Source organism: Salvelinus namaycush, chromosome 6 (assembly GCF_016432855.1).
Source record: "Salvelinus namaycush isolate Seneca chromosome 6, SaNama_1.0, whole genome shotgun sequence".
NCBI lineage: Eukaryota > Metazoa > Chordata > Actinopteri > Salmoniformes > Salmonidae > Salvelinus > Salvelinus namaycush.
Genome location: NC_052312.1, coordinates 12,995,297 through 13,053,331, shown reverse-complemented (window position 1 = coordinate 13,053,331; position 58,035 = coordinate 12,995,297). Strand labels below are relative to the sequence as shown.

The 58,035-nt window shown below is 43.9% G+C and overlaps 2 protein-coding genes across 2 annotated transcripts; both read right to left on the bottom strand.

Annotated features, from left to right (window-relative positions):
• Window positions 1–287: 287 nt before the first annotated feature.
• On the bottom strand, window positions 288–9,822 carry LOC120049235 (myozenin-2-like). The gene is made up of 5 exons (XM_038995473.1): window positions 9,741–9,822; window positions 8,625–8,815; window positions 6,034–6,139; window positions 3,598–3,784; window positions 288–622 (listed from the first exon to the last, which is right to left on the bottom strand). The coding sequence occupies exons 1-5, from the start codon at window positions 9,820–9,822 to the stop codon at window positions 382–384; spliced, it is 807 nt and encodes a 268-aa protein (XP_038851401.1). The 3' UTR covers window positions 288–381.
• Window positions 9,823–22,872: 13,050 nt separating this feature from the next.
• Window positions 22,873–35,195, bottom strand: LOC120049492 (synaptopodin-2-like). Its single transcript, XM_038995755.1, has 3 exons — window positions 34,460–35,195; window positions 31,684–34,393; window positions 22,873–25,665 (listed from the first exon to the last, which is right to left on the bottom strand). Exons 1-3 carry the CDS (start codon window positions 35,074–35,076, stop codon window positions 25,018–25,020), a joined length of 3,975 nt encoding a protein of 1,324 aa, XP_038851683.1. The 5' UTR covers window positions 35,077–35,195; the 3' UTR covers window positions 22,873–25,017.
• Window positions 35,196–58,035: the final 22,840 nt, after the last annotated feature.

Below are 58,035 nucleotides of genomic sequence, written 5' to 3'. Positions count from 1 at the left end.
TTTTATTTATTCATTTTAAAAACAAAAACAACTAATACAGTAATCAAATGTCATCAGGCAGATAAATGATATCTTATACACATCAATGTGCAGTATGTAAATATCCTATACTCTATTTAGTAACTCTAGCTAGTGTAAACTAGCTGGTTTACTTATTTCAAGTGCAGTTTGGAGATGGGCAGAACACCTTGGGCATGGGCAGATCAGTTAATCAGAGAAACTTGTATTTTCGCCACAAAAAAAGTAGCTAACTTGCCTTAAGCAGGCAATCAAAAATGCCTCCTTCCCTCATTCTGACCCTATTCTGACCCTAACCTAGCGGAAGGACTTTTGGGTAGCAAACCAGGCAGCATCTCAGAAGACTGAGCAACCGCCAGAAGTTCAAAGGTCATCGGACTCTGGGATAAACATGGGATCCAGGTGCATTTTGGGGAGGATGAGGGGAGCGTTGGCCCCCGCCCAGCCGCAGGGCACCCTGTTGAATGTGGGCCTCTGCACCGCAGGCTCCCCCTGGAGCTCTGGGTACAGCTCCGACATGGGGTTGTGTTCCACATCGGGGGCCTTGAACAACGGGGCCGGTATGGTAGACTTGCCGCCGAAGCCGCCAAACGGGGTAGCCACTCTGGAGATGGATAGAGGATTGACAATGTTAATATTAGCCTTGCACAACTAACGAGGCAGAGGGGAAGTGACATCAAAGAGTCTAAGCCTCTGGCTGGAGGACATGCTCTGTTGACATGGTAAGAGATGTATGGTGTATCTGTTGACAATGTTGTGACTCAGATAAAGGAATGTACAGTATGTCACTGGACACTTCATCCGCTACCAAAGTGTAAAAGCAAGTTTACATTTGTATACATTTCTGCCTAGTAGAGATATAGAATGTTGTGTAGAAAACCAACTGTTCTTAACACTACTTGTTTCTTGCAAGGGTAAAGCATAATCTTTTTTTTAAGGAGATCGGAGTATCAAACCTCCTTTTAATGTATATTTTTTTGGAGGGTCAGGACAGAGTTAGAAACAAGATTTGGGGGATAGACCTAGGAGGAGGAACAGTAAGGAAGGGCACAGCCAGTCAGGGAAAGGGGGATACCTAGTCAGTTGCAAAACTGAATGCATTCAACGGAAATGTGTCTTCCGCATTGAACCCAACCCCTCTGAATCAAAGAGGTGCGGGGGCCAGCCATAATCGACATCCATGTCATCCGCGCCCGGGGAGCAGTTGTTGGGGGTTAACTGCCTTGCTCAATGGCAGAACAGCATTTTTCCCCCCACCATGTTGGCTCTGGGATTCGAACCAGCGATCTTCTGGCTCTTAAACTTTGGGAACCCCTGGCCTAGCGGTTTTCACTCAAGCCCACACCTTGCAGCATTGGGGAACATTCCGCACCCCATGTCTATTTCTATGGGCACAAGCACTGTTCATGACACAAACTGTCCACCCCCCTCTTGTTGATGGAGAGAACATTTTGCAGGTTTAAAGCTTATTTCCTGCAATTCTACACATTTTGTCATGGGGTGCAGAGAAAATGTTGCAGTTTTAAAGTACATTTTCTTGCAATTCTATACATTTTACCATGCCATGTGATATTTCAGTGACTCGAACATTGCTACAAAATCTATGGGCCAAAAAACCTAGCTAAAAAACGTGGGATAGTTGATCTGGACATTTCTGAGAAGTTATAAATAGCTCTCTGAGGTATGCAATGACTGACATGACAAGAGGAAACTGATGATGCGCACTACCCAATTTCAAAATTACACCTTGTGCATTCTACTATTACAACTTTCTCAAGTAAGTTGAAAGCCGAACTGAGTTCCTTAAAAAATAAAGTAAAATATATTCAGTACCAGTCAAAAGTTTGGACACACCTACTCATTCAAAGGTTTTTCTTTATTTTTACTATTTTCTACATTGTAGAATAATAGTGAAGACATCCAAACTATGAAATAACACATATGGAATCCTGTTTAGTAACCAAAAAAGTGTTAAACAAATCAAAATATATTTTAGATTCACCCTTTGCCTTGATGACCGCTTTGCACACTCTTGGCATTCTCTCAACCAGATTCATGAGGAATGCTTTTCCAACAGTCTTGAAGGAGTTCCCATATACGCTGAGCACTTGTTGGCTGCTTTTCCTTCACTCTGCGGTCCAACTCATCCCAAACCATCTCAATTGGGTTGAGGTCGGGTGATTGTGGAGGCCAGGTCATCTGATGCAGTACGCCATCACTCTCCTTGGTCAAATAGCCCTTACACAGCCTGGATGTGTGTTTTGGGTCATTTTCCTGTTGAAAAACAAATGATAGTCCCACTAAGTGCATACCAGATGGGATCGTGTATCTCTGCAGAATGCTGTGGTAGTGTGCCTTGAATTCTAAATAAATCACAGACAGTGTCACCAGCAAAGCACCATCACACCTCCTCCATGCTTCATGATGGGAACCACACATGCGGAGATCATCCATTCACCTACTCTGCTTCTCACAAAGACACGGCGGTTGGAACCAAAAATCTCAAATTTGGACTCATCAGACCAAAGGACAGATTTCCATCGGTAAAATATCCATTGCTCGTGTTTCTTAGCCCAAGCAAGTCTCTTCTTCTTATTGGTGTCCTTTAGTAGTGGTTTCTTTGCAGCAATTCGACCATTAAGGCCTGATTTCACGCAGTCTCCTCTGAACAGTTGATGTTGAGATGTGTCTGTTACTTGAAATCTGAAGCATTTATTTTGGCTGCAATCTGAGGTGCATTTAACTCTAACTTATCCTCTGCAGCAGAGGTAACTCTGGGTCTTCTTCTCCTGTGGTGGTCCTCATGAGAGCCAGTTTCATCATAGAGCTTGATTGCTTTTGCGACTGCACAAATTTTTTCTGATTGACTGACCTTCATGTCTTAAAGTAATGATGGACTGTCGTTTCTTTTTGCTTCTTCGAGCTGTTCTTGCCATAATATGGACTTGGTCTTTTACCAAAGTGGGCTATCTTCTGTATACCACCCCTACCTTGTCACAACACATCTGATTGACTCAACCACATTAAGACGGAAAGAAATTCCACAAATTACCTTTTAACAAGGCACACCTGTTAATTGAAATACATTCCAGGTGACTACCTCCATGAAGCTGGTTGAGAGAATGCCAAGATTGTGCAAAGCTGTCATCAAGGCAAAGGGTGGCTACTTTGAAGAATCTCAAATATAAAATATATTATGATTTGTTTACCACTTTTTTGGGGTTAATAAATGATTCCATATGTGTTATTTCATAGTTTTGATGTCTTCACTATTATTCTATAATGTAGAAAATGGTAAAAAATAAAGAAGAATCCTTGAATGAGTAGGTGTGTCCAAACTTTTGACTTGTACTGTATGTATTTATTAACTTTTTGGGGGGGGACCCCACAGTTTGGGAACCACTGTGCTAGGCTACCTGCTGCCCTCAGTCAGCTGAGCGAAGGCTTGAACCTTCGTTGCCGTAGGGGTATAATTTGTCTAGAGTCTGGAGCATTACTACTGCATCAGCCTCCGGCATGGCAAGTACTGTACTATTTCAGCCAAGGTGTGGTCCAGGACAGGTCCATCATCAGCCATACCTGTTGAAGCTCTTGTACCCTGGTCCTTCAGGCTTGGCCTCTGGCTCTGGCAGGTGGTTGACAAGGCTATCGGCCAGGGAGGGGTCGCTGTGGTAGATGGCCTGGTCCCAGGGGGAGTGGTAGGACTTGGGGAGGCATGTGCTGTTGAACTTCTCTGGTTCCATTTGTTTTAGAGGTCCACCATAACCTGGGCAAAAGAGGGGGAGAGTGAATCTGGTGTAAGGGCCCTGTGACTCCACATAACCCTGATTCGGTACAGTTTGTCAAAGCGGTAGAAGAAGTTGAGAGCGGGAGAGGAAGAATCAAAGGGAGAGGTGGTGGAGGGAGAGCTAGACATAGAAATAGGGAAGAGAAGGAGGCAGTGAGAAACTGCATAACAGAGAGATGGTGTAATGATTTACAATGACATTTGAGGAATCTATCAGGTCATATACAGTACTCCCAAGCTGATTTTTGTCTTGCACAAACCTCAATATAAACCATGTGCAGCACTATATGGGTTCTCCCTGTATGGTCAAAAATATGGTTAGGTTTCACAGTGAACCAACATGAAGGACATTTTACTGTGTGGTGTAAGGGTGACAGGGAAGGCCTATCCAAATAAGTATCCTTCAAAACGAGTGTTCTTCGCCAGTGGCGACTTGCAAGCACATGTGTTACGTAACGTAGGGTGTTGCTGTGTCACGTCCAACCCCCCCAAAATATTCAGAGTTTGTTTTATCGAGGAGGAAATGAGAAAGACCAAACATTGTCCCCTCAGGGGAGTTCTGCTGTTTTTTTTTAGAAACTTCCTTCACAAACGCAAACCACAAGATCTACTTGGGGCCACGGAAAAGTGTTCACGAGCATGGCTGCACATTTGGCTGTATTTGGCTGCTCCAATGTGTTGTGGGAAATGTACTGTGACTGCCGCACTGCAGGAAACACTGGGGGTTGGGAAGATAAAAGGGAGATCACTGTATTAGTGACATGGGGTTAAGGCATGGTAGATATAGACAACAAGACTAGAGACAAAGTTTTGACTCCATGTTTTGAAGCATTGTTCCAAATGTGAAATAACCGCATCTTCTCACGTTCGCGTCACGATCTCGAGCCAGTCCGTCAGACAGACCCACACTACCAGAGGGATAAGATATTTGGGTAGCACTTGACATTACAGCAATGAATAAAGTGGTACCATGGTGATAACATGGTAGTATTACATATCTATTACCACTGTATTACCATAATATTAGCCCTTTTGCCACTCTGTAATGTAAAGTGCTATCGATATGGGTATATCAGTGGAGTAACATTGCAACACAATAGTCTGATTGCGGTGCAGTGATTTATTCGGTAGCCAGCATTTCCTTGCTTCCCTTCCCTATTCACACTCTTCAACAAGCCATTAGACACCCAAAAGTGAAACATCTGGGTCCATCTCTTGGCTAATTTAAGAGTCATTACACGTGTGACATCCGATACCCTTTGACCCCATTTCTCGGCTACTGTTATCGCTGTGTCCACTGACTTCTCCGCCGACTCCCTCTCAAGGTGGTGGCGTAGTCGTATGTTCCCAAAATAGCATCACAAACTGTCTCCATGTGCTCATCGGCTAAACTGGTGTCCATATTATGTTGACGGTGCTGGATCAGGAGGTTGAGCATGATCCGAGCGCCATTCTCTTCCTGATGGTTCTCAGAGGACAGCGAGTGGTGGACACAGGAAATACTCTGTGCATTTCCTGTGGAGGAAACTTGACTGTTATCAAACTATCCCCAAGGTCGCCCATAAAAAGTGAGGGAAGGGGGAGAATGGATAGATACAGAGAGTGAGGGAGAGATCCACAGAGAAAGATAGAGGGGGAGAAGGAGAAGGAATGCTCCTGCCCTGGAGCCGGAAGATTCCACTCAAGAATAATGTTTTCCCCCACAAAGACTCCTAAGTAGAAAAAAATGCAATGGAATTAATAAAATGCCAAAACAATGAAGACTATCCCCACGTCATAGCAAAACATTTCATAGTTTGTTAAATCCAGCTGGACCAAGACTTATTTTATCCATTCACTTACCTCATGTGAATAAAGGAGTAAACGTTACTAGTACCTAAAGTTCTACCAGAGCGCAAGGTGTAGCTATGACCATATTACTTAACACAAGTAAAATCTTGTCTAGGGGGTAAGGCGCTAGGGTTAGTTTCTTGAAAGGACATAAGGCCAGGGATATTCTCACCGGGCTGCGTAATTTTTAATTTGGCCCAAGGTTTTGAGCTCTGTGCCCGATGCACGTGCTCCAACAAACGTTTTCAACTGGCCACGACTTGATGACTTCAATGTCACCGGCTCACCCGCGCTAGTATAAATCATGCTAATGACTCCACTGACATCCAGGTTACTGAGTCGTAGGGGTCATGGGGTCATGAGTTTAGAGCAGAGTTTGTCGCAGTAGCAGCACCCACCTGGTGCAATGTTGTCTGGGTTGGGGGTGTTGCTCGGATCAGGCGTGTTCGGGGGTGTTCTAGACTGTTCCACTCCCAAGCTGTTGCTTTCTGTGGTTTCTTGACTCTGCGTTTGAAGAGTTACACCATTCTAAGGGGAAGGTGAGAGGGAGGGAGGGAAAAGGCAAGGAGAGCGACAGTTTAGAGCAAAGGTCAGAGAGATAGAGGGGTTAAGAAAGAGAAAGTGAGATGGGGAGAACGATGGCGAGTTCAGTGACTGTCTTATGTAGAGCCAGTAACATAAGGAGCATTGTTTTCCCATGTTTGAATATCCTGTGCTGTGGTCCACAGTGGGTAACTTTCATCCTCCCAGTGATATTTGTACTAATTTATGCCAGGACTTCCTCAGGAAATGTTGACAACTTGAAATAAATTCCCCTTTGCCCCAAAAGGTAAACAAACGGGGACTGCAAGATCAAACTATTTTCATTTAGAGTTTTAATAATTTCATCAGATTCAGTGTCAATATATTCCAAACAACCTTAAAATGTACAGGTAACTGCCAAAACAGCTTCAATGCGCCTTGTTATAGAGTTCCAGACGCTTGCAGAATCTATTGGATTCTTCCATGAGAAATTACATCATTTGGTGATGGTGGTGGAAAACACTGTCTCTGGCACTGCTCCAGAATCTCCCATAAGTGTTCAAATGGGTGGAGATCTAGTGACTAAGACTTACACACACACACACACACACTACCCACCCTTTAAACCCTCTATGCTCCTTTAAGACCCCTCTTTCAAAGTCACTGAGATATCTTCTTCTAGCCATGACTGGGAATGTTATTCATGACTCTTAACATGATGGGATGTTAATTGCTAAATTAACTCAGAAACGACATCTATGTAGAAGCACCTGATTTCAATATACTTTGTATCCCTCATTTACTCAAGTGTTTCCTTTATTTTGGCAGTTGCCTGTATGTATGTGTGTGTGTGTGTATACAGGCTCAAACAACTAGGTATCAGAGGAAGTGTCCTGGATGTGACTTCTAAATGGAAAGAAACAGATTGGACTCTCTGTTTTCAATTAGTTTGGTAAAGTATATGGGGAAATGTCCCTATGTGGTCTGAGTAGCATAGTAGACGCTAGGGCCTAAAGTAGGCGCTAGGGCCTAAAGTAGACGCTAGGGCCTAAAGTAGACGCTAGGGCCTAAAGTAGGCGCTAGGGCCTAAAGTAGACGCTAGGGCCTAAAGTAGGCGCTAGGGCCTAAAGTGGCCTAAATTGCCGGGACGAGAAGATGAAGACTTGGCACACTGCCCATCCAAACACAAAGCTTGTAAACAGGACTTTTAACTTATGCCCGTTGTAAGAATCTCATAGCTATTATGCAAGTACAAGGCCTTATCCAGAAACAACCCCTATCCGCTACCCCCTATCCGTTACCCCCTATCCGTTACCCCCTATCCGCTACCCCCTATCCGCTACCCCCTATCCGTTACCCCCTATCCGTTAACCCCTATCCCCTACCCCCTATCCGCTACCCCCTATCCGTTAACCCCTATCCGTTACCCCCTATCCGCTAACCCCTATCCGTTACCCCCTATCCGTTACCCCCTGTCCGCTACCCCCTGTCCGTTACCCCCTACCCCTATCCGTTAACCCCCTATCCATTACCCCCTGTCCGTTACCCCCTGTCCGTTACCCCCTGTCCGTTACCCCCTGTCCGTTACCCCCTGTCCGTTAACCCCTATCCGTTAACCCCTATCCGCTACCCCCTGTCCGTTACCCCCTGTCCGTTACCCCCTGTCCGTTACCCCCTATCCGTTACCCCCTGTCCGTTACCCCCTACCCCTATCCGTTAACCCCCTATCCGTTACCCCCTGTCCGTTACCCCCTGTCCGTTACCCCCTGTCCGTTACCCCCTGTCCGTTAACCCCTATCCGCTACCCCCTGTCCGTTACCCCCTGTCCGTTACCCCCTGTCCGTTACCCCCTATCCGTTACCCCCTGTCCGTTACCCCCTACCCCTATCCGTTAACCCCCTATCCGCTACCCCCTATCCGTTAACCCCCTATCCGCTACCCCCTGTCCGTTACCCCCTGTCCGTTACCCCCTGTCCGTTACCCCCTGTCCGTTACCCCCTGTCCGTTTACCCTAGCGGTTAGGTTGTTTCTGCAATGTGTCTTGAGCAGCAGTAAGGCTGCAGTCTGATAATCAGTTCAAGAGCTTATGTGTTTCATCAGGAAATTAGGTATAGTGTTCGTCAAGTGTCTGTTGCCGTTCTCCTCCTCGTAAGCGTTTAGGCAACTATAGGATTGGGGAGAATGAGTCACTAGATGTGCTAGCTGTGGAGAACAGTCTCCTACAGTACAAGAGCTGATAAGCTCTTCGAATGCTATTGATAATGGTTTGAATGAACCAAATGGAAACTCTGTGATGAGCCTTCTTTAAATCTCTCATCACAATCGCGTAGAGCTCCAAAACAAATGCTAATGGTATCGGTCATATCGCTCATTTTCCCATAAACCTTCATGTTGAAACAGCAACTTTGTTCCATGTGTTTTGATTGTCGTTGTAGTATCCAGAGTTTTTAATCTAGCTAGCGTTCACATTCAAGGGGTTTGTGTTGCTTACATTGATCTGTGTGTTGGCTACATTCTGGATGCTCTCGAAGGTGTATTTTTCAGAGCGCCTCTTGCGCTTTTCGAAGAGGAGGGAGCCCCTGTTGGAGGCCAGAGACAGCTCCTCCAGCATCACATCCTTAGGGACACTCATCTTCTTCCCCAGGTCCATCTCTGCATCTGGAAGAGACACAACAGCTCTGAGAAAGTAGGAGTGGTGTGTATGGGGAAAGGTGGGTGGGGATGAGTGTGTGTGTGTTGTGTCATTCTGTACCTCAGCTGTGCATGCCCTTGTTATGGTTTTATCTGTGTTTGGCTGAGCTAGTGTCCCACACGTCCTTACTTTTTATCGACCCTATTATGCATACAGTCTGTAGTCTGTCAGAGTAAATTATACTCGTTATACTGACAATATTCACATTTGTCTATTTACATTCTATTGATTTACCTTTCACTGTAAAACATATTTCCACTACCCATCTCGCTGACTTAATACATTGTATGCTGTCAATAATACATTACATTTTTAATAATCTTTCTGTGTCAGCCAGCCTCTCATGTTGGCCCCCTTGTTTGTGATTAGCAGTGAACCCCCCCCCCCCCACCCCCGTGCATGCTGATCATGGAGACGTCATAGTCTAATCAAATGAGCCAAAAGCAAACCAGCCTGACAGAATATCCCTCAGCTGTCAGTGGCCCTCAGGCTCTCTCTCTCTCCCCAATGAGCCATGTAGTTGTCCCCTCCCCGAAATAGCTTGTTCAAAGGACAACGACAAAGGGATTAATTACATTGAGTAATAAAACTTCACATTTGCTTATTTATATCCAAGGCCGTAGACCGGTTCAATGGTGCTACTTGGAAACCAGTAGCAAACTAGATGATACCCTGTTACAGAGTGAGAGTGTTAATACAGATTGAGTGAGAGAGAGAGTGTGTGTTTTTCTTTGTTTACAGGCACACACACATGCATTTGTCTGTACTGTATGACTGCAGTTAAATTGTTCACGTTTGTCTATGTGTTTTTTTAACATTAGAAATTAATGAAGGGAGGCAGCGGGGAGAGCGAGAGAGAGTGTGAGAGAGAGGCCACGTGTCGTACCATACCTTCAGGACCCTGTATCTCCCTACAGATGGCTGCAGCTTGTATCTTCCTCTCGTTGGTCGTCATGGTAGAGAACTGTGACATCGCTGCCCCTGGGGAAACAATATCACAAGGGACAGCATGTGACGGCACGCCTTGTGCCGTAGCAACTAGCTTAACAAGCCAAAGGAAGCAATGCCGCGCAGCACTGTAAGGCATGCTATCCTCACCAACATTACACTCACCCTGCCACGAACAAACACCCACCGCAGCAGGTACAATTTATTGGTAGTGCTGAAAGGGCAAAGTTAACACATCCCTTTAAATAACCTTGGGACGTTAAACGCCAAGCACATGCTCAGCAGACATGGCAATCACTCGGTGGTGAAGCGAGAATCAATATGCTTGGAATGACCCATGTGGGTTGAGAAAGGACATAGGTACGGGACGGGCAATGTCACAGCAAGCATGTGTGACGGTTGACAAGATGTGGAAAAAGCAACAGTCCACATCATACCATTGTGTTGCTTGGTCTAGCTGTACTATGCACCATCTTGTTTTCATTTGAAATCCACATAAAAATCTGTTTTCTGTGAATAGCTGCTCATTCAGTAAGTCATTCGGTAAACATCATTTAGGTAAAGACAACAGCAGAGTAACTTACAGAGAAATCAAAGGACTTGTCTTGTCCATTCACTTGGCCTGAGGGCCATTCCTAGCCATATGACAATCTGACCATTTTAATGAAAGCATTCTTAGCTCTAGTGTCACTAGTGTCACCTCCAGAGAGGTCAATAAACATCCAAAGAAGTTCTCAGTGTTAGTTCATACGCTCTTGAAAAAGTGTAACGTTTGAGGGAATAGCACCACAAACACTATGTATGGAGAACTTGGAAATATTGTGAAAAAGATTTGCTTGACATCAACATGTATAATGACATTCATCACCATACAGTAAGCCATTCACATATCAGGCTGCATGAAGTCTTAGGAGGGATCATATAGTAGATATACGTGTACCTTACATCAAGTGTCCTACATTAACAAGACATGGGGATGCAAAAAAAAAACTGTTCGATTTGACAATAATACAGCTCTGTCAATCATAACGCCTGGACTATTGAAAGTCCCAAACAAGCTTGAAACATCAATGTCACCCTGTGGTATCACCCAGCAAAACATATAGGCACAGCACCTAGGAAGTGACCCTATGCCTATGACACCTTACCTGTGTGTAGGTCCCTTTAGGGGCGTCTCAACATGTGCCTGTATCCTTACGGAAGCTAGGAAGACGTGGGGCGAGGAGGTCAGACTGGGTGGGGCGACCTGCGCGGGTCCTTGCACTCCCCTGTACTGAAGCCTTCACGGGGGTGAGTGGGAAGAAGGGGGAGGTGAAGGGGGCTCGGTGGCTGGCTGGATGAGTGACTGGCTGTGTGTGTCCTAGTTATTGGGCATGTTTGAGTGGTAAGGCTAAAGCAACCCGACTAGGTGAAGGAACGAGGAGTGAAGTCGGGGTAGGTGAAACTACGACAGCCGAAAGTCGGACACTAAGGCTCAGATCGACATGGCAGAATCAAGATAAACATCTCCAACCCCCATATCATACACTCACAAACTGAAATCATATGTGTGTACATTGTACAACCAACTAGTGAGAGGGAGCCTCAAATATGAATCCATTTATACTGTATACAGTATTTCCAATGTAGCCTGCTATATATGAATTGCGGCAAAGTTGGTTCCGGTTTCACTCACCACTTTGGTCATGTTCCCGTGGGTCAAACAAAACACCTGAATGATTGGTTGACAGTAGAGCCTTCCACAATGCAGGTGACGGCTGCAGGATGAAGTTGGTGAAGGGCAACTGCAGAAACTTGCAGTCAACTTCGTGACCTTTTAATCACGTGGATTTCATGTTGTCGACATGTAAGCGCATGTCGGCCAATTTTTATCTCTATAATGCAACACACTTTGAAAGGCGGTGACCAACAATGGTCACTGACTTGACAAAGTGATCCGCTCGAACGCGCCCAATGGTATGTGGTTGGGCGGTGGGGGGCTAAATATAGCGGCTACCACTCCCCTTCTCTCGCTCGTGGCTCAGTGTCTGTACAGAAGCTTAGGCTGGGTGCAGGGGTTGCTGCCGAACTAGCTCCTGCCTAGCCACGACTTCCCCCCCACCCCTTTCTGACACCATACCATCTCCCATAGTTCCCTTGGTCTGATGGGCAAGGACCTGTTGGAAAGTGTGTGAGGCTGAGGTTGTAAATACCCCTCTCCCCCCAGTAGAGCCAAGGACAAAACCCTTATATTACCAATCCTTAACACATATCTGTAGCGTAGACCTCAACGGCCTGCTCAGGGAGCTGAAATGATTGGATATGTATCTGCTATAAACTCTTCCTAAGCTGCTGAAAGGAACCGTTTTGGTATTGGGCCCTAGGTGGCAGTAGAGGTAATTGAGTGGTGGGGTTTTATATTTCTGGTGCACCAAATGCATCAATGACTATGGGACTACCAATAGTTTAGTTACCAGGACCTAACTGCACCCCGGCCTTGTCTTTTTGGAACTTTGTAGGCTTTTTGAATGGTCTTCAATGAGCTATAACTTCGTAAAAGGCAGAAGTAAATTCATCCACAAGCACGAATAGGATTATATAAACCTTAAAGGGGCAATCTGCAGTTGCTACATCGATTTTTGGACCTATAAATGAATTATATATCAAGTTACCCATTGATTGTTCAAGAATTATAAATGCATTATGAGCTTAGTTCCACCGTCGTACCCCATCATAAACCAAAATATAAGCTTGGTTTACTCCAATATTTATAAACAAACACTGTATAGCTTCAAAACATGCTTAAAACTATCATTTTAATGTATTGGATGGTCAGTCCTTGCGTCCATGGCTCTGTCTATGAATTTGATAGTGGTTTCATTTCTCCAGGCCATCCTTCATCTTTACACCAAAACAGAAACCGGGGATGTTGAGTTTGTTGAACAAAATTCACAGTTCTTCACTACTTCTATCCTATTCTAGTCTATCCAACTCAATTGCTGACTGTTGTGTTATGCTACTTTGTGGCATCAAACTTGGAGATTGAAGCATCATCACATGCTGACAGTGGGACAGGACTGCTCTTTTGTTCTAATGCTGCACCACTCTCCATAGCCCAGCTGCTGTATACCCCCTGCCATTATGTAACTGTCTCCTAGGCAACAAGTCCCCCTAACAACCCCTACCCAATGGCTATGGAGCGTGTGACTCGGAGGGAATAAACATCAAGCATAGTGCTGCACACATGGCTAGTAAAATTGCGATTTTTTTGCGTTAGTTATTACTTTGTTTGCTCAGAATGTTTGTGCAGTAATTTGACGCTAAAATAGCAACCCCACTATATGCCGAGGGAATTCACGTGTGTTATGATAATAATAAATTACATTTGTAGAACGCTTTTCCTTTACAGATGTAAATCACAAAGCTCTTTACATTGTGACCAACCATTAAAATAAAGCTTTAACAAAAAGGCTAAAGACATTAAAAGATAGCTAGCGGTCAAGTACTATACAGAATACACAAAATAATAAAGGTGACGAGGACAGAACAATAGAACTTGAAACAAACGTATAAGACCAACAACTGACACCACAACGTAGAAAGTATTACGTGAAAGCCAGTTTGAAGAAGTGATTCCTTAGCTCAGACTTAGAGGACGTGGTGGTCTGGGGCATGCGGAGGTGGGGGGACTGCAAGGAGTCTTTGATCATTTGACTAGAGTGACCCTGAAGGCTGTTCACTGAGGTATTGGAGACCATAGGCATTGAGGGGTTTTGAAGACTAACAGGAGGCTTGAAGTTAATTCTAAATGATGGGTAGCCTGTGGAGAGAGGCTAGAATGGGGGTGATGTAGGCAGATCTCTGTGTTCCTGTGAGGACACTGGCAGCGGTGTTCTGCACAAGCTGCAGCCTGTGGATGCTTTTTTCGGGGAGGGCATTGCAGTAATTGAGTCGGGAGGTGACGAGGGAGTTGACCATCTTTTCCAGATCAGGTTTGGAGAGAACAGGATGAAGCTGGGTGATGTTTCTCCGATGAAAGAAAGATTTTTTGCAGACAGATTTTGTCGTCAGAGAAAATGAGGGAGGAATCCAGTAACACCCCAAGGTTGCAGACCTAGGAGGACAGTGGGATGGAGTGGCTGCCAAAGGTAAGAGTGGTGATGGGACTGGTTTTCGTGTGATGGGGAGTGCCGATGAGGATTGCTTCTGTTTTAGTATTGTTGTGTTGCAGGAGGTTGTTTGACATCCAGGCCTTTTTGTCATCTAGACAGCTTGTGAGGGTGTTAATGGAAGAGAGGGAATCCGGGGTTGGTTTTCTGTAGATCTGTGTGTCGTCAACATATTGTGTGCGGTTTGAAAGGTATGAGGTGAACCAGTTATGAGCGGTACTGTCGAGACCTATGTATTCCTTCAGTCGACCCAAGAGGATGCTGTGGTCAAACTGTGTTGAAGGCAGCACAGCTGTGTACATATCGCCACAAGCAAACACCAAGGCGACACTCAGCGAACTGTACAAGATTATAAGCCAGCAAGAATCCTCTCACCCGGAAGCAGTCAGTGTCCCAGAAGCAAGCCCGTTTAAAATAAAATGTCTCAAAATATCACCAACATGTATCCTGGCCCACAAGACGATCCAGCATGCTCTACCATGTATACACAAACATCCGTGACGAGAACAAAGCCATCCCCCGCCCCCACTTCAGCCAACAGATCACGTCTCTCTGTTCCTACAAGCAGCAACTCAAGAAGGAGCCACCAACACAGAGAATAGTGTGGCTCTGGACAGAGGAAGGAGTTTCAATGCTGCAGGATTGTTTTGAGAATAATGATTGGAATATGTTCAGAGTCATCCACCCAGGACTCATCATCAACATTGAGGAATATACATTGTCAGTCAGGCTTCATTAGGAAATGTGTTGATGATGTTGTACCCACAATAACAATTCGGACATACCCCAGCCAAAAATCCTGGATATACTGAGATATTCGTACAATGCTGAGAGCCTGTACTGCAGAATTGAATGTAAGCAGAACGAACACCGATGACTTGGTGTCACACGACATACAAGCTAAGCCGGAACGAGCTCCGCAAAACCATTAGGGACGCAAAAAGATAATACAGACTCAAACTTGAGTTGATGTTGGCTAGGATTACAGACTATCACAGACTACCAAAGCCTACCTCCTAGATGAGTTTAACACATTCTATGCTCGCTTCGAGGCAGACAATACCGAGCCATCCAGAAAGACTCGCTGTTCTGGACTACCAGGTGCTTTTTCTGTCCGAGGCTGACGTGAGAACTCTAGTGAATACTCACAAAGCCACCAGCCCAGATGGCATCCCTGGCCGCGTCCTCAGAGTGTGTGCTGACTAGCTGGCAGGCGTCTCTTTTCAGACACTTTCAACTTCTCCCTGTCCCAGGTGGTAGTCCCCACCTGCTTTAAGGAGACCACCATCATCCCAGTCCCCAAGAAAAACAAGGTGACTTGCCAGGCACACTGGACCCACTCCAATTTGCCTACCGCTTCAACAGATTCACGGAAGATGCCATTTCCTTTGCTATTCACATGGCCGCAACACATCTGGGCAAGGGGAACACCTATGTGAGAATGCTGTTAATTAACTACAGTTTAGCATTCAACACTATTGTTCCCTCCAAGCTCAACACCAAGCTCAGAGCCGTGGGTCTTGACACCATCCTCCGCAACTGGATCCTGACTCTTGACACAGGGGCCCCACAGGGGTATGTCCTTAGTCCTCTCCTGTACTCCCTGTTCATCCACAACTGCATGGCTTTGCACGACACCAACTTTGCACGACACCATCAAGTTTTTCTCACAAAACCACGGTTGTAGACCTGATAAGCAACATGGACAAGTCAGCCTATAGGGAGGAGGTAAGTGAACTGGCATTGTGGTGACATGACAGCAACCTCTCCCTCAATGTCAGCAAAACAAAGGAGTTGATTGTTGACTTCAGGAAGCAGACGAGGGAACATGCCCAGGTCCACATCAACGGGACTGCAGTAGAGAGTCAACAGTTTTAAGTTCCTCGGCATCCACATCACCGAAGACTTGTGTATTGCGGCCTGGTAAGGGAATTTCTCAGTCCACGTCCCAAAGCCCTAAAGCGGGTGGTGAAGATGGCCCAGTACATCACTGGGACTGTGCTCCCACCCATCCAGGACATCTACTCGAAGCGATTCCTGAGGAAAGCACACGGCATCATCAAGGACCCCACACACCCCAGCCACGAGCTGTTCTCTCCCTTACCTTACCTTACGTAGCAGTCAGACGTCTTTGTCTTTGTCTTGTCTCGTCCCATGTATATATCTTTTTCTTCACATTCTTTTTAATATGTTTCCTAAACCTCAACTTCAAAAAACTCTGTTGCAACCCGCCTCACCCAATGTGGTGTGGATCTGTTTTTTCCCAAAAGTATTTCTATTGACCTCTGAACTGGAATACCTCAACTGAAGCTAGCTAGCTAACTAGCTACCAGCTATCAGTCAGCTAACGTTTAGCTCGGGAAAGCTCTCGCCAGTTCATACAATGTGTTTCAAACCAGAGCATACCGGACCTATGTTTCTCTCCATATCCCCGGATTCCTACCGCAAACTCTGAACCCTTTCATCTGGATCATGGTAGTTAGCTAACCGCAACCCATTGGTTGACTACTCCTGGCTAACGTTTCCGTCCCATAGCAAGCACCAACTAGCCTGGGGCTAGCCCATGCTAGAACCACCTCCCGGCTAGGGCTCCTGGGCTACTCCTGAAGCCCACTCCTCGGCTACAATATCCGGACCCCTTCTACTGCCAGTAAGGGGCACGGATCCTTCATGACTGGAATACCGACATAATCTACCTGAGGATCCCAACAGGCCCCTCAGGCGCGACGTCCCCTGAAGGCCCATTCTGCTAACCGCGGCCTGCTAGCTATCTATAGCACATTGGACTGTTAGCTGATCCACCGGACAGTTTCTTGGACCACTATACCCATTTTGCAAATTGGACTTGGAGCCCTCTGCTACTTGGAACCCTACTAATTCCACCACTGGTCTATCGACGTCACCGCACGAGGAGGCAAAAACAGACTTTTCCCCCATCGCGACGTCCCTCTAAGGCCCTTATGCTAGCTTACTAGCCCCGGCCTGCTAACTGCTAGCTTGCTAGCACCGGCCTGCTAACTGTCAATCGCCGTGTCCCCAGCCAGCCCAACCACTCACTGGACCCATACGATCACTTGGCTACGCATGCCTCTCCCTAATATCAATATGCCTTGTCCATTACTGTCCTGGTTAGTGATTACTGGCTTATTTCACTGTAGAGCCTATAGCCCTGCTCAATATGCCTTAACCAACCATGTTGTTCCACCTCCCACATATGCGATGACATCACCTGGTTTAAACGTCTCTAGAGACTATATCTCTCTCTTCATCACTCAATGCCTAGGTTTACCTCCAATGTACTCTGTTCCTACCACACCTTTGTCTGTACAGTATGCCTTGACTCTATGCTATCGTGCCCAGAAACCTGCTCCCTTTACTCTCTGTCCTGAACGTGCTAGACAGCCAGTTCTTATAGCCTTTAGCCGTACCCTTATCCTACTTCTCCTCTGTTCCTCTGGTGATGTATAGGTTAATCCAGGACCTGCAGTGCCTAGCTCCACTCCTACTCCCCAGGTGCTCTCATTTGTTGACTTATGTAACCGTAAAAGCCTTGGTTTTATGCATGTTAACATTAGAAGCCTCCTCCCTAAGTTTGTTTTATTCACTGCTTTAGCACATTCTGCTAAAACCACCAAAAACCCTGAAATTTCCATCCCTAACTATAACATTTTCCGCCAAGATAGAACTGCCAAAGGGGGCGGTGTTGCAATCTACTGCAGAGTTCTGTCTTACTATCAGGTCTGTACCCAAACAATTCGAGCTTCTACTTCTAAAAATTCACCTTTCCAGAAACAAGTCTCTCACCGTTGCCGCCAGCTGTGCCTTGGACACCATATGTGAATTGATTGCCCCCACCATCTATCTTCTGAGCTCGTGCTGCTAGGTGACCTAAACTGGGACATGCTTAACACCCCGGCCATCCTACAATCTAAGCTTGATGCCCTCAATGTCACACAAATTATCAATGAACCTACAAGGTACAACCCCAAATCCGGCACCCTCATAGATATCATCCTAACTAACTCGCCCTCCAAATACACCTCTGCTGTTTTCAACCAAGATCTCAGCGATCACTTCCTCATTGCCTGCATCCGTAATGGATCTGCGGTCAAACCACCACCCATCATCACTGTCAAACGCTAAAACACTTCTGCGAACAGGCCTTTCTAATTGACCTGGCCGGGGTAACCTGGAATAACATTGACCTCATCCCGTCAGTAGAGGATGCCTGGTTAATCTTTAAAAGTGCCTTCCTCACCATCTTAAATAAGCATGCTCCATTCAAAAAATGTTGAACTCAGAATAGATATAGCCCTTGGTTCACTCCAGACATGTCTGCCCTTGACCAGCACAAAAACATCCTGTGGCATTCTGCATTAGCATCGAATAGCCCCCGTAATATGCAACTTTTCAGGGAAGTTAGGAACGAATATACACAGGCAGTTAGGAAAGCTAAGGCTAGATTTTTTTAAACAGAAATTTGCATCCTGTAGTACAAACCCAAAAAAATTCTGGGACACTGTAGTCCATGGAGAGTAAGAGCACCTCCTCCCAGCTGCCCACTGCACTGAGGCTAGGAAACACTTTCACTACCGATATATATCCACAATAACTGAGAATTTCAATAAGCATTTTTCTACGGCTGGCCATGCTTTCCACCTGGCTACCCATACCCCGGTCAACAGCCCTGCGCTCCCCACAGCAACTCGCCCAAACCTCCCCCACTTCTCCTTCACCCAAATCCAGATAGCTGATGTTCTGAAAGAGCTGCAAAATCTGGACCCCTACAAATCAGCCGGGCTAGACAATCTGGACCCTCTCTTTCTAAAATTATCTGCCGAAATTATTGCAACCCCTATTACTAGCCTGTTCAACCTCTCTTTCGTATCGTCTGAGATTTCCATAGATTGGAAAGCTGCCGTGGTCATCCTCCTCTTCAAAGGGGGAGACACTCTAGACCCAAACTGCTACAGACCTATATCTATTCTACACTGCCTTTCTAAGGTCTTTGAAAGCTAAGTTAACCTCTAATTCCTCCCAAACCCGGATCCGGGAGCACCCCCATCAGTAAAAAAGCTGACTAGCATAGCCTAGCATAGCGTCACAAGTAAATACTAGCATCTAAATATCATTAAATCACAAGTCCAAGACACCAGATGAAAGATACACATCTTGTGAATCCAGCCATCATTTCTGATTTTTAAAATGTTTTACAGGGAAGACACTATGTAAATCTATTAGCTAACCACGTTAGCAAAAGACACCACTTTTTTTACTCCATCAGTAGCTATCACAAATTCGACCAAATAAAGATATAAATAGCCACTAACCAAGAAACAACTTCATCAGATGACAGTCTGATAACATATTTATTGTATAGCATATGTTTTGTTAGAAAAATGTGCATATTTCAGGTATAAATCATAGTTTACCATTGCAGCCACCATCACAACTCTCACCAAAGCAACTAGAATAACTACAGAGACCATCGTGTATTACCTAATTACTCATCATAAAACATTTCTTAAAAATACACAGCGTACAGCAAATGAAAGACACAGATCTTGTGAATCCAGACAATATTTCAGATTTTCTAAGTGTTTTACAGCGAAAACACAATATAGCGTTATATTAGCTTACCACAATAGCAAACATCACAACAGCATTGATTCAAGCCAAAAATAGCGATAACGTATAAACCACCATTTTTTCACTAACCTTCTCAGAATTCTTCAGATGACAGTCCTATAACATCATATTACACAATGCATATAGAGTTTGTTCGAAAATGTGCATATTTAGCGGCACAAATCGTGGTTATACAATGAGAAAAGTTGCCAAGCTGCCCAGAAAATGTCGGGAGAAATCTTTGGAGAGGCACCTATTCTAATCAATAAATAATCATAAACTTGACTAAAAAATACAGGTTGGACAGCAAATGAAAGACAAATTAGTTCTTAATGCAATCGCTGTGTTAGATTTTTAAAATTAACGTTACTGCGCAATACAGCGTGCGCTAAAGCGAGACCGCACCAAAATTCATGGCGGAATTATTATTTGACATTTGTCAACATAAGTACGAATTAACAGCATAAAGACTGCTTACTATTTGCTGAGCTTCCATCAGAATCTTGGGCAAGGTGTCCTTTCTCCAGAACAATCGTCTTTTGGTTGAAAGATGTCCTCTTGTCCTGTCGAAATAGCCGCTAACGTTAGCTATGTGCCGGTAAGGTGTCCAACTGGTGATAGCGCGTCACAAAGAAATCCCAGAAAATCGCAATAAACTGATATAAACTGCTATAAGTCGGTTTAAATTAACTACCTTATGATGTCTTTAACAACTATAACGAATAAAAACATGACCGGAGATATAGAACTGCTAAAACGAAAGCTTTGCAGGACGCCATTGTGATGTCCCTGCTGCGCCAGGCGCCCCGTTGAAAAGAACGGTACTTCCGTTCCACGGTCTTATATAGGGCCCCAGATGGTGCAATCCACTCCATTCAAGGAAGGCGTATGCAGTGCATGTAGCCCCATAGCTTGCATGGGGACTTATAAACTGACCCCAGAACAGGGACCTCGATTTCAGAAATCTCACTTCCTGACAGGAAATGTGCTGCAGAATGAGTTCTGTTTCACTCAGAGAAATAATTCAAACGGTTTTAGAAACTAGAGAGTGTTTTCTATCCAATAGTAATAATAATATGCATATTGTACGAGCAAGAATTGAGTACGAGGCAGTTTAATTTGGGAACGAATTTTTACAAAGTCGAAATGGCGCCCCCCTAGTGTCAAGAGGTTTTAACAAACAGATCACCGACCATTTCGAATCTCACCGTACATTCTCCACTATGCAATCTGGTTTCAGAGCTGGTCATGGGTGCACCTCAGCCATGCTCAAGGTCCTAAATGATATCATAACCGCCATTGATAAGAGACATTACTGTGCAGCCGTATTCATCGACCTGGCTAAGGGTTTCGACTCTGTCACAACATTCTTATTGGCAGACTCAACAGCCTTGGTTTCTCAAATGATTGCCTCACTTGGTTCACCAACTACTTCTCCGATAGAGTTCAGCATGTCAAATCGGAAGGCCTGTTGTCTGGACCTCTGGCAGTCTCTATGGGGGTGCCACAGGGTTCAATTCTCGGGCCGACTCTTCTCTGTATACATCAATAATGTCGCTCTCGCTGCTGGTGATTCTTTGATCCACCTCTACTCAGACGACATCATTCTGTATACCTCTGGCCCTTCGTTGGACACTGTGTTACCTAACCTCCAGATGAGTTCAATGCCATACAACTCTCCTTCCGTGGCCTCCAACTGCTCTTAAATGCAAGTAAAACTAAATGCATGCTCTTCAACCGATTGCTGCCCGTCCAGCATCACTACTCTGGACGGTTCTGACTTAGAATATGTGGACAACTATAAATACCTAGGTGTCTGGTTAGACTGTAAACTCTCCTTGCAGACTCACATTAAACATCTCCAATCCAAAATTAAATCTAGATTTGGCTTCCTATTTCGCAACAAAGCATCCTTCACTCATGCTGCCAAACATACCCTCGTAAAACTGACCATCCTACCGATCCTCGACTTCGGCAATGTCATTTACAAAATAGCCTCCAACACTCTACTCAACAAATTGGATGCAGTCTATCACAGTGCAATCCGTTTTGTCACCAAAGCCCCATATACTACCCACCACTGCGACCTGTATGCTCTCGTTGGCTGGCCCTCGTTACATATTCGTCGCCAAGCACACTGGCTCCAGGTCATCTACAAGACTCTGCTAGGTAAAGCCCCGCCTTATCTCAGCTCACTGGTCACCATAGCAGCACCCACCCGTAGCACGCGCTCCAGCAGGTATATCTCACTGGTCACCCCCAAAGCCAATTCTTCCTTTGGCTGCCTGTCCTTCCAGTTCTCTGCTGCCAATGACTGTAACGAACTGCAAAAATCTCTGAAGCTGGAAACTCTTACCTCCCTCACTAGCTTTAAGCACCAGCTGTCAGAGCAACTCACAGATCACTGCACCTGTACATAGCTCATCTGTAAATAGCCCATCCAATCTACCTCATCCCCATACTGTATTTATTTATTTATCTTGCTCCTTTGCACCCCAGTATCTCAACTTGCACATTCATCTTCTGCACATCCTACCATTACAGTGTTTAATTGCTATATTGTAATTACTTTGCCACCATGGCCGATTTTATTGTCTTACCTCTTATCCTACCTCATTTGCACATGCTGTATATGTGTCTACTGTATTATTGATTGTATGTTTGTTTATTCCATGTGTAACTCTGTGTTGTTGTATGTGTCGAACTGCTTTGCTTTATCTTGGCCAGGTCGCAGTTGCAAATGAGAACTTGTTCTCAACTAGCCTACCTGGTTAAATAAAGGTTAAATAAAATTAAAAATTAAAAACACACACACAGTACATTCATGCTACACACACATCACAACTGCTGCTACCAGATTCTTATTTCCCTTACCCAATACACGTGTAAATATTGTGCCAATACTATAAATTGTGCCTTCCTGTAATACACTTATGCTAAAATGTTTATTCTATTCCACTGAGCTATTAACTTTGTTTGTATTCTTATCTTTTATTATTTCTTATTGTTTTTTGCATTGTCGAGAAGGAACCACCAAGTAAGCATTTCGTTGGACGATGTATACCATGCGTATCCCGTACAACTAATAAGACATTAAAAAAACACAACATTTTAGCGACACATGGACTTCCAGCAGCACAAAAAACAATGATATAATGATTCCATATCGATTTGATGATGCCTATATTAGAACTGGGATGAATTAAGAAGGAGTAGCTTAGAAACATGTCAGTCCCACAACAACAAAACGAGAAAAATACTTGGTCAGTAGTTCAATGCTTTTTTTATTTTCCAAAACACCAAAATGTCACTCTTATCACTCCAATATATCGTTGCTGATGACACACATACAGAACTTTGTGGAATCACATGACAGATACTAACTAGTGTTAAACAATTTCAAATCTTGCAATAATAAGAGATGATACATGAAAATTCAGAATTTGATCCATCGCAGTCGCACATAGAATCTTTACTCTGGACTGATGAAAAGCCATGAGAAGTAAGCAACACAAGCAAACGCAAGTGATGTATCTCACAATTTCAACTTGATTCACACCATACATGTCCATGACCACATAATAAAAGTACAGATATTGATTTCCTATTCTACATTCTATTTGCTTTGAAGCCTATTTATCACCAGGAACGGACATCAGCAAATAACACATTCTGTGCTCTACTTAACAAAGTCCAAGAACACAATTTCCATCCCTCACTCTCTTCTCTCTAATGTACCTAGTGTCAACTCTCTTACATAACTGGATATAATTTTTCCAGGTGCCCACAGTGTAATCACTGGGAAAATACCTTACAATGTCCTGTTAGATGAGTTAGAAGCTTGATGCCCTCCCCTTCATATTCATCACGTGATGCACCTTTAATTGCACCCTATTCCCTATGGGCCCTAGTTAAAAAGTAGTGCACTGTATAGGGACACAACCCTTGTTCGGTGCCACCTGTTAATGTAGTAAATAAAAGGCAGCTGGCAAAAAAATTATGAATTAATCTCTGTATAGTAAGTAACCTGTCCGCACAATGTGTTGAGCTATAGATTTAGCCATTCCCCAAGTTGTAAGCCTCGTTTAGACCCACAATGCATCAGCAGTAGTTCTAAGGGTTGAAATCCTGACTTGAGATATATTTTGAGCAAATCTTTAAGTGACTTATCTTTAACACTTTACATGATATTATTTATAAGGGATTTATACATACTTTAAAAACGTATAATCAACGGTTTATAAATGACTTATAAACACTTTGCATTAAGGTATATTTAACATTATTTGTAAAGTCTTAATGTAAAGTATTAAGGTAATCTAAAGGACTTACCTAAATATATATGATTTATATGCAAGTTGGAGATGTGTGTGGCATCTCGCAGTAGTATTCAGCCCTGTGTTCTTAGCCCCTTGCTCTGGATGTTTAACGGTGTACTTTAACTGTTTCCCAAAGCATTAACCAACTTCACATTGACACATTTAGTTTGACAAGACACGCGAATCCACGAACACCACAAAAACCAGCATGCTAAGTAAATACATCCACAGTGGCACTTTAAGTCATCTGGATAATAAAATGGTAAAATCATAAAACGTGGCCCTTTCGTATCCAACTCCCCACAACGTATATGTGGCCACCAACCACTACTATAACACCTGTGTTATTTTGTGTGTTTCTCTTAGGGCACTAACACTATCAACTAATGCTATTGTACTAGATTCTAGCTTGTCATCACACATTATTGTACCACTCAGCAATTTCAAACTGACCTTTGTGGTCAATTGTGAGTGGGTCATCTGTATGATGCACAGCGAACCTAGCAGTATATTTCCCACTGTATTCCATACTGTACTGTATTTTTGACACAAATGTACATGTCCATTCATTACTCCCATCCTTTAATTTTTATACATGACAATCACACATTCTGCCTTACAACATACTTTATGCCCATTTCTTCCTCCGAAGAAATACTATTGATTTCACTTACTTTGAATGCTACCATCACATCACAGTGTTGGAGGAAATTAAAGCCTCTGACAGTGCAATTACAGCCTTCTTTTTGCTTCAATCACTCATTGATTTCTGTCCAATGAAAGCTTGATGAAGTGAAACTCAATACCATCCCATTTGACTAAAATAGAACCATCATTGACAGTGTCCCCAATACCAAAACATTTACGCTTATCATCTGTATATTCTTAGCAGTATTCTCAGTGAAACCTGAATAAGCAGATCCAACCTCCTTCAATCTCTCTCCTGTACACAGCACAAACCCAATAGCTATCCCCTCGCTCTCCTCAACCCTTGTGTTATCCCATTGTCCCAAGTTTTATATTATGCTGATTATATATATGGTCCTTACTACTATTCATCTGAATATCTTGGAGTTACTTTCTGGCCTTGTTATGAAGATAAGTAGCCATCATGTTTGTCTGCCTCTAGCGTCTCCAGCTCCAGTCGGTGTGGTACACAGATCTGTAGCTTGGCTGCTGCTGCCCCCTCAGGGGTCTTCCGTTCCCATGACTGGCCCCAGAGTGCTCGATATTGGCCTCCGTCAGGGACCTCTGGGGCTGCAACTGTCTGGGCAGGGACCTGTAGCCAGCTGGACCGGCGGGGGCCGAGGCCGTGCTCTTGGTTGGGGACAGGAACGGAGGCATAACTCTGCTGTAACTCTGGCTCTGACCCTGGCTCTGGGTCTGGCTCTGCCTCTGGTTCCATCTCTGGTTCGGGTTCCATCCCTCAGTCATCCTGGGAGGATCGTAGGACACCCTAGACTTCCACTCAGCAGGGGGCTCGGGGAGCAGCTTGCGCTGGGCAGCCAAGCACACGTTGAAGGCGATGGCCTGCTGGAGGTTCTGGAAGGTGAAGGCCTCGTCGACCAGGCCCATGGGGTGGCGGGCTGCGGCCTCCCAGGGGGAAGGAGGCTTGTGACTCTTGTCCAGCCAGGACATCTGCCTCCCCGGGGGTGCTGGAGCAGACGAGGCCCGGGGTTTATATGAGAGGGAAGGGGACCCAGACGATGACCGGAGGCCCAGCGATGGTGCTCTGGCGGCGGGTGGGGACAGAGAGTAGCTCCTGCCAAATGCCTGGAAAAGAGACATTCAGACATGTTTACTTCAGACAGGGACTGATTTTTAAGCACGCACTTGTCTGACTATCCTTCCAGCAAGAACAAATCACAGTGGAACTTGGAAAATGGCTTAGACATACAGTAGTTTGAGAGCTTCCTTTGAGCATTTAATACCCACATATAATCCAGTATTCTCTTCCCTCTCTCGCAGCAACAGTCATGTGTAACTGTACAGCTTCATATTAGGTTATGTTTCAAAGTAAGATTTTTGATATGGTAGTTCGATTGTTTATCAACAATAATATAAAGCAATGAGAATTCATTTTGTATCACCTTTCTCACAATAGTTATGCCATAAATCATTAGTTTGTGTTCTCTTGGTAAATGGCAAAAGAACGGCACCGTCCTACATCGTGTGAGGAGTATTTTGGTAACCTGAATCATGATATATTAGGAGTTGAAATTCACGCTGCTAGTATACTGCACAAAGGCCTGCTCTCAATTCTCAAAACCACTATTGATGTTCTGAAGGAAGACAACTCTACCAGAATCAGGATAAAACTTGATAGAGGATTCCTATTCAAGAAGCTAAAACCTTAGAAAAAAAGGAGAACCATTTGAAGAACCCTTTTTGGTTCCAGGAAAAACTATTTTGGTTTCCATGTAGAGCCCTTTCCACAGAGGGTCCTACATGAAACCAAAAAGGGTTCTGCCTGGAACCAAAAAGGGTTCTACCTGGAACCAGAAATGGTTTTGCTATAGGAACAGCTGAATAACCCGTTTGGAACTCTTTTTTTCTATGAATGTACTTTTCCATTTTTTGTTTTCACAATTCCAACACTTGCCCGACTTTTGATTTCTCAGAACAATTGGCTTATGAGTTTGTTTCCAAAATAAGCCACATTTATCTTGTTTAAATTGGTTCTGACTGGCTTTGTGGATTACCAGCATCACTTTCAAGGTGTCTCAATGAGTCAGCAAATCTTCTCAAGGGCCGTTATCTTGTCTCTCTCATTGTATCAAAGAACAGGTCCCTTTTTAATTCCCTATCAGGATCCCTGCACAGGCAGTGGAAATGTGTGTGTCGATTGGGCAGTGCTGGCAAAATCTCTTATGTTCATAACAGTCTTCCTGCAATTTAAACCACTCCGAAGGGAGTGTGCTGCCATCTGGTGAATAAGTGTAAGAACAGCCAATAAGATCGACTCATATAGATTGTTGTCAATGGCAGAAAAAGAAAATGGAATTGTACGATTCATTTTAGGGGGAAATTCGATGACTAACTTGTTTTAGTGGGTCAAGATATCCGGTAAGCTGTAAGAAGAGCCCAAGAATTGTCTTTGCGAGCCAGCTGTCACTATTTTGACTGGGACGCTTATGAATCGGCTTAAGTAGATTAGTAGACAATGTAGCTACATTAGGTCATGTTTTATTCAAGATTGATGTTAAAGAGGATTTGTACACGTGAAAGGATGCTGCCTTTGTTGCATTTGGTTTATTTGTCTATCGGGAGATTTTGATAATGATTATCTGTAGAAAAATCTATATCCCCTTGTTGTCGCATTTTCTATTTGACTTACTCTATCTTTTTTCCATTGCTAAATTGTAGCTCAAGCTTACTGTTTTTAATCAAATGAACAGATAGATGGTTGTTAAATGTGGGTGGAGTATGAATAAGTATGTTACCTAATGTTAATCCAAGTGTTTTGCCAAGTTTGACAGTAATCAAATCAACCAAACCTGCACTTTAAACCACCTTCGAAAGGTAAGGGTGGGACATGGTGATACACAATGGAATTGGCCTTCATATCCCAGGATATGATATCCCAGGATAGGACAGGCCATGTACAGTTGTAGGATCTTAATTTGATCAACCTTTTGCAAGATGACTTTTTTTTCTCAGGAAATGTAAAACTTGTGGTGTATTTGAGGTTTAAAAAGGCTTGATTTCCCCTTAATTAACATTTCCTGTTGCTGCAGGATTATTTTCCTGCTGTAGCAAACTGGCTCAGATTAAGCTCCTACATCTGTAGGTCTTTGGAGTGGCCGTTTGTCAGAGGTTTTTGTGTTTTCAGACAGATGTTCGACTCGCTCCACATACGGTGCATCAGTGTTATGGGTCAGATTATCAAGATTTATGTATTTCAATCCCCTACTGACGCTTAAAATAGCCTCTGACCAGGATAGAAGGAAAGGCATGAACTAATCGCTGATTTCCAGCCACTGCAGGGAATGCTTGGGTGTCTGCCTGGGATTGGAGGGGTGACATCAAATTTAGATGGGCACCATTGAGTCTGGCTTTACCACACCATTGGGGAGTCCACCTAGCATTAGCCTTTTAATGATGTCATGGCAGCTGGGTCCATTGGAAAGGGTGTCTGCTGGGCTGGCGTGACAGTGCTACTGTACACAGGGATTTTATATTTGTGCTTTTCACTCGACTCCTACGTCGCTGGTTTGTAAGAAAGCGCAATCTATTAAATCTGACTACATCCAATGGAAAATACTGAGATGAGGACATGTGTTGACAAACCGTTTCGGGGACTTCTATCATTTAGTTCACCAGGAAACACAACATGTTGTGCATCAATCAATGTTTTTACATTCATTCTGCAACTGTCCCATTCCTTAGCCATAAATCTGCCATGGTTTAGTCTTTATTGTGACTTAAAGCCTCTCCAAAAACACATAGATGTCTTTACAGTTATTAAAATGTACAACCAAGAAGAACCCCTAAATAAGTATTCCCTTAGAATGCATAAACAATACATAAATCTACAGTATGTGAGATTTAAGAAGCAGGCGTAGCCAAAAGGCCAGGACAGGACTCTTCTAGTCAGGTCATTTAAGTGAGGATGATCAAATTCCCTCCCGATATAGCCTGTGCCTGCGGTGGGCACAGAATTGATATTAAAACTCCCACTCAACAGACGACATCCCCTTGACAACCTCTCTAACATGGCTCCCAACACTACGTGATGATGCAAGACCGGACGGGTAAACATTTACACTGTAGGTCAGAGCTGGCTCATTCTCCAGTCTTATCCAATGAGGTTATCCAAGCTGGAAATACCCTTCTGTCACCATGCGTTCAGGGATGGCAGTGTGCTTTTTGAGCACTTTCCTCAATTCTAGAGAAGTCTAGAGTTCGAGTGAGGGACTCATCATATTTCTAAGCAGAGGCAGCTGGCTTGTAACAAGGCTTTTATAGACTGTGAGCAGTGAACTATTATTGGACAGTGGTTGGCTCTCCACCATTTTGAATTTACGATACTTAACCACAGATGGTGCTAACAGTGGTAGCTAGCTACCTCCACTCCTATCAGCACAAAGGCATGCTGGGTATGCCAATAAACATGTCAGTTGTTTAGAAGGTGACATGGAGTACCTGCAAATTTGTTTTTCCTCTATTCTAGTTCACACTATGTTCTCAAACTCCCTTCAGGCTGTGATTTATTGAACGTATTATTTGTATTTCGCTATGGCTGAAAATAGTTAAGACGTCCTACTGTTTAAAAAAATCCAAACCAAAAATCCATGGGTGTTCCCATTTGAGTTAGGGAGTAGCAAAATAATGAATGTGTGTGTTTGTGTTTGTAATTTTTCTACAGAAAATATGGTGCAGTGGTAAGGTGGGAAGAGAGTTGTGCCAAGTATAAAGGTGGTGTAGAGGAAAAGTAAAGAGTAGCAGAATGGGATGTGAAAATGCATGCAGAAGAGACCAACCGAGGAAACGCAAACGTAACGATAAAAGGCATTTTAATGGCACTGACATGAATCGTACAGAAAGTGCACTATGAAAAAGAAACACAAAAGAAAATGGAAAAGAATTGACAGAACAAGAGAAAGCAACTCCATAACAAATGTATACCATTCAAATGACAGGGTGGTTCATCCAAACTCCCCTTTTTTCTGTAACTGCTTATTTCAATATCCCTTTTTGTAATGTTTTTTGGGGGGGGCATTACGTTAAACCAAAGCAGGTGTACAGAAACATAGAACAAAAAATATGCAAAGCTGAAATTAGAAGAGTGAGAAAAGACAGAATAGCTGGAGGTCTAGTGAGCGACTGCCATTCATGTTGGTGAAACAATACAAACCCACTAGTCCTCCCAAACCAACAGCTTTCACTCACGCACACACATCATCTGTGACATGGAAAAGTTTACATTTAGAGACCTATCATGACGCAATAACCGCTCAAATGAATCCAAAACAATTCAAGCAGGGTCTTTTGGAAGACACTGAATGAAATTGTACGCGATCTACATCTTACATTTGTGCAAGTACCTTCCACCTCCCACCTTCAAGAGACGGGACCCTAACAAAAAAGTATTAGACTTGTATGTATACTTCAATTTATAAAATACAAAACATTCCCTTGTTGCAATGCAATTTATGAATGTTTGGTAAATGAAGTAGCCATGTTTCCTATTCACTATTGCATATGAACATTATATCCACCAAATCAAAGTAATGTCACTGTACTTACAAAACACATGTCAAATGAAGCCAGACGGCTCTCAAACCTGACCCTAAATATGTTTCCACTGACCACTCCTGGTCTCCCTAACCATGACGAGAGCTTGGGGACGATAAGGTTCTATCTACATTTTTGTCCAAATTTTGTTATTGACATAGTCTTGTTCTGCTCAATGTTCTCTACCTATAAAGTACTCTAAATACCCCAATTCATGTTGTTACACTTAAAAGAATAAGATAAAAATTGCTGACACCATTCAAACCAATGAGGGTTTGAAACTGTACAGCCAATTATCTCAGAATCGTCTTTTTGTAGATAGAGCCTTATAGTCCCAAGCTCTCGATGTCTTAAACCTCTTAGTCGCTACTAATAATTTTCTTCTCAGATCATTCAAGGTCAATTTTGACAAATTATTGCACATCTTAACAGCTAACAAATACACTGTTGATATTGCAGAAGATCTTATCAAACTTATCACTGGCTCACACACCGCCTTAGTACTACAACCTTTTCTTAAATTCCCTTTCAAGCTTCTCTCATTTCAAATTTTAACTTTCTCAGCAATATACATTCACCTGTTCCTCTGAATTCTTGCTGGCTATTATCCTCGCTCACATTCTGGCAATGCCTGTTTAGAGGCTCCACTGATTCACGTCATAAGTCTATTGAATGCATTTTGTGGATTTCCTGAAACTACATTTTACCATTTTTGGGCTTAGATAATTAAGATATACCAATATCATATATTTAATTTTCTATGTATTGTGCGTTGCAATATTGCAAAGAAATTAACATTGAAAAGCTTTGCTTGAAAAACCAAGATATTATATAGTTGTATACGAGTAAAGAGTGAATGCATAGCAGGTGGAAAAATACATCCAAACTTTATATATTAAAGGCCCAGTGCAGTCAAAAACGTGAATATCCTGTGTTTTATATATATATTTCCACAGTATGAGGTTGGAATAATACTGGGGAATTGTGAAAATTATGATAATGCCATTTTAGTGTAAGAGCCTGAAATTTTGGTGGGATGGCATTTTGGCCTGCCTGCCGACATCACCAGGCAGTGTAAGTTAATATACCAATAACAAAGAGTTTCAAACCTCTCTGCCAATAACATCTAGTTTTCAGGGTATGTAACTCTCCCATTAGGCTCGTTCAATTAGGCCCCTCACTTAGACCACTCCCAGACAGTCCTAGCAAAATTCGTGCTTGAGAAATTGCTCTTTGCTAAGACGCAATTTGTTTGTTTTTGACCATTTTAATAAAAAAATAAAACAGTAAGGTACTTAATTCTTACACAGAAATTATTTGATATTGAGATCAAAACCGCTGCATCGGGCCTTTTTTTAAATTCTAGCATTTATTTAAAAATGTTGGCTATAAAATGTTGAAAAGGCATCTTAAAAGCTTTCTATGAATATATTGCATATATATGAATGTACTGTGCATGTATATGTTGTAACTAGATCTAATGTTCTTTTAAGCAAAGATCACTTAATTATGCTATCAGAATCACTCTTTCCCCACAGCTGCTGGCTTCCACACCTGGGCTGAACTCTTTTTGGCCATGAACCTGGGCTTTGGAGCGGTGCTGCCCCCAGAGATGGACTCAGACTTTGCCGCTATGGGAAAGCTGGGCACCACGTAGGTACTGGGAGGTAGTGGCTGGTATGGGGCTTGGGGTGCTGCTTGGTAGGGGGGGCTATGGGCTGGCTGATAAGGACCTTGGGGGGTCTGTTGGTAAGAAGGGTTTTGAGCTTGCTGCTGGGGTTGATAAGGGGCTGGAGGGGCTTGTTTGTAAGGGGGATTATATGGATGTTGGTAAGGGCCAGCAGGAACCTGCTGGTAGGTATTGTTAGATGGCTGGTAAGCATTAGGTGAGGCTGGGTGGTATGGACTATCATGCATGGGTGGTTGAGGGGGAATCCCGTAGAGCTGCTGAGGCTGCTGTGGATAGGGAGCATTCATTTGTCCAGCCGGCTGGACAGGGGCAGCTTGCTCATATCTTATTGGTTGGTTTTGGTTTGGAGGGACTGGGGCAGGCTTTGGTGCGGCGGCCTTGGCAGCCTCGGCAGCCTCCACTGCTGGGCCATAAGTAAAGAGGGAGGCATTGAGCTGATAAGGCTGATGTTTCATGACATCTATAACGGCAAGGGGTTTGCAGGCAGGTTTGCCTTTCCCTTTCTTTGCTTTGACCGCAGGGCTAGATGGAGGGGGTTGCTTAATGGCCCCTGGTGGGTAGGAAGGGGACTGTATGGGGTTGTAATTCGATGTAGGGGGAGCTCTGCAATTGGGTGAATATTTCCACGGATGAGGTACGGAGGGAGATGGCGACGTGGGCCTTGCCTTGTTTGCCTGCGCAGTGGCTGCCTGGGCTTGCTGAGCTGCCTGTGCAGTGGCTGCCAGCACAGTGTCCGAATCCACGACATACTTCTCCATACGAGACTGCCTCTTGGCGAACAAATCGGCTCCTTTCCCCCTAACAGCTGGCATCGACAAAGCCGAGCCCATTCCTCCTACTGGTGCCAAAACACTGGCCATTGGATTGATGACGGGTGACGAGGACCTTTCGCCAAGTGTGTAAGAGTTAATTCGCTGTGGAGGAGTAGAACAGGGAGCACTTTGTGGAGCATTCCAAGGTTTCGGAGAAGGTTGACACACTCTGTCCATCCGGGTCTGAGTATTCACTGGGACTTGCTGTGGTTGTGGGGCCCAGGTACTTGTGTGTGTCTGAGGCTGTGCCTGAGCTGGGGCCCATGCATTCATATGTGGCTGTAAGGGTGCCTGCTGTGGAGGTGGTTGTTGCCAGTTTTGCTGGGGTGGGGATTGGGTTGAAGGTGGTTGGACCCAAGGTGGCTGTGGCCGGGCCTGATTCTGATCTGGGGCCCAGGCATTCATGGGTGGCTGTTCTTGCTCTTGAGGTTGCTGGGCCCATGGAGGCTGGACCTGAGCCTGAGCAGGTGCTGGGGCCCATGCATTCATAGGGGGTTGGGGCTGAGCTGGATGTTGGAGTTGAGCTTGTTGTACCCAAGGTGGCTGTTGTGGCTGGGCCTGGCTCAGTGGTGGTGTCCATGCATTCATTGGAGGCTGAGGTGATGACACCCAAGGTGGCTGAGGCTGGGCCTGGGGCCAAGCCTGTTCTGGAGACTGAGGCTGAGGTTGTTGAGCCCAAGGTGCCTGGGGCTGTTGCTGTGCTTGTTCTTGAGGTTGAGCCCAAGGTGCCTGGGGCTGGGGCTGTTGCTGTTCTTGAGGTTGAACCCATTGGAGTTGTGACTGGGTAGGCGCTATAGCCCAAGAATTCATGGGTGGCTGAGGCTGAGGAGGAGGTGGTTGGGGAGTCACCCAAGGGAGCTGTGGTGGGGACTGACTTGGAGCGGGAGCCTGGTGCTTCATTTCAGCAGGTGGCCAAGTACTCACAAGTGGCTGCTGTGATGCCTGTGTTAGTGACGGATCCCAAGAACTCACTCGAGGCTCGGGTTGCGAATGAGGCTGAGTTGGTGAAGGACCATTTCCTCCCCAGGCTGGCGCTTGCTGGGGCTGCTGCTGCTGTGCCTGGGACCCTGGGGGACTCCATGTGTGTTTGTCTGGAGAGGGGGGCTTGGCAGGAACAGGAGCTTCCTGGGGGGCAAGAGGGGGGGAGGGCTCTGGGGCCAGTTCTGGAGCGGACTCGGTCTCGGGGGCTGTAGCAGGTGCAGGGACGCTATTTTCAGCATGCATTGACAACTCCTGATTGTCCAGCTCAGGCTGAGGGGACCAGGGTGGAGAGTTGGGGTTAATGATGGGCTTGGGAGCGACTGGTGGAGGCGTCTTATGCTTGACCCTTGGTGACTGGAGGAAGTTGCAAGCCTCAGCTCCCAAGCTGAGGTAGTCCTCTTCCGTGCATGACTCGAAATCCAACTTCTTTTCACTCCTGTTGAGGAGATTCAGAAGTTCGGGGTTGGGTGACACTTTGGGTGCTTGTTTGAAATTGAACATTGGCTTGCCCTTGAACCTGTTCCTTGTGTCCTGCAAGATCCCAGACTTGATTGCCGGCGTCGAAATGCGCTCGTCGCGTGAGGCAATCTGCTCCCCCTGACCCATCATCTCTTGGTTGTTCCCACTCACTGGGGGAGAAAACAGGGCAGGCATCCGGTTTTGTAATGAGAAGGGCTGGGCAGTTTGATTGCTCATGGAACTCTGCATTTCATTGGTTTGATGGTTGGCCATGCCATTCATGTTAGACGAGTACTGCTGAATGTGCTGCTGCTGTTGGTACTCTTGCTGCTGGTGGTGCTGCTGTTGATGATATTGTTGTTGCTGCTGGTACTGCTGCTGCTCATACTGTTGTTGTTGCTGGTATTGCTGCTGCTCGTACTGTTGTTGCTGCTGGTATTGCTGCTGCTGCTGCTCATAGTACTGCTGCTCTTGGTACTTCTGATACTGTTGCTGCTGCTTCTGGTGCACGCTGAAGTCCATGTAGGCCTGCCTCTCTGTGGTGGCCTGCATGTACGAGCGCTCCTCCATTTGCTGGTAGGCCGCATGCTTCTCCACCTCCTGTACCCCCTCCACGGGAATCCCCTGGCGCCTCATCTCCTCATGTTCGCCGACGATCTCATCCATGCGCTGGCGGCGCTGGGCGAACATTGTGGCCCCCTTTCCCGTGGTGTTGGGCAGTTGCTCCATCTCCTCTCCGGAGTTGAGCTTGCGCTCGATCTCGAGTAGTCCTGTGTCCCAGTCGAAGGTTAGCACTCTGCCACCACCCTGGGCATTAGTGATAAAGTCCTCCTCAAGCTCTGATCCGCTGGTGGTGGCTAAGAGGGTGAATTTGATCGCTCTGGCGTCTTTTTCGCCGTAGTCTTCCTCGTCGCTGTCGTCGACCTCGTACTCTGGTTCACTCTCACCGGTGCCGTAGCTGACGAGTGTGTACTTCTTGGCCCTCTGTCGATGCCTCTTGAACATCAACACCCCCTTGTTGTTGGGGTTGGGAGCTTCAGCGTTCAGAAGGATAGCAATGCGCTTACATTTAGACTTGGCCTCCTTCACCTGCTTGTCTGACAGGCTCTCACTGCGCCTGAGCCCTGTGAGGGGGAGAGGGGAGGGAGAGGGGAGGGAGAGAGAAGAGGGATATTTCAAATGGTTGCCTCTTGTTGCCTAGTTCATTTAACTGCATATTATGGGTAATAATAGCTCGGGTAGAACTGAAACCACCACAAATCCTTCCATTTGGATGCACATGCATCGTAAAAATAACATGCATTCTGTAAAATATCACAAATGAATCTCTTCCTATTTGAGCTCCAAAAGTATTGGGACAGTGCCAACTTTGTTGTTTTGGCTCTGTACTCCAGCAACTTGGATTTGAAATGATACAATGACTGAGGTTGAAGTGCAGACTGTCAGCTTTCATTTGAGGGCATTTTCATCAATATCGGGTGAACAGCACTTTTTGTAGATAGTCTACTTAACATTTTACTACTTTAATACACATAAGTGAATTTGTCCCAATACTTTTGGTCCCCTAAAATGGGGGGACTATGTACAAAAAGTGCTGTAATTTCTAAACGGTTCAACCGATATGGAGGAAAATACCATTTTAATTAAAGAGTCATTGTATAATTTCAAATACAAAGTGCTGGAGTACAGAGCCAAGACAACAACAAAAATGTTCAATGTCCCAATACTTTTTGAGCTCACTGTATTTTAATCTGCAATTTGATTTACTTTGATTCATTACTTTTCCGTTGATTGATTTCTGTTTGCCACACCAAGTTGCACTGGTGTCAGATACCAGTACTCTGCACTGCAACCACATTTTCTAAAGTTTATGATAATCTTGAATACATCTTAACACTGAACGTCCACCCTAATGGCATTATGAAAGCATATCCAAATACATGAAAGAAACCACTCACTAATCACTTTCACTGATATTTCACTTTATATAACCAATTGCTCTTTAAAATGGCAGACATAGCAAACATGCTGACACTCAAATCAGACCATGCTATTAATTACTTAAAGTCAGCATTAGCTAAATATCAATGCAGACTATTTGATTCAGCCCATTTTATATTGAAATATTTCAATCCAAAACGAATTTGTAAAACTCCCTCAAATGACAAATGCAATCAATAACCTATAAATTGAGATTTTCATAGACCTCATTCATTCAATACTTTCCTGGTCCTGATTTTATAGTTGGCTTTTGAAGCCCTTTACTTAGTGCCAAGACTTATCACACATTTGATCATTCAATCTACACAATCTCTATTCAAGTAACACGCCAAGCAATTACCTAATTCTCTGACCCATGCCTAATATACTCCTTGTTTGTTCCCCAATAATACATGATATTAACACAGCTGTGACAGCCTGTTCAACGGGTGGCCCGATAGTTGGAGCGAATGGCAGATCATAGAAAATATTAATGTTAGCCTGTGGGACAAAAGTGCATTCACCAGCACCCAAGCACCTTTACCCCTTTTCTGTAAGTCTACTCTCGGATCTGTCACCTAAACCCGAGGCGACGACAGGCATGTCCACACACTCTTTAACGACCCCAACCGTACACACACATACAAACACAAAGCGGTGATTTATAAAAGAACCCATCCTTAAATTTTTATTTCCCACAGTAGACTAACCTCAAGGTGGAGGAAGACGGGGAGTAGTGAGCGAAGCTCTCTTTACGGCACAGGCTAAGACGAGCCGTTTTAAAGGATCGGGTAACGGGCCAGTGCAGCATATGCTGGTGTCCATCAAAGAGCATTTCTACAGGCATCATCAACGCACTGGTGTTTTATTTATGTCCCCCTGCACGGCTCAATGTAATGCCCTATCTATCTCTGGAAGACACATCCTGATCAGGCCCCTATTCAAAGCTAGAGGAAAACATTTGATAGGGCATTTTCTAAATGTTTATATATTTTTTAATGAGAATTATTTATTCTTATCCCCCTGCTCTCTCTTTATTTCTTTCTCCTCTATATCTATCTATCTCCCATCTTTCTTTCTCTATCTATCTCTAATCTATCTTTCTCCTGATACAGTAAATTGCCACAATCCTGCCTTCTGTGATCTTGGATACTACAAACTGGACACTACTAGTATAATTCAGGCTTGAACTGGACCTCTCTGCTTCAATCCAAACAAAACCCCTCCCAAGTAAGAGATATTGTCTACTATTTTGGGGGACACATTTTAGCGTGCAACAAAGCACCGGGGTAAGGAATGCACACATGTCACTCAGAGTTGCGTTAGCACTGCTGTGAACTTCATTTGTTATGTCAGTCTGCTATTAGGTCTGAGTCAGTGCACCCTATAAGACAACACTAATTTGACACTCATACACAAAGGATGACTAGTGGCAGTGAGACAAGTGTAAGGGAAAAGGTATGGGGTACTCACTGGCGTGCTTGGCCCGGTGCTTGTTGGGTTTCTCAAGGTCCTTCTCTGAATCTGAGTCTCGCTCCTCTGCTGGTTCCGCCCCCTCTGCGGGAATTCCAAAGGAGACGGTGAAGGAGGCGGGAGCTCCCTGGCTTTGCCCTCCTCCTTCCTCCCCAGGGGCTCCACCAACACTTCCACTGGCCCCATAGACGACCACCCCCTCTACCAGGCGAGGAGAGCCCCTCCCGGCTGCTGGGTGCTGCAGGGTGACCTCCACCTGGCCCAGCAGAGAGGGGGAGCTCAGCACCACTCCATGCTGACTCAGGGGCTCCCTAGCTGGGCCAGGGACGTAGAGCGAGTGGGTGGTGGTGTGAAGGAGGGCCTCGTTCTTGAGGGCCTCTCTCGCATGAATCTCCCCCTCTATTCCAAGAGCACTCCCCAGGGAGGTGCAGACAGGATCCTCCAGGGTGTGTTCGGCGAGGGACAACTGTAGCTCCACCATTGCCCCAGTGGAGAAACTCCCCCTCTGGGGTCCCTCTCGACCTTTGTCCCCTCCTCCTCTGGGGAACTGGCACTCCTCAGGCGCAGGTACGCAGAGCTGGGTGCGGACCAGATGAATCCCTCCGGGGGCCTCCGTGTCACTCTCCGTCTCCCCATAGTAGGCCTTGTCCTGGGAATCGGCGATGTAGAGCTCCCTGGGTGGTTGGGACCTGCCAGGGGACAGGATGTGGAGGGTGGTGCTTTCCAAAGCCTCACCAGAGGACTCCCTTGTGCCAAAGTAGGTCTCTGAATGAAAATCCTCAGTGGATAGGGTGCGCCATCTGTATGAAATAGTTAAATGAAAATTGTAAAAAACGTAGCCAAGTGTTGAAACTGAGCATACTGTGTTATATGTCTTATCTCTCTTATGTCTTATGTCTTATCTGGGGACTGGCATAGAACGTCTAATTACAAAACTATAGTGTTTTTGATCTCATAATTTGATTGCCTGGATTTCCAATATGCAATATCGTTGAATATTGTGCTGCGCACCCGTGCACTTGCCCTTTGTGTTAACTAAATCTATCTCATCAACCACTGGCCCTCAAGTGGTCACCTTAATCAAGCAAACTCAATCTCCGTCCCTCATGTTATTTGACTGGAGTGAAGCACTGAAGTAGAAAGTAATCACATTTCAATTGGGCCCCACTTAATTTCCCCTTTCAGTGTCATAGAGGAAAACAGAATGTCATTCTGTGACTACAGTTATTACATTGGAGTCATTTGGAGCCTAGCAACCAAAGGGAAGGGGATGAGAGATGTGACCAAAATTTTTAAAATTGGCATATCTCGGCACCCAGAACCAAATCTTGAGTGTGAACTGGTCTGTGTTTAGTCTGTCACCAGTCTTAAAGTGGCATGGTTAAAGTCCTACAATTGGCTAAGTAGCTTTGCTACCATATTGCTTTTCACCCATCTAGTCTGTTGATGTCAGAGTGCTATGCATGATGGGGAAATAAGACGGCTAGCCACTTTAGAGTAACACGATCCACTTTCAAAGGGACTGTGTGCCTGCCGGGTGATCTAAATTATGCCTTAAATATGGGCATTGGCACCAATATCCCATGGCACACCAGATGCCCACGGTGTGTGATGCCCGCTGAGTAACTGTTTAACAGCTGCTTGTTGAGCGGGCAGCTGGTTCGTCAGCAGCCAAGCCAATCAAAGGTCAACGCACTTGCCAATAAAGCCACTCTGTCTGTCCGTCCACCATATTCCAGGCCACTCAACCAAGTACAAGGGCAGATCATTTACAGCATGCTGTCTAAAGGCAAATACACTGGTGATGTGTTGTGTTGAATCATGCCTTGTAGTACAAGGCCCAGTTAATTGGACCAAGCAGTAGGTTTTGAGAGCATTGAGTTGGGGATGGTTAAACCTTGATAAACCAGTAGCACCCAGGGTTGGGGTCGATTTGAATTCAAGTCAATTCAAGAAGTAAACCGAAATTCCTAATCAGTAATTGAAAAAAAAGAGCATATCTTTCCATTTCAAATCACTTTCTGAATTGACTTTCTTCAATTCAAAGTGACCCCAACCCTGGTAGCACCCCGACGTTGAAATGATGTGCAGATATTGACTTCTCCCATAAAAAATTGATTGAGAAACAATGTTGTAGTTAATAGTAAAAGAAAATCCAGCTTTCGACGTTACCTTTTGACCAGTAGTTGCAGGCAGTCGACGGAGGCGTCAATGAGAGCATTTGCTTTTGGGAGGGAAAGCTCGCCGCAGGGTTCTCCATTCAGCGACACCACCTCGTCCCCCTCGCAGATCCCGGCCAGGGACGCATGACCGCCCTCTTCCACCTATGGGATGACAAACAGTGGTGAGTCTCAATGACATGCCTCACAATATTATTTTTATTTTTCCTTCACCTGGTACTACAACAATTACTCAGGTTACTGTATTTACTGTAACGAAGTTGGTTTTGGTGAACCACTGTTACGTGATGAGTAACATTTCCTGAGTTCTGAAGACTTGATAGCTCACCAAGTTAATGCCTAGAGCTAGACTATCTCAGCAGGCTAATGCAGCCATTTGCCATGCAAGAAACCCAGGTTCAAACTCTACATGACTGTAGGTCGCATTTTCAATTGGACATCTACTTGGATAAAAGACAGAATACCTTCCCCATGGTTCACTTGGACTATGAGGACAGCCATTCAAAAGGTTTGAGTATATGTTTAATCAAGTGGGCATCGGGTCCCTGGTCATTGGCAAGACTTAAGATGATGTTAGTGATGCGTTAAGTCTAGGCATTAGCTCTGGGAGCCAACTTGAGTCTTTGGGTCTCAGACAAAGTCTTCTGATCCACTTGCAGTGAGGACTCCAAAGTTAAATAAGGTCTTTATTGATACAAGTCCAAATGCTACAAATGTGTACCAGTACAGTACCTCCATTTAGATATCATTGACTTAGATGATGGCACAACAATACCTTACAATACTAATCCACACCATACATTTTCGGAGCAACTGCTGACAAAAAGGTCAACATAGGAAATCACCACTGTATTCACATGTTAACCCAATGCTCCCATTGGCTACTATATCCAAATGCCAGTGTAACCAGCCAGTGTGGACAATCCTGACCGGTCATTTCTCCACATCTCTCCAAATGTGACATCAGAGCGCCAGTGAACATACCACAACAGGTGCTCGTCGTGTGACCCAACAATGCAAATTGCTGCTTCGGTCAGAGCCGTAACCCAGACGTTCAGAATAGCCAAGCAGCAGGGGGTGTTTAAGTGCAGGAGTTACCACTGACCTTCTCTGGCACTTAGGGTGACAGTGGTACTGTATCTACAGCTCCAAACCACATCAACTCCATAACTCAATCATCAGTTGAGGTACAATAGCTGAACTAATAGGGAAATATGGACTCAGCTGACATTGATACTTATTTAATTTAATATAACTGTGTCACTTGTGTACTGTTGGCACAGTGATATTATGTTACTGTACTTATTGAAATGACATTTACCGATCTCTCGAATGTTAAGAGCAAGATTGCAAAATATTTGAGAAATAAAATGTGGTGTATACGTTTAGAACATGCTCAATGCACTGTAGATGAATATAACATACTACTGCAATAACCCTTCACTTTATAAAGCTGTAGTAAATCAACTATAAATAGATTGCATCTAGTAAAGGAACGATACAATTACCACTGTAATGAAACTATATAGAGTGAAAGACATGTAAATACTCTATATATGTGGTTATTAGTGAAATTAGTATGATTTGGAAAAAGTTAAAGGTGCAATGTGTGATTGCTACATACATTTTTGGACTTTTTAATTAATGATATACGTATACAAGAATATACCTTTTATAAATGCCTCATAAGCTTAGTTTAACTGTCGTACACCATTAGAACCCAAAGTATTTATTGTATTGTTTGTAAACAAGACTGGCGCAGCAGTCTAAGGCAGTGCTAGCTGTGTCACTACAGATCCTGGTTCGATTCCAGGCTGTGTCGCATCCGGCCGCGACTGTGAGATCCATGAGGTGGAGCACAATTGGCCCAGCGTCGTCCGGGTTAGGGAAGGGTTTGGCTGGCTGGCTGGGATGTCCTTGTCCCATCGCGCTCTAGCGACTCCTGTGGCTGGCCGGGTGCAGTGCACGCTGACACCTTAGCTAGGTGTACGGTGTTTCCTCCGACACATTGGTGCGACTGGCTTCCGGGTTAAGCGGGCATTGTGGCAAGAAGCAGTGTGGCTTGGCGGGATCGTGTTTCGGAGGACGCGCGGCTCTTGACCTTCGCCTCTCCCGAGTCTGTACGGGAGTTGCAGCGATGGGACAAGACTAACTACCAATTGGATATCACAAAATTGGGGAGAAAAAGGGGGTAAATTTTTTTTGAATAATAAATAAATACATTTTTTTTTTTTTTTTAATGTAATTATTAACAAACACTGTATAGCTTTAACCCTTTACACTCGTACCCGTATACAGGTTGAACATTTGGGCACTAATAAACGGCTAAATTGGAACGCAGTGGCTACACAGTAACATGCTATAAATTACGTCAGAGCTCTGGCTCTATGCTTCAAATCGCTGTATGGGTTTTGACTGAGACGTTCTGAATTTGAGCACGGCACACGACAAGAAGTTGCCCCCATCCCTCCCACTAATTGATGCCCACCTGACCCAGATTACGATTTATAATAGGCTATTTATAATGGACCATAAACAACAGTAATTGTGTGATGGCGGGGATGCAGGGTTGTGTTCCAAACAAAAGTACAAGTGTGCTTGCTCTAGTTCCTCAACGGCAGAGCTAGGAGAGCTCAAAAAAGAACCTTCTTTGAGTTATAAAAGTGCATTGAAATTACCTAGGAACTCTGCACCCTATTGAGAGTCTGTGGCCACTTGGAGAAACCAGTTAGTCCTCTCATTTAAAACCTTGTCATTTTTTTGTCTTACGTTGCACCTACCCCACATTTTCCAGGAATATTCTTATCATGTTACTGAATGTATCCAGAGTATTTTCAGATGTTATCAACAATTGCAGCAAAAAGTACAGTAAATGTAAAATGCTAAATTAAATCAACAGTGTAGCCTAATGTTTGGATTCAGTCTTGTGTCAAGTGAACTGTTGTCCTCAACTTTGGTCTAATAATTTCCCCATAGTCTCCAAACTGTTCCCTTTCAGTTGCTACCATGCCTATGCATATGCTTTTCATATATCTGTAAAAAAAAAAAAAAAAAAAAAAAAAAAAAAAAAAAGCAGTTAAATGTATCCCTATAGGCCAATTCCCACGAGTGTAAAGAGATTAAGTGTTAACTATAATTTTGCATCCATAGCTCTGTCTATACATTTGTGTGGTTACATTTCTCCCTCAGCAGTTTATCGAAACAGTGGCGTGGTGTCCAATTTTGTTAATGATTGAACTGCAGATTGGCCCTTTTTAAACAGTATCCAGCACTGGCAGTTAATTACTTACGGTCAGTGCAGCACCTACTGGAGTGGCCAGTGTCGTTTAAATGGCTGTTCTTAAGGGGCGTGGAGGCCAAAAGGTGTGTATAGTTATTCATACAAATCCCTCTCCTCTGTACACTCCATTTGCTTCCAGTCGAAGCTCGCATCCATTTCAAGACCACAGTACTTGCCTACGGACCAGGAAGGGGAACTGCCCCTCCCATCTTCAGGCTATACTCAAACCCTCTATTCCAACCTGAGCACTCCGTTCTGCCACCTCTGGTCTCTTGGCACTCCCACCCCTACGGGAGGTCAGCTCCCACTCAGCCCAGTCAAAGCTCTTCTCTGTCCTGGCACCCCAGTAGTGGAACGAGCTTCCCCCTGATGCTAAGACGGCAGTCCCTGCCAATCTTCCAAAAACATTCGAAACCCTACCTCCTTAAAAGAATATCTTAAATAAGACATCGGTCTTATCCCCACCCAAACTAACATGTAAACTGTGTTCTTGTCTTTTCCCCCCAAAAAGTACTTATTACGACTGTGATATGTGGTTCTCACCTAGCTATCTTAATATGAATGCACTTACTGTAAGTTGCTCTGGTTAAGTGTCTGCTAAATGACTAAAATGTTCATGTAAACCGTGTATATAGCAGCAAACCATGCAAATGCAACCATCACTTTTGCTTTCACTTTGGTAGTAAAAATCTGCTTTGTGTCCTATTAAATTCTCCATTAAACCTGAAACCACTGTGTCAGTAATTGGTTATTGCACAAATTACAATTATTTTATTTTAATTTATTTTATTTAACCTTTATTTAACTAGGCAAGTCCAGTTAAGAACAAATTTTATTTACATTGAGGCCTAACCCGGCCAAATCCTAACCCGGACAAAGCTGGGCCAATTGTACGCCGCCCTATGGGACTCCCAATCTGTAGTGACGCCTCTAGCACTGAGATCCAGTGCCTTAGACCGCTGCACCACTCGGGAGCCCAAATTCATTGTGTAAAAAAAAAAGTGGTTTGAAGCAAAATAACTGATACATACTTGAAAATGTGCATATCAATTCCAATGGATGATAAAGATCTGTAGTCAACTTTCAACAAAAGAGTTATTGAAACATTGCTTATCATCAATAAGATGTGACTTAAAGAATGGTGGTAATGCAACAGTTTGAATTCATGTGGCAAAATATGTAAAGGGAACCTCTACAGAACAGCTAATGGGCTGTGGTTTTCCTCTCTTATAATTGGCTTCTAGGCCCCATAGAATGGTTCATTAATATGAGGGATGTAATAAGCAGAAGCATGTCATCAAATTTTCACTCAAATTTACACAGCCAGGGGTGCTGCATTGCTTTTATACATTTCAATGGGGGAGAGAAACTGGAACAATTACTATGTACAGGCATGGCATGCAATAGTGTCAAGAGGAAAGTAACAGAAAATCTATTTTGACTTTGTCATTTTCCAAATCTCCTGGGAAATTACATATTTATATGCCCCATTTACTGTAAATTAATTCCAAACTGCGTGCTATGGTAAGCCAAATGCTCTTTTTCATATAGAAGGCATGCCAAACAGGAAATGCCCATGTAGGTCTATCCAACATTTGCTAATAAAAAATATCACACTTTCAGAAAAATTGTAAATATCACGTAGCCATTGCAAACTATGTATCTTTGAATGAAATCCATGTTTGGCATCATAGACAGTTGAATTGTGAACAACTCTTGAGTTCTGACAGTTCTCAGTTCTCTCTGCCGTAGGTCATATCTTTAACGCCCCCTAGCGCAGCGATGGTACTCCATTCTGAGAAGTCCATTTGTATCATGACACCATTATCCAAAATAAAACAGTCATCCAAACTCTTCCATTTGCTACATTTAAAGCCTTGTTACCCGGAGTGGCCTTTGGTGACTGCAAACCACAAAAATCCTATTCAGCTCTCCTTCCAAGCATAACAGTTAGGCATTTATATACACGCAGTTACCAGGGACGAGTATTTAAACAACATAGCCCAAAGCTGTTTGAGGCTAACTATAAATAACACTTTCTCAAGACTCATGGATTCTCCTAACAGCCAGTCAAATGAACGTAAACGGACAAATTAAAGTCTGACATCGGATTCATTGAATTGAGTGTGTTGTTAAACGCTTAGCGGACAAAACTGCTGAAGGTTGAACCTTGGTGAGTTTTGCTTTGTTGCTCTGTCTTAGACTTTGCAAGTAGCCCCAGTTTCCCTTACGGGCAATTAATCTACATGCCCAGAGTCGGATGAACTTGTGGATACCATTTTTATGTCTCTGTGTCCAGTATGAAAGAAGTTGGAGGTAACTAGTGTTAGCGCAAGACTGGAAGTCTTTGGGTATCTGCTAGCATGCATTTGTCAAATCACACCTTTTGTCAAATCACACCTTTTTTGTGTACATTCATTGTGTAAATATTATCTAAGGACACACAGCAGTACCATTACTAGGTTGTTAATTGTTATTTGCCACTGACCACAAACACACCATTCAAGCCTGTTTTAGTTAATTGTTCACCTTTTGGCTGGGTCACAATTTCAAATTATTCTAATTGATGATTAACATAATGCTTAAGATGATGGGGGGAGTTGAATGGTTATCATGGGACACAAATTCTGACAAAAAACACATTTCCCATAGGAGTACTGCATGTTCTTCTACACTGGCACTAGAGGGCAGTGTACAGCCAATTTAGGGGAAAATAGGTCATAAATTGCATGAACCTTGTGACTAAACTAATCAAATGCTATTGGTCACATACACATATAGAGCAGATGTTATTGCGGGAGTAGCGAAATGCTTGTGTTCCTAGCTCCAACAGTGCAGTAGTATCTAACAATTCACAACAATACACACTAATCTAAAAGTAAAATAATGGAATTAAGAAATATATAAATATTAGTTTGAGCAATGTCAGAGAGTCATTGACTAAAATACAGTAGAATAGAATACACTATATACCTGGGGCGGCAGGTAGCCTAGTGGTTAGAGTGTTGGGCCAGTAACCGAAAGGTTGCTAGATCAAATCCCTGAGCTGCCAAGGTAAAAATCTGTCGTTCTGCTTCTGAACAAGGCAGTTAACACACTGTTCTTAGGCTGTAATTGTAAATAAGAATTTGATCTTAACTGACTTGCCTAGTTAAAAAGGTTAAATAAAAATACATATGAGATGAATAAAGCAGTATGTAAACATTATTTAAACATTATTAAAGTGACTAGTGTTCCATTATTAAAGTGGCCAGTGATTCCAAATGTATGTATAGAGGGCAGCAGGGTTATGTAACCAGGTGGAAGCTGCCTAGTTATGGCTATTTAATAGTCTGATGGCCTTGAGATAGAAGCTGTTTTTCAGTCTCTCGGTCCCAGCTTTGATGCACCTGTACTGACCTCGCCTTTGAGAGGCTAACGGGGTGAACAGACCGTGGCTCGGGTGGTTGATGTCCTTGATGATCTTTTTGGCCTTCCTGTGACATCGGGTGCTGTAGGTGTCCTGGAGCGCAAGTAGTTTGCCCCCGGTGATGCATTGGGCAGACCGCACCACCCTCTGGAGAGCCCTGTGGTTACGGGTGGTGCAGTTGCCGTACCAGGTGGTGATACAGCCCGACAGGATGCTCTCAATTGTGCATCTGTAAAAGTTTGTGAGGGATTTAGGGGCCAAGCCAAATTTCTTCAGCTTCCTGAGGTTGAAAAGGTACTGTTGCGCCTTCTTCACCACACTGTCTGTGTGGGTGGACCATTTCAGATCGTCAGTGATGTGTATGCTTAGGAACTTGAAGCTTTCCACCGTTGATGTGGCTCGGGGTGTGCTCCCTCTGCTGTATCCTGAAGTCCAAAATATTGGAAATTGAAGTAAGTCTAGAGTGTCAGGTAAGGTAAGAGGTGATATGATCTTTAACTAGCCTCTCAAAGCACTTCAGAATGACAGAAGTGAGTGCTACAAGGCGATAGTCATTTAGTTCAGTTACCTTTTGCTTTCTTGGGTACAGGAACAGTGGTGGACATCTTGAAGCAAGTGGGGACAACAGACTGGGATAGGGAGGCTGGAATAGGGCAGCGCACAATTTGGATCAGTGACGTCAAGGGACGGTTTGGCCGGGGTAGGCCGTCATTGTAAATAAGAATTTGTTCTTTAAATTATTATACAGAATTCTTGCAACCAACAGAATGTTATTTATATGGGGAATACAACCACCAGAGCTCTGCAGATTTTTCTCCGAAGAGGCAGAATCATTAGATCATTTGTTTTGGTAGTCCAGGAATAGCTGAAGAATTGCAATATTTACCTGGAGCTAACCCTGCAGATAGCATTACTGGGCGATCTGAAAAGTCATAGTCAATTGATCAATAATATAGTAATATTTTTAGCAAAATATTTATTTTCAATTTACAATTGTAGAAACTATGAGAATGGAAAGGTTCAGAGCTTTTGTGAAACATCACAGCACAATTGAAAAATATATGGCAAATATGGATGGTGTTAAGAGAGAGATGGGAAGGGGTTGAATGGGACTAAAAACAACAAGATAATCAATGTAAAACATACTATGCCTGTAAAACGTATATAGGTTAGGAACTTTTTTGAAAGAGTACAATTTGAACGATATCACAAATGGAAATCAAACCGGATGGACATCATAAATATGTGGGACAGGTTGAGGGTAGAGGAAGGACAGGAGTTAAAAACAAACAAAATAAAACTATTGTAAAATACACCGTGTCCATAAAATGTATATAGTATGTACATGTATAAGTGGGAAATACAGGCCTAAGCATTGTTGTTCACTAGTTTGCTCCAATTGGGGGAGGGGTGGTAGGGTTTGAGGGTATAAAGGAAATATACTAATCCCCCAAAATATTGTATGTATGGTATGTATGTATGTACGTTTACACAGATCAGATACGGACAAAGTTGGATTAGCTCGGTTTCAAGAGTGTTTATTTAAATAACAACCATCTTCTGGGCTCCAGGGTCTTGCTGTATCCTGGGGGGAACAAAACTGAGCTCCCTCCGTTACCTCTGGGACTGAGCATGACTATACAGGAGTAACCTCTCTTCCCCTAGTACCCTCCCACGGGGCTGCCCTTCTGGCAGCTTTATGGGACTCGTCCAGCTGGTGAGCGATCAGCCCAAATTAGTCCTGGCCGGAGAGCCCGTCGAGACCTGGCACGTCCAACAGAGGGAGCCATTGCCTCGTGATATAGACTCCATCTGTCACCAGGCCTCGACGAGTCTCCCCCTGGTGGCTGACCTGCTGTACGCCACTATATATATATATTTGCAAAAAATATATATTGGGGATTGGAAGTGATGCAGACAACTACATTGATGGAAGCTACAATGTATCTGCAATATTAAAGCTGATCTACCCCCTATTTGTTTTTATAAAACACACACACAAAAAAAGAATTTGTTCTTAACTGACTTGCCTAGTTAAATAAAAAAGGGAGATTGAATATGTCCGTAAACACTCCAGCCAGCTGGTCTGCTCATGCTCTGAGGGTTGCGGCTGGATGCCGTCTGGGCTGGCAGCCTTGCGAGGGTTAACACGCTTAAATGTCTTAGTCACTTCGGCCACGGAGAAGGAGAGCGCACAGTCCTTGGTAGCGGGCCACGTCGGTGACACTGTGTTATCCTCAAAGCGGGCGAAGAAGGTGTTTTAGCTTGTCCGGAAGCAAGACGTCGGTGTCCACAACGTGGCTGGTTTTCCCTTTGTAGTTCGGGATTGTCTGTAGACCCTGCCACATATGTCTTGTGTCTGAGCCGTTGAATTGCGACTCCACTTGTCTCTGTACTGATGTTTTGCCTGTTTGAATGCCTTACGGAGGAAATAACTACACTGTTTGTATTCTGCAATATTCCCAGTCACCTTGCCATGGTTAAATGCGGTGATTCGCTCTTTCACGGTTTCTGGTTTGGGTAGGTTTTAATAGTCACAGTGGGTACAACATCTCCTATACACTTCCTGATGAACTCAGTCACCGTATCAGTGTATTCGTCAATGTCAGAGGCTACTCGGAACATATCCCAGTCCGCGTGATCAATACAATCTTGAAGCATGGATTCCGATTGGTCAGACCAGCATTGAATAGACCTTAGCATGGGTACTTAATGTTTGAGTTTCTGCCTTTAGGAAGGGAAGACCAAAATGTTGTGATCAGATTTACTCGAAGCGAGGGAGGGGGGAGGGGCTTGTATGCATTTCAAAAAGTTGAGTAGCAGTGATCCAACGTTTTCCCAGCCTGAGTACTACAGTCAATGTGTTGGTAGAACCTCGGTAGCGTTTTCCTCAGATTTGTTTGTTAAAATTCCCAGCTACAATAAATGCAGCATCAGAATATGTGGTTTCCAGTTTACATAAAGTCTAGTGTAGTTCTTTGAGGGACGTTGTGGTATCGGCTTGAGGGGGAATATACACTGCTGTGACTATAACCGAAGCGAATTCTCTTGGGAGGTAATACGGTCGGCATTTGATTGTGAGGTATTCTAGGTCGGGTGAACGAAAGGACTTGATGTTATGTTATCCGTATGTTATCACAATCACACCATGAATACTTAATCATGAAACGTACATACCCACCTTTCTTCTTCCTGGAGCGTTCTTTATTCTTGTCTGCGCGATGTCCCGAGAACCCAGTTGGCTGTATATCCTGGGACAGTATATCACGAGAGAGCCATGTTTCCGTCTAAAGTTCTGCACCCATATTCATAAAGAGTCTGAGTAGGACCACTGATCAAGGATCAGTTTAGTATTTTAGATAATGAATAAGATGACATGGACTGGGGACCAAAGGAGGCTGGTGGGAGGAGCTATAGGAGGATGGGCTCATTGTAATGGATGGAATGGATTCAATGAAATGTTTTCAAATGTGCTTTCCATAAGATTGTGTTTGATACCTTTCCATTTATTCCATTCCAGCCATTACAATGAGCCCGTCCTTCTATAGCTCCTCCCACCAGCCTCCTCTGCTGGAGATGCTTCATGTATATGCACACAGTTTTATTCCATCAATGGGAATAATAATGTTTTCACAAATATAGTATGTAATGAATAAATAGATGTTTATACATGATCACATCTGTGTATTTTACACCAATTTTGTCTCTACTCCCTTAAGTACAGAATTGAGCCTTTATTAAAAAATAGCTTCTAAAGGACAAATCTTGGCGTTGATCACACCAGTGAATTACAACAAACTACATTTTTTACACTTTAATGTTCCTCCACTACCCCTAATGACAACCACATGTGCAGCCTTAACTTCCTGTCTCTACCTCATGCATCTTTCATTACTTGCAAGTAGCCTTGTAGTTTTGAAACTTTTGTAGGCTTTTTTAATGGTCTTCTATGGGCAAAAAACGTAGCGCAATGGTCTTCATCGCAAAAACGTCATAAAAGTAAATTCATCCACAAACACGAAATATAATTGTACATATATCTTATTTTACCGAATTTTCATTAATTTGTGGATATATCTTGAAGCCCATGCAAAAGATCAGGAAGTAAGATGTAGGAACGCATCACTTGCATGGCGTATAGGCCTTGTTGTTGTCACTCACTCTGCTTGTAACCCTGGCCCAGAATTTCATGTGCTGCCTCTCCTACATTGTTTTGAGCCCCCTCATTCTAGCCAACTGCCTCTGTCGGAGTTCATTAAACCAGTCCCCATTCTAGCTAACATAGTTTCAACATGACTCACATATGTATACCGTACAATAATTATAATATACTGTACTTCTACACAAATACCATTTCCATCACACTTAGTATCAAACATGTCAGGGCATGAAGCTAAAAGGTAAACACTTCTAAAAAGGAAACAACCTGACAACCTGTGATAAATACGAGATCTCGCTATATATACAGATATGTTTTATGGCTTTATTTTATGAGCTGGCACCCTCTGCAGGTTGGCACTAACCGGATGCATCCTGTTTTAAGGGGAAATGGAAAGAGCCTGTGACGCGACTTCTGCTTTTGGACGTTGACAAGGTGACATCTTAACTCCTCCTCCACGTTAATGGATTGGTTGATCAGTGCAGAAGAGAACCTCCACCCACAGTCATTTTTTTCTCGTCAGGACCAGAAAGAAAAAACGCCTCCTCAGGTGTTTCTTTTACGGCTGCTTCGTTAGGTTAATGAGCTGGTAACCAGCTGATAAAACAGTGCGACTCCGACCTGGGTTTTAGGAGCCATCTGTGTGCAAACGGCCATATATGGAGAACTCCTGTGAGCCTGTGTTTGGACTCGTACCTCTCTATGGGAGGAAAGTCTGTCTGGACCACCACAGCACCGCTCCTCCTAAAAAGGAGGGGAAACCTTTCCCCTCCTGAGCCATAGTGATACACACATAATGTCAGACAATATTCTAGACCGGACTGAGTTGCCACTGTTCAATTTCAGTCTTGGGTTGCTTATAATAGGTTCCTCCGGTTACTGTATATGCTGCGTTTTGAATTGTTATTTTTCATCTGTTTCTATTTTGCTCTTGGTATGGAAAGATCAACAAAGGAAACACTCTGATGCTTTTTATTATTCATAAAGAGTGTGAGAGGTTTGAATCTGTCATTCAGATTACAGTGCAGCGTTCAACACAATCTCGTGTAGTTACAATGTGGCATTTACCATACATAAAGATTTTTAACAGTCAGACATTTTATATTGCCATCTGTAGGGCCACAATTAGACGATTCATGCTCATGCCATGCCTGACTGCGCCTTTCCCAAATGTCCTACTTTTTAGTCTCTTAAACACAACACAAAACCACAGGAAATATAAGACTGTGCATTGAACACAAAGCTTCAGGCAGTTCCATGCAGCTTTAAACAATTATGTTTTCAAATCTCAGGCAAACATTTTCTAGCTGTCTTACAGGTAGCGCTGGCTACTCGTGGAATGGCTAATGACTGCCACTGCCTCTATATACTGTATTTAAAGGTGCACTCAGTAACTTTGAGTTTGTCAGTGGTAACCTGAGGTACGACAAACGCATTCAGCCCACAGACAAAAAAAAGATAAGTGGTTACATCTGTAAGCCGAAGCTTCTGGAGTAACATAAAATAACACTAAGCTGTGTGTTTGTTTTATGCATTCATTTAATTGATAAGGCATTGCATACTGTTTAAAACAAAATCATTCAACTTGATATCAAGGTTTTAATTTTTTCCTCACAGAAAGGGACAAGCACTGATTTGGCCACCACACTGAAGTCCTGCAGTCACCACTTGTGATTGGACAGAGCCATTTGTCTCCTGCTATAACTCTGACTGCGAGGGATGCATGAGAAAAGGATATTTGATAGTACAGCGTCTTAATCAAGCTCATGTGGTCCACCATTAGGACTAATGCACAAGTAACAAAAGGCCACTATACTCGCAGGGCTGGTTTCCCGGACACAGATTAGGACTAGTCCTGGACTAATAGGATATTTCAATGGAGATTCTCTAGTGAGCATGCTTTTTAGTCTACCGGTTTAGTCTTAGTCTAAACCGGTCCAAAGAAGAGTTGAGACTGCTCTCACCCAGGAGCGATATTCCCCAAAATATGGGAAATGACTTTACCGCCCTCTTTTGAAATTACTTCAACACTCCTCCCTGTAATGACGTTGCTATTTACCCAAAGGGAATCCAAGGTCTTAATTTGAAGAAAACATTTATTCTGGTCGTCAGACAACAGGGTTGACTTGATACGCAGTGACATATCTCAGTAATTGGAAGGCCCAAATAGCCCTATCCATACACTTGCTGCCATCTGTGCAGACTACATAGGAAGGTAACTTGAGGGTGATTGTCCGCCTGTCTGGATTCTGATTGGACACAGAAACAGGACAACATACTGATCTCATAGGATTTAACCATGTTGGAGTAGCATCACTGGCACTTTCAAATGAGCTGTAGCGCAAACTAAATCTCATTTAGCTATATTTTTATATTGTCATAGCAATCCATCTTAGCCAAGGTCCGTAATTAGCCTTCATGGATGAATTCCCAGGGCGTTTTTCATCTCATGCAATTTCCCATGCCTGCCTGTCTGTCAAGTGATATAATTTCAAGGGGCTGTAGAAATCAAGGGACTAAGTTTGCCACAATTCCCTGCAATGTGGCAGGAAATGCCACGTGACAGTGATTAATCAACATCACCATGAGAGATAGGGAAAGGAAAACCGCAAGTTAGTTTGGTATGGTGCAAGTATTGTAGTGTTTCATTGTATGATTAATTCAGTAGCTAAACCCAACCTGAAAGTATTTATTTGGTCTCTTTACCCTCTTATCAGAGATTGGTCTTTTCTTTGGAGTTTACGTTCCCCTCTGTATCAGAGGAGGCTGGTAGAGGGGAGCTATAGGAGGATGAACTCATTGTAATAGCTGGAATGGAATTAATGGAACAGAGTCAAGCGTGGTTTCCATATGTTTGATGTATTTGATACCGTTCTGATGATTCCATTTCCAGACATTACAATGAGCCCATCCTCCTATAGCTCCTCGCACCAGCCTCCACTGCTCTGTATGTATTTGGACAGTGAAGCTAAAATTGTAAATTTGGCTCTTTACGCCAGCATTTTTTATTTGATATCAAATGTTTCATGAGGTGACAGCACAGAATGTCACCTATCATTTGAGGGTATTTTTATTCACATCTCAGGTGATGAACAAACAAACCATGAGAGCCACGCACAGACTTGCGCTTTGAAGTCTGTGATAAATAATACTTTCCTAAGGTTAGGGTTAGGTTTAGAATAAAGGTTAGGGTAAAGGTTAGGATTAGGGGAGCAGAAGTCAGAATGGCACCGGAGGGGATGGCTGCCATTTTACGTGCTCCTAACCAACTGTGCAATTTTGTTAGGTTTTTTTTGCGTTGTTTGCAACTTGTTTTTTAAACTTATTTTGTACATAATGTTGCTGCTACCATCTCTTATGACCAAAAATAACTTCTGGACATCAGAACAGCAATTACTCACCTCGAACTGTAAAAATATTTTTTTCTTCTTTAACAAGTCCGACGTGAAGGATATACTGCTTTCTCGGGAACAGGCCCAAATCCCCATCAATTGCGTGAAAAAAAAGACGGATAAAAAGGGGGCGGAGGTCGGGCTGCCTTCTGAGAATCGTAGAGGAGTGAGTAAACCCTCACTGCCTTCCATTCTATTGGTCAATGTGCAATCATTGGAAAATAAAATGGATCTACGATCAAGATTATCCTACAAACGGGACATTAAAAACTAATATCTTACGTTTCACCGAGTCGTGGCTGAACGACGACACATAATATAGTGCTGGTGGGATTTTCCATGCATCGGCAGGACAGAGAAGCTACGTCTGGTAAGACGTGGGGCGGGGGGGTGTCCATTTGTCAATAACAGCTGGTGCGCGATGTCTAATATTAAAGAAGTCTTAGAGTATTGCTCGCCTGAGGTAGAGTACCTTAAGATAAGCTGTAGACCACACTATCTACCAAGAGAGTTCTCATCTATATTATTCGTAGCCTTCTATTTACAGTACCACTCCAAACCGATGCTGGCACTAAGACCGCACTCAACCAGCTGTATAAAGCCATAAGGTAACAAGAAAATGCTCATCCAGAAGCGGCGCTCCTAGTGGCCGGGGACTTTAATGCAGGCAAACTTAAATCCGTTTGACCTAATTTCTACCAGCATGTCACATGTGCAACCAGAGGGGGAAAAAAAACTCAAGACCACCTTTACTCCACACCCATAGATGCATACAAAGCTCTGCTTACAAGCAGGAAGTACCAGTGACTCGCTCAATACGGAACTGGTCAGATGACGCGGATACTACGCTACAGGACTGTTTTGCTAGCACAGACTGGAATATGTTCCAGGATTCATCCACTGGCATTGAGGAGTATACCACTTCAGTCATCGGCATCATCAATAAGTGCATCGACGACGTCGTCCCCACAGTGACCGTACGTACATATCCCAACCAGAAGCCATGGATTACAGGCAACATCCGCATCGAGCTAAATGGCTAAAGTTGTCGCTTTCAAGGAGCGGGACACTAATCCGGACACTTAGAAGAAATCCCCCTATGCCCTCAGACGAACCATCAAACAGGCAAAACGTCAATACAGGATTAAGACTGAATCCTACTACACCGGCTCTGAGGCTCGTCGGATGTGGCAGGGCTTGAAAACTATTACGGACTACAAAGGGAAACCTAGCCGCAAGCTGCCCAGTGACGCGAGCCTACCAGACAAGCTAAATGCCTTTTTATGCTCGCTTTGAGGCAAGCAACACTGAAGCATGTATGAGAGCACCAGCTGTTTCACATAACTGTGTGATAACGTTCTCGGTAGCGGATGTGAGCAAGACCTTTAAACAGGTCAACATTCACAAACCTGCAGGGCCAGACGGGTTACCGGGACGTGTACTCAAAGCATGTGTGGACAACCTGGCAAGTGTCTTCACTGACATTTTCAACCTCTCCCTGACCGAGTCTAATACCTACATGTTTCAAGCAGACCACCATAATCTGCCCAAGGAAGTGAAGGTAACCTGCCTACATGATTACAACCCTGTAGCACTCACGTCGGTAGCCATGAAGTGCTTTGAAAGGCTGGCTCACATCAACAGCATCATCCCAGATACCCTTGACCCACTCCAATTCGCACACCACCACAACAGATCCACAGATGACGCAATCTCAATCGCACTCCATACTGTCCTTTCCCACCTGGACAAAAGCAACAGCTATGTGAGAATGCTGTTCATTGACTACAACTCAGCGTTCAACATCCTCAGTGCCCACAAAGCTCATCACTAAGCTAAAGGACCCTGGGACTAAACAACTCCCTCTGCAACTGGATCCTGGACTTCCTGACGGGCCGCCCCCAGGTGGTAAGGGTAGGCAACAATACGTCAGGAATGTGTTCTTAGTCCCCTCCTGTACTTCCTGTTCACTCATGACTGCATGGCCAAACAACTCCAACACCATTATTGAGTTTTCTGATGACACAACAGTGGTAGACCTGATCACCGACAACGATGAGACAGCCTATAGAGAGCAGGTCAAACACAGCAAACACAGCAACCTCTCACTCAACGTGAGCAAGACAAAAGGAGCTGATTGTGGACTACAGGAAAAGGCAGGCCGAACAGGCCCCCATTAACATCGATGGGGCTGTAGTGGAGTGGGTCGAGAGTTTCAAGTTCCCTGGTGTCCACATCACCAACAAACTATCATGGTCCAAACACACCAAGACAGTCGTGAAAAGGGCACGACAACAACTTTTCCCCCTCAGGAGACTAAAAAGATTTGGCATGGTCCCCAGATCCTCAAAGATCTACAGCTGCACCATCGAGAGTATCCTGACCGGTTCCATCACCGCCTGGTATGGCAACTGCTTGGCATCTGACCGTAAGGCGCTACAGAGGGTAGTGCGTACAGCCCAGTACATCACTTGGGCCAAGCTTCCTGCCATCCAGGACCTATATACTAAGCGGTGTCAGAGACAATCCCCAAAATTGTCAAAGACTCCAGTCACCCAAGTTATAGACTGTTCTCTTTGCTACCGGACAGCAAGCGGTACCGGAGCTCCAAGTCTAGGACCAAAAGTCTCCTTAATAGCTTCTACCCCAAGCCATAAGACTGCTGAACAATTAATCAAATGGCCACCGGACTATTTACATTGACACCCCCCCCATTTATTTTTTACACTGCTGCTATTCTCTGTTTATTATCTATGCATAGTCACTTCACCCCTACCTACATGTACAAATTACCTTGACTAACCTGTACCCCCGCACATTGACTCTGTATATAGCCTTGTTATTGTTATTTTATTGTGTTACTTTTTATTATTTTTACTTCAGTTTATTTGGTAAATATTTTCTTAACTCTTTCTTGAACTGCACTGTTGGTTAAGGGCTTGTAAGTAAGCATTTCCCGGTAAGGTTGTATTCGGCGCATGTGACAAATAAAGTTTAATTTGATTTGGATAATTAGTTGAAATGTTGTTGACGGTTGTTGAACATCTATCCACTGAACATCGACAAACCATCTACTTAGGACTATCCAAATAAAGTGTTACCAATAAGTATCCTCCACTTACAGAAATTTGGCTGCCTTTCAGTCACGCTAAAGTGTTCCTGCACCTTTAAAAAAAAATAAAAAATCTGTGGGTTGTGACTTCACCAACTTTGTTCTCAAGCCAGGACTCCCAAAACATACAAAATAACTTCCCATATATGGAAAACTGCCTCTTGAGAGTGTACAGAGACCCCCTCACACTGTGATCTACTGCATGTCAGTACATTGAACAATCACTTTCTCCTTGGAGAGGGAGCCCTGCTCACACCTAATCCAACAGAAGCTTTGAATAACTCCAACTAATCAGATATGAAAGTACCCTACCTCTGACAGTGGAGTATTTCTCATAATCTTGGTATGTTAGCTTTTTTAACTTTTACAGCTCTTGACCCGCCCCCGCCCCAACTCCCCTCAAAAAGTATTGAGACAAGCTAAAAGTTATGTCTTCCAGATGACTTTCTGTTAGGATGAGGTCACTCTTCAGATATCCTCGACTGAGGCGTAGACTAGCAAGAGACGTCTTCTATTGACATTTCACATCAGCACAGGCAACATTCTTACAGCTAAGCTAAAAACATTCACACAGTACTTATATAACAATGTGCTCAGACTGTGGAGGGACTCTCTTTTGGAGCTTAGCACCCTAAAATACTGCAGTAGAATGATACTTGTTCGACAAATCAAATAATTAGTTCAATGAGGATGTCATGTACAAAACACTTTGAAGAGTCACTTGTAGAGTGGGGGTGGGTGGGGGGGGGGGGGGGGGGGTGCATTTCCCTACAAATGTAATTCACCTTTAATTTCATTTACTATTTCAATTTCCCCTTATTCCCTACGCTACATTAGAAAGGCCTCTTTCACAGCTGTCTTGCTTAAGTCACTTTGCTCTATAGCAGTCTTTTTTGGAATGTCAACACGTTCCCCAGTTGTGCAAATAACAAGGTTTAGAGCAAGACTTTATTTGTCAGAAAATTTAAATCCAGTTGGT

Coding starts and splice junctions, on each gene's coding strand:
- LOC120049235 (XM_038995473.1), bottom strand. CDS start 9,822: ATGTCACAGTTCTCTACCATGACGACCAACGAGAGGAAGATACAAGCT. Junction 8,816..9,740: donor GGAGATACAGGGTCCTGAAG/GTATGGTACGAC, acceptor TGTCTCTTCCAG/ATGCAGAGATGGACCTGGGG. Junction 623..3,597: donor GGGTACAAGAGCTTCAACAG/GTATGGCTGATG, acceptor ATCCATCTCCAG/AGTGGCTACCCCGTTTGGCG.
- LOC120049492 (XM_038995755.1), bottom strand. CDS start 35,076: ATGTTCAAGAGGCATCGACAGAGGGCCAAGAAGTACACACTCGTCAGC. Junction 34,394..34,459: donor CAATACCAGCAACAACAACA/GTATGAGCAGCA, acceptor CCAGCAGCAAGA/GTACCAACAGCAGCAGCACA. Junction 25,666..31,683: donor CCAAAAAGAGTTCAGCCCAG/GTGTGGAAGCCA, acceptor TCTCTTTTCCAG/GCATTTGGCAGGAGCTACTC.